Source organism: Centropristis striata, chromosome 9 (genome assembly GCF_030273125.1).
Source record: "Centropristis striata isolate RG_2023a ecotype Rhode Island chromosome 9, C.striata_1.0, whole genome shotgun sequence".
In the NCBI taxonomy this organism is placed as follows: domain Eukaryota; kingdom Metazoa; phylum Chordata; class Actinopteri; order Perciformes; family Serranidae; genus Centropristis; species Centropristis striata.
This window is the reverse complement of record NC_081525.1, coordinates 15538066-15603171: the sequence shown is the minus strand read 5'-3', so window position 1 is coordinate 15603171 and position 65106 is coordinate 15538066. Positions and strand designations below refer to the sequence as shown.

General features: G+C 38.9%; 1 protein-coding gene across 1 annotated transcript; it reads left to right on the top strand.

Moving 5' to 3' along the window:
* Positions 1–4370: 4370 nt before the first annotated feature.
* lmo4b (LIM domain only 4b) lies at positions 4371–17785 on the top strand. Its single transcript, XM_059341976.1, has 5 exons — positions 4371–4841; positions 6436–6676; positions 11276–11372; positions 12912–13067; positions 16842–17785. Exons 2-5 carry the CDS (start codon positions 6441–6443, stop codon positions 16848–16850), a joined length of 498 nt encoding a protein of 165 aa, XP_059197959.1. The 5' UTR covers positions 4371–4841; positions 6436–6440; the 3' UTR covers positions 16851–17785.
* The last annotated feature ends 47321 nt before the right edge of the window (positions 17786–65106 follow it).

Here is a 65106-nt window from a genome sequence, read left to right as displayed (position 1 = left end):
ATGCTGTACAATTGAAGGCCAAGAACTATTACCAACAGCTTTCTGTTGACTAATTTGTATTACATGCATGTGACTTGTGTCTCAAATCAAATTAATCATAACATGTTCTAGATTCAAAGACCACTTTATCACTTGATCTTCAGACCACTCTATTGGTCCTGACACATTTTTTTCAGAGTTGTCGCACTGCCCGGAGCTTGTGAACTCATTAGAACAGGCTTTAGGAAACCACTGCCATACGGGGGGTATATATTGAGTTGTTGATTTCTATATACTTAAGCTTACTTGTTCTCTCTTTAATTACAAACAATAAATGAACAAGATCAATACCACCAAATAGGTGAAGTGAGTGATATTTTGAGAGGGGAATATTGAGTAAAACACTTGTGGCGACTCCATTATTTTGTGACCCAAGTTGAGCTGGAACCACATGGGAGAGTGGAAGGAGTACAGAGAACATACCACAAGAGAAAGCAACACAGCTCAGATTGAAGGGTTTGATTACACTAGTTTAGTCATCCTCAATGTGCTCACAGTATTGTCATGCCATTTCAACTGCACATCACATCACACTGGAATGTATTGATTACCATGTATTCAACTGAATGTGGTCTAATAGCATCCGACCAATGCTACAAATCATTTTGTTGTTTTTAAACCACCAGACTTTTTAAAAAAAAAACTGTCTTAAACAGTTTTAAGGAGTTGCATGATGCCTTCATCCAAATGTTACAGAATTTAAAGAGATAGTACGCCCCCCCCCCCCAAGGCAGATTGTTATCCCCTAACCTTTTTTTTTTTTTTTTGATGATTTTTTTGGTATTTTTCATGCTTTATTGAAAGTGACAGATAGAAAGGGGGTGACAGAGGGGAGGACATGCGGCAAAGGGAGCACAGGCCGGATTCGCCGCAGCAAGGACTCAGCCCTAATGGTAATCGCTCTACCAGTGTGAGCCACCGGGACACCATCCCCTAACCTTAACCATGTAGTTTTGTTGTTAAGTTTTTGTTCGAGTTAAAACGTCCAACCACTTATTTAAAAATGCAACCCAGTGTGTCAGTATCATTTTTCCTGAAAGAAGTGAAAATGGGTTGTAGTGGTTCAGAAACCTTCATATTCAACATTTCTATGGTTTTCAGAAATGTAAATGGTAAATGGACTGTACTTGTACATCACTTTTCTAGTACAGACTGCGCTCATTCACCCGTTCACACACACACACACACACATTCATACAGGTGGCAGAGGCTACCATAAACGGTGCCACCTGCCACCATTGGGAATTAATTCAAACACCGATGAACGCAGCATCTTGAGCAATTTGGGGTTCAGTACCTTGCCCAAAGATATTTCAACATGTAGGCTGCCATGGTCAGGGATTGAACCACCGACCCTCCGATCAGTGTATTGTAAATGTTCAATGGCAACTTTTATTCAGGCCACTGGGTTTGATATTGAACAGGCTGTTCCCCCCTGTTCTCCAGTCTGTTTCCACATTTCCACTCTTTATGCTAACCTAAGCTAACTGGCATCAAGGTTTAGCTTCATATCCAGCCAAGCCTTTCTCCCTGCAAAATTGTCAGATACCAGTGCTTTGTCATGATCCTCTGCGTCTGACCGATGCACAAGGCATCCTGCGAGACACATTGGACTTTATCTCTAATGAACACCCATCTGCGGCAATATTAGACACTGTGAGTAACCGATTTAACAAGCATAAAGGTCTGATTCAGGGGCCCTGGACAAGAGGTGGATGGGTCAGACAAACCCCACCTTGACTCAGGAGACCACTGTTCGTGTCCCATGTGAAGCCAGTTGGAATCAACCTGTGTAACTGCGTCTGGTAGTAATGTGCAAATGGTTTATGTTCTAATCTTATGCTTAACCGTTTCTTGTGATCAAAGTTTATTTTTGGGGAGCTACAATCCATGTAGTGTGCGTTGGTATCACACTCTGACGTCCAGGGCAGAGCGTCTGACGAGTTGGGATGGGAATGCGTTAATCTAGCATACGGCCATGCGAGTGATACAGATCTTCTCATCTAACTCCAGGCAAGAAAGCAAAGAAAGTGTATTTTCCAAAAAATGTCAAACTATTCCTAATGTGTTTTCAGGTAAGTAGCCAGTTGCTCATTTAGAAGATTTCATTTGGAGATCTTTCTGCCAAGTCCGCCATCCTCCGTTCAGTCATGGAGTGGGCCCTCTCTATCTGCAGATAATCTGAACCCTAATCTTCCCTCATCAGTTGGCTCAGCTGAATATCATTCTCTCTAAAAGACAGCACACACACACACACACACACACACACACACACACACACACAATGCGATAAAGTTAGGGTGATGCTATTTCACAAACAGGAACCGAGGCCACACTTTACTGTGGTACAATGCAATGTGATGTTATGGAATGTGTGTGAGAGAAACTTATGGTGACCTGCATGTTGTTTGGTTAGAAGATTGCTTCGCGCTGTGTACACTTGCAGATTGAAACTGGCCTCTTTGTGGCTCAGTGTCATGTTAATAGAATATAACGCAGAGTGAATCCCGATCTGAAGTTAACCACCATGTTGAATGTGGCTCTCTTGCTTTTTCCCACAGGGCAAGCCGCTTCATTATGAAGCACCGTGGTCTCCTTTTCATCTCGGTGAGATCACCCCTGTGGGGAGTATCAACACAGCGAGCCACGTCTGACGCTCTCTTGTCCCTGTTTAAACATTGAAATAGTGTTGCACCACATTGTTGTGTGCCACTTTTTTTTTTAATCTGGTGTGCCTCATAATGCAGCTGCTTGGAAACTGCCACAGGACTGAAAGATCTCAGCGGAGAAAGGAGATGATCAATTTTCTGAGGGAACACCCCCCTCTCCCTCACACAGCTCCCTGACCCCTCCACCTCCTCCTCCTCACTTCAACTAGCCATAATTATTTTGCAAAAGAGCTCCAGAAAAAGAACACACAGAGTAATTTCTCTTGCCCAGTTATGAAAAGCTCATTAAAATAGGCCTGGAACAAACAAAGCTTTTCCTGTGAGGCCCCTTTTCAAATTCATTTCATAATTTCCCTCTGTTTTAATCATTTATATCAATTAATCAATCCTTGGTGGAAAAGATATTCTTTGCCATCTTCTGTGGGTTTTTGTTCTAGCGAGTGAGAGGCTTGATGAGGATGTCAAGAGAATGTGTCTCAAACCAAGGTGGAGTAGCATTGGCTTTGCCAAAGGGAAATCAGCTTGATGCCTGCACAATCTCTTTGGAGCTGCAGGAATAATTAAACAATTAAAGTCAAGAAAAAGATAATCTTTATACATCTGATGTCTTTCTAATGAAGCCAGGGGCATCTTATAATGAAGCTGTTTTGTCATGTAAAACCGGTCAACCCAGTGAATCTCAAAACAACTTCTCTCCGAGGCAACTTTTCTCCAATAGCAACACTTTTTTTTAGTTCAACTGAAGACGTCATTTTGGGTTTTTCTTTTTCTTTCACAGAGCAATTTCAAACGGCTACACTGCAGCACTTCTTTTGGTCAAAGCTGTGTATAAACGAGGAGGAGTTCCCTTTTCTTTCAACAACATGTCAGCACCACATTACTTTTATTAAAAGGTGTTGCAATTGCTTCCAGTTTATCTTGTCTTTGAAGTCTCACATGATGCCCGAGAACTGTAAGACTGAATGAATAAAAGGATCTCAGCCAAATCGAGGTCTTGCAGATTAGCCTTAATAGGTGTTGAAACCAATGACCTGAGGCTTAATGAGGTTGTAAACGACAGCAGGCCTTGCGATTATTTTCAGTGACAGACGATGGCGCCACTACGCAGCTATTAGGCCTTGATATTTCCCAGAGGTTGGAGTCACCCTCGGTAAACTAAGTAGTTATTGAATGTCAACTAATTAAACTCAGACGTGAGATGAATACAGCTTATTGGGTGGAGGATTTAGGAAAATATCAGTCTGCTTTATGTAAAATCAGTCAAAAAGGAGATTTATCAGGTTTATGATTGCAATATTGAGGCAATCATTCATTTTCATTTATTTTAGACGATTAAAGAAGTGAATATATTACACATTGAGTTTTTAAACTAATAAAACAGGACACGCGCTAATAATGGCAACATTACAAGGGTTTTTCCTTGCAGCCTCTCCTCTCTTTGTCAACGTTTTCAACATTTGACACTCGTCTTTTCGTCGTTTTCTTTCGCACCTCTCCGGTCCATCTCTGCCATTCACCTCCGTTTCCATCCCTCTCTGCGTGTCCAAGTCAATCTCCCCTCGCTGTGATTGGCTGGATTTGTTATTCCTGCTAAATGGACTGCGCGCCCATTGGCCGCCTTGGCACCTTCGTCACGCGGCTAAAAGGGGTTTTTACTGGAGGTTTCTTCCTGTCAGCGACACATGTAGAACAAGCAGCTAACGGGACCCAGAGAGAGAAGCAGACCGGAGGACAGTCAATTATAGCCTCTATGCCAGCCTCGTTATTTCTTTCCCCTTTCTTTTGCCAAAACACGCACTTCTCGGTCTGAGGACATTACGGCATGCGTAGACCTGTAATTACGTCTTGCAATGGACTCCCTTTGTTCCAGCGAAAAAAGCAGCAACAGTAAAACGGGAATCATCCAGTGGAAATACTATCTGATAACTCCATTTGCTCGGCGCTCCGCTTGTTGCCAGTGAATATCTCGAGCGAGAGGTCCGCTGTCTCGCGGAGCTGGAGGCCGACCGCGCGCGTTAGTGCACCCGCTTTTTACCTGTACTTTTTTGGGGACTGTTGTAGTCTACCTGTTTACCGTATCGACCCTGCAAGTCATTAACTTTACAGCCATTACTCTTAAAAGAGACCAACGAGGTGGGTGTTTCGTTGATTCTACAGCTATGTTTTATGTTTAAAAAAATGCCTGTTTTATTCTTTCTACTTTAAGCTACTCGGAAAAAAATAGCCTCGTGTCTCTTCTGGTGTGTTTTTCTTTTAGCAGTGATATTTGATAGCGTGTGTTATTCTTGCGACATTGCCCCCCTCCTCCTCCTCCTCCTTCTTATCCCCTATTTAAACCGCAGTAACACTAAATGTAATGCTGCGTTTCTTTTTATTTTTCATTAAAAAGCTGCAGCCAGCGGACAGGACCTTTTAGCACATGGCTGCCTGATATGTTTTTTTTCTTTCTCTCTCTCTCTCTCTCTCTCCCTCTCTTTCTATTTCCATGACTTGGTCTCTGCGCCCAAATTGCCTGCCCGTGTAATTACTTGAGTTAGCCCATTTAAGTTAAAAGCCACCCCCCTCCTCCTCTCTTCCCCTTCCCCTCCTGTCCCCTCAATCTCTCAGCGGAAAAAAAAGAAACTCCTCTCTGAATGAAACTTGACGATGGTCCGTCTTGTTTATTCAGGGAGTCACTTTCAGGTCGGCTTTTTGATTCATCTCCTTTTAGATTTAATCAGCACTAAGGTACGCTGTGGTTTGTCCCTAAGAGCCATCGCTAATGGGCTTACTGAATGCTTTTCTGTGTGCACCCCCCTCCTCCTTTCCCCCCTCCCCAACTCTAATTAGCCTACCTGCCTTTCAACAAAGATTTGGCTTTATCCAGGCATGTAGTCTGCCTGACCAAATTGGAGAGGATTACATTTGAAAGAACCCACATTAATTTTGTGGGTGAAACAAATGCCTGCATTGCATTAGATTAGAACACTTAGCATCATTACAGGCCTGTGGTTTATCAGGGCTCCTATTAAGGCGCTGTTAAATATTGGTTTTTAGTTGCAAGACAGATCATCTTCATCACTCTGGGTCAAAGGCCTGCAAGCATCAAGTGTTGGTAAACACAGAGCCACCAAACTGCTTCACATGTCAGTTTGAAAGCCAATGCTGTTTCAGCCTATTCATAGAGTATTCCTTTGTGTTTTGCCATAACCACCACCTCCCAGCTATTCAAACTGCAATAGAGTGAGGAATTGTGTGGCGAAGTATTGTGCTGTTTCGAATTTCTTAGGACAGCTCAACAAAAGCCCACGCTGCATAATTGTTCCTTTGGCTCACGGGGTTAACAGTTAACAGACATTCATCATGAGAGGTCCAATGAAGCAACAGCATGGGGATGAGACAGAGATCAAGGGCAGATTAGTTCACTAAATGACTCGTAGCTCTCTTGTAGCAGAGCAGGACTCTGTTCTCTTTATGAGATCAGTTGTGGCATTTTGGTACGATTTGTAGTCTGCACGCAGACTAATGGAGCAAGATGTTCAAGATGCTGGAAGTTCTAATTTGATAATTAACAAATTCACTTGCAGCATGTGGTATACATGATCTAACATAGTCCTGTGACCCATCCCAGATCCTGACCCAGTTGCATACAAACAATACTTGCCTGGTAAAAGTATGAACAGCAACTTTTTGGTTGATGTGTACGACTTCGGACTGTTAAAATCATCTCTTAAATGTGTGTTTTTAGGGACAATGGTGAATCCCGGAGGCAGCAGCCAGCCACCACCAGTGGGCACAGGCTCCCTGTCCTGGAAGCGGTGTGCAGGGTGCGGGGGCAAAATTGCAGACCGTTTCCTCCTTTACACCATGGACAGCTACTGGCACAGCCGATGCCTCAAGTGCTCCTGCTGCCAGGCCCAGCTGGGCGAAATCGGCACGTCGTGCTACACAAAAAGCGGCATGATCCTCTGTAGAAACGACTATATCAGGTGAGGAAAATACTTTGTGCATGCATTATTTATATTAGCATTGATCATTATTACCAAGGGTTATCTGGAGCAATTGCTGTTCTAATAATTCATAGTTCTAATAATAAAGTTACGTATTTAATTTCACATCATACATACATTTTTAAGACAATTGTGTTTCTTGGAAACCAGATGAATGCACTTTTCAAGGCTCCTGGAGTATATTAAGATATTAAATCGAGTTATAAACAGACAAAAACGGGGCTGGTCATGCAATCGTCAGCAAGGTTGGGTTTACTTCTGCAGAACATGTGTCTCAAATTGTACTAACATCATCAGTGTTCATTAAAGTATCCTGCTTGAAGTCTCCCTGGTCTACCCTGAATAAGGTCAAACACGCTGGCATGTTGACAGAGCACAAAGCAAAAGAGTTGTTCTGCAGGCCATCTGCGTGTCTGTCCTGTTTGCTGTTCATGGTCAACTGAAGGACAGAAAATTGGTCTTGTAGGATTTATGTTTGCTCTGCGAAACATATGTACAGTGTTTGTGTTGGGCACAGATTATTGTTTAATTTTTTGGGTATTTTTTTTTTATATAACAGAAAAGCTCTATTTAATTAGCAAAGAGAGCCTTTTTAAATATTCTAGTAGGTGTGCCAGACACCCAACCAGAGCTTATTGATGACACTCTCATTCTGGTAATGTGGAGCAGTCTGATGTGACGGCACAGGCACAGTTTACTGCAAGTTCAAACACTTTCTTGAATCACCCCGGGGTGCAAGAATTGATTTTAACCCTATTAATTAATTAATTAATTAATTAATTAATTGTTTTGACTATTCTTCTGTAATACTTTTACATCATTGCAAGACATGGTTAATAGTAGAATATTTAAGTTTTAACAAGTTAAAATACATGTAAATGCATGAATGTTTGGGTGCAGCTAATTACTTTTGCATTAATAAACTAAAATATGAGATTTCACGACTGTCAACATGAACATCCAACACTGCTATTAAATCTGCACGGATAATTCAAAATCTAAAGTGTGCCTCTGCGCTCTCACACCCACCTCATAAAAAGGATGAGGAAGTCAATGGGGTACTTCATTCATAATGGGACTATAACGTAATTAAAATTGGAAGGGGGGAAAATGTGGATACACCTTTCCACTTGTAATGAGAGCATGCTTGGTGGAAGAGCTAAAACGCATATTATGGAACCATGAGATCTCTGTAGAGATAAAGATAGGAGCGGGGGGAAAAAAAACATCTGACAGTGAGTCTACACAATTAAATGCTTTAATTATAGTCCCCCTCCATTTCCTTTAGTCCTGATGGGTTTTATCTAATGAGATCTGGTCCCTGGCTTGTATCCGCTCCCAATGACGTGTCCGAAATGAATGAGAGCCACACTGCAAACAAAACATTTAATTAACCAAATTGGCTTTTGAGAGAGAGCAAGAGAGAAAGGCAGATAGAGAAGAGGGATTATTGCGAAGGCCATTTGCCGTTGTTTTTTTCCCCTTCATCTTAAAGGGGCAGACTCATTTTTGTGATGGACTGCAATGCTCCCCTTACATTTAAACCTCCCAAACTTTTATAAATACAGCTGATAAGAAAATGCTCTGATTGATCAGAAGTGGAAACGCATCACATCACAGTTATAATGGGGTGCATGCCTGGCCTGGGGTGATACCCATCTCCCATCAGTCTAGTAGGAATATTCACACACACCACATGACATGAAGCACCGTCTCTGTTTTTCATGCAGTGCTGCCACCAAACGCTTTAATGTCAAACTTTAAGCCAAAGTTGCTGTGGGGATCATGTTGTTTTAAGCTGGAGGTGATATTATTTCTGTGGGCTGCTAGTAGAGGGAGAATTAATTTACTTGTGGCTGCTGGATTCAGGGAGAATGCTGTCCCCTTAATTGAATAAGCCTAGGTAATTAAATGGCACTTTTCCAATAGAACGTGTGAGGTAAATCTAATAGTTGGTTATTTAATATCACTTTGAAGTCTGCCCACTCAAGCACTATGACAGCACAAGAGAATGTGAACTATTAGGCCAGGAAAAAACCGGGATCTCAGAAATTAATTAAATCGCATGCAATTTAGGGGAAACGTTTATCTTGATTTGTCATAACAGAATTAATTCAAGGCCTTCAATTCACTTGGGGCCAGATCTGTTACTCTGAATTAACCAAGTGTAATTTGGCTGATCCCCCACCGCCACCACCATCACCACCCACCCACCCTCCACCCCTATACACACACACACTATACACACTCACACCTCCCCATCCCCCTGTTCCCAAAACACATGCACATACACAACACAGATCCACGCGCGCCCTCCCTCATCCTAGCAATCTCCCCACCCCACCCCGTCCCCAGCCCCTCCACCCTTTTCTCTAATGCAGCTCTTGCCATTATGCAAAGCCCCGCTTCAGTATCAATATGGCCTAGTGCTTTTAAGGTGCTTTGGCTGCTGATGTAGAGAGGCATTTTTAATGGACTGTGTTGCAGAAATCATTGTTGTGGGGTAATTTTACCCTACTCAAAGGCCTTGGTGAATGAGGTCTGCATTTACCAGACAGCCTAGCAGCAAGCCATGCTATATTTCACCTGGCAGTCAGTGCTGAAATGAAATCCAATAGTTGTTGCCTATATAGACAACAGACAGCTCCAAATGTGTTTTTTTTGTTTGTTATTTAATTTAATGAAACACGTTGATCGTAGCAACGTCACATCCACGGGGGAAGAAAACAGATAAATCAAGATGAAGCCATCCTCTAGAGACGACGTAAGAGCCACTGATTTTTTTTTAGGAGGAAAAAAGCTGAAACCAGATGTGTCACTGCAATTAAAGAGTCCCTTGGCCTTAATTATACTGACCTGGGGTGTCTACTTCACCTCAACGCTGTAGGTCACTGGCAGGGAGGCCATTAGAGCCCAAGTTCAAACCGATATAGCAACTTAATTTAGCACCTAAAGGCTTTGGCTCTTTAAATCAAATACTATCAAGAGCTATCCCCTGATAAAATAATTAACCTGGTATGAGTGGTGAAATATAAAAGGCTGCGGTGAAAACGTCCTGTAGTCTTTGTTTCGACACCTCTCAGAAGCATTCCCACAGAGGAAACTCCTTAAGGAATAAAATTCAACATGAACACGACGGACATATTTTCAATTTGAGCAAAGTTTGAATTTTCAAATTAGTCGGCTTTGATATGCAGAAATGTCTTCGGGGGGAGAAGTGTAGTTTTGTTTTCCCACAGATTGCACGAGCACATGAGTCTTAAAGCAAGGCCTATATGTTCATTTCCACTATCATGTTTGTCCCAGTGAAAGCAGAGAATTGGCAGTGTTGTGACGACAGTCTCCAGTTAATTAGTTTCTGAAATTGAGTTTTGATGGAGCCATTCCAAATGATGCTAAGACAAAATTTGCTTCTGCCTAGGCTGTCCTATTGAAAGCCATTTCCGTGTCCCTTTGCAAAGAGCTCTGGCTTGTTTGTTCGTCAATATATCTAACAACTGCTTGGGTTATGGTTGAGATGGTAGAAGCGTTTATTCCCTCGCTCCGTCTCAGCATGAATTTGTTAAATACTTTTCATAAAATTGTCCTCAAGAATGTCTAAACAGAAGAAAATGCAATTGCGACAACACTTTCCCCTTGTTGTTTCTTATTCTTGTTAATTTTTTTTAAGCCAAACAACTTTATCTGATACGCACACACCAATGTTAGCCACTCCCCCCATCCCTTTCTTTTTCCATCCCTCTCTCCCCTTCTCTCCGGAGCATGTCAGATGCCGTGGTCTTATTTGATTGCTTAGGAAAAGTGCAGTGATAGAGCAAACACCCGGTGAGATATGATGACAAATGGGTCCAGATCCCAGTAAATTACTTTCTGCTCAAATCGAAATTTCATTCAGTTTGCTGCTCACCGAGATGAAGTAATCTAAATTGTGGACTCAGAAGGAAGATAGAAGGGAAGCTGGAGCAAGCATTTCATTATCAAGAGGCAGCGGGAAAGAGAGGGAGAGAGAGAGGGAGAGAGAAGGTTAGGGACGAAAGAGATGAGCAGAAGCAAATCTAAAGTGTTGACACCATGATTGAAAAGGTTAACCCATGCACATTATATATCAACCCGAGTAGCTACTGGTTTCTAATGGAAACACGGCACTGACAGAGCATTCACAGGAGTCCTAATGGCAAAAGCACTATGTCTCCGCCTGGATGTACAATCAAATCCTCTTAGGTCCTGATTGCTTATGTTCCAGGTTATTATTAGGTTGCAAAAAATGTGCGCCAAAAGTAATATGCAGTTTCAGTACTAGATGCTTGTGGAGAGCAGAGTGCTCGAGGATTCATTTCTCCGTCAATATTGTGATGATTTTTCTATTTCTTCATTCTGTTACTCTGCTGTATGTTTTCCCTTTAAGGTAGAAATGGAGCTGGGGGAATAGTGAAGTTAGCACTGAACATAGTTTTCATTCGGTCACACGCTCAGCAGACACAAGTGTGAATGCCACAGTCCATTAAAGGCTAAATCTATGGAGGTGCCTACAGCGGTTCTATACTAACACTCTTCTCCTTCTTCTTTCTAATTTTTCAGATTATTTGGAAACAGTGGAGCTTGCAGTGCTTGTGGTCAGTCCATTCCAGCCAGTGAACTGGTGATGAGGGCACAGGGCAATGTGTACCACCTCAAGGTAAACTCAACTTCCCTCTATGAAGCTTTGGACTGGATGATGTTGCAATGCTACGCACGCCTTTGAAGACTATAGCCTTGTGATTACTAGTGTTTTTCTTTACAATGGCCCTTATAGAGATGAATAAAGTGGACGGAATTACATTAATCACAAAATAATATTGTTTGAATGAATATGTATTATGTGGTCTGTAAATGTGGAAAAGCTTGTTGTTTCTAAATATGAAGATAATAGCACTATAAAGCAACTTTCTATGAAGATAGATCAATGCAATTATTCATTTGAAAACAGTGTTTTAAAAAAAGTTTTAAAGCAGTAATCGTTGGACTTTCAACAGCTAAAACAGATAGGAAGATAATTTAATCGCTGAATAGCTAAAACAATTAGTTGATTAACCAGTCAACAAAACATTAACAGACAATGAATCGCCATCTGTTTTGATATCTAATTAATCCCTGTGCCTCACTTTTAAAGAGTTACTCTGATGTCCTTGGAGGAAAACTAAGTCCACTTCATAAAACTACTAAATATAATTATTATTTGTCCTTACTTTCACTGAGTTAAAATTGGTAAACAACATCAGTTGTGATCATAACAACCAAATATTCTTTTATTTTCAGATTTTTTTCAGTCTGGGATATGTCAATGATCAGCACAATATTGAATTTGATTCCTTGCATCAACAATAAACCAGGAAAATGTCATCAATTTGCCCTATAGAGCAAGCATGTGAAATAGCTCAATCTGTTGGGAAATAGTACAAACTAGACTTTAGAATCCAGGGCTCTAGATTGAGAGCCCGATCAAAAACTGCAGTTCTAATGGGTTTTGTTGGGGACATTTTTGAATGTCTATATTTTAGCTACACATTTTTTATTGACTTTTTTAAGAAGTTGAGGTTAAACTTCCAAAATTTAAGGAATAAAAAACACCACATCTGTGCCAAAATGTATGACAAATACATTAACAGTGCCAAAATGATTGAAAAATTGAACATTTAAAAGCTAAAACGCCACAATTGATGCACAAGGGTTAGTCAGTCAACATAACATCAATAGAAATTAAATTGCCGTAATTTTTTAAATATTTAATTTATCATTAAAATCATTCAAACTTTATCTTGCTCGAGCTTCCTGATAGGGTGAAATGCGGCTCTTCTTTGTCTTTTGTGATATCAAATTAAATACCTTGAATTTTGGACTGTTGGTTGGACAAAACGAGACATCTGATAACATCATCTTGGGCTTAAAAAATGTGATTGTCATTTTTCATTATTTTCAGACACTTCATAGACCAAACCATTTATCAATTAGTTAAAAAAAAAGCCCCAAATTGCTGTTCATTAGTTGTTCCTGTATTTTCCACCATTTCCCACCAGTGACACCTGCACACACCACTGTGCAGAAGTGTATATATATCTGCATTCATAAGCATGTGTGTCTGCTCCAAGGTGCTATTACATAATAGGAATGAGCTCTGCCTTGTGGTCCTGGGGCCTGGCTGTGAACGTTCGTCTCTCTGTCCCCCTCCTCCCTGCAGTGTTTCACTTGTTCCACCTGCCGGAACCGGCTCGTCCCCGGGGATCGGTTCCACTACATCAACGGCAGCCTGTTCTGCGAACACGACAGACCCACAGCACTCATCAACGGCCATTTGAGTTCACTGCAGACAAACCCACTACTGCCCGACCAGAAGGTAAGACCCTTCCCACGCCTACACTTCTCTCTGCACCAGTGACACATGACAGAGGGGTGGGGTGTCTGATGACGGAGCGTTCTTTGTGGTCTCATTGCAAAGTATTAAAACGGGGCAGAAGGCTGATAACTTCAAAGTAAAGGACAAGTCAGTAAAAGCTTGTCATCAGTCAGCTGGAGTCATTAGCGGGAAAAGAAAAACATCTGTAATTTTCACAGCAACATTTTTCACTGTGTTTACATTGATGTCGTCGATTCAACTTGACTGCGAGGCATGCAGCAGATACTAAATCTTACAGAGCAGAGATGAATTTTATTTTTAGACAGCCAATGGATTTTTCCATCATTCTTGTTGGAGGACACGCACTCAGAAAATCTGTATTAACCGTCAGCACAAAACATGTGAAAATGATTTTTTTTGTGCCGCTGTCCTCACACTCAGTTTGTTATGAGCAGATACATATTTGACTCATCTTGAATTTATTTGCTGTCCCGAGCCACATTTCCAACTGTGCTGAAAAATGACACATGCTGCCATTAATACCGAGTGTTTAAAACAGCATTTGACTAGTGTATCAACAAGACCGCGATCACCTGGGCTAAGTTATTACTCCAAGGCCAAAAATATGTATCCAGGGCCCCGAGGTTGAACACAGACAGCAAGCTGCAGCAGCCAGTATATCATGAAAGCTGTCATCATGGCTTTCCCTGATTTGATCTTGATGCCTCTAGTGAAAGCAAAACAGAAGGCCTAATCATATACGAAGGATAACTTCATTCTTCAGGATAGCTTCATTCTGCCCGCAGGAGATATAATCATTTTTGCCTCACAACAAGGAGCTTTATTGATACCTTGTCTGCACACACAGCACACACAGAGATATGGGGGGTGTTTGGAGTGTGTCAGAGTCTGACTGAAAGAGGAATTATATTGTTGGGAGCATGCATTTCACCTTGAGTGGTTTTGTGAGTAGAGGAGAGGTAGAACTCCATTAAGCCCCCCCACTTCCCTCCCTCCCTCCACGTCACAGGCCTTTTAAGGGCTTGTCACTTCTACAAATCAGCTCTTAGAGCTCTTAGAGCTCCTCACATTTAAATTGAAAGCCGTTGCATTATCTAGCTTAATTTTAAATGTCTGTTTAAGTCCTTACTCCCACCCCCAATGTCTCTTGTAGCATGGCTGGTGTAGTAAATATGAGGCCTCATTGTTTATTTATGCGCTAACATCAATTGTAGTGAAAACTGCTGAATTATTGATGCTAAAATGCAATCTGAATATTGGCCCTGGTGCTTTAATTATAGCAGAGAGAGAATTATTAAATAAACAGAGACACATCGCTCAGTGGGAACAGTCTCGGGATGCTTTTGTTATCTCCGTGAGTGAAATAAGGAGCCTGCTGCTGGAGCACTTTATCACACAAACATTCTCATTTCTTTTTCGCTAAAACAGAATTTGGATGGCCTCGAATAACACAGACTTACAGTAGGATAACAGCTCTCAGAATCAATATACAGCATGTATCCTCAGCAGCACAACATGGATTGAATGTAGAAACACAGGCTGGTTTAGCAGAGAGAAAATGAAGCAGTCACTGCTCATACGGAAACACAGGGGTTATCTACTGACCATTGTTTGTGATTATGTGTGATTTTGCCGTGACATAATTGGTGTTGTCCGCATTCATGGCGTAGGACATTTGATGCTCATTTATTAAGCTTTCTTCCTAGCTTCTTCCTAATCTCTTTGTTCAGCACAGACAAATTACCTCTCTCATACAGAGCTGCTTTGACCCAGGGGAGCGAGACCCTCCCAGCGTCAGTCACTTTAATTAGCCCCCAAGTAGGAGTTTGCAATTACTAATAGACTGAAGCCCTCCTAGTGATTTGAGGGATGAAGGGAAAAGTAAATCGCCCCTAAGAATCATAAAGAAGAAGAAAAAGAGAGAGAAAAAAAAACATTTTTCTGTTTCACAGGACTGAACACCTCCTGCAGTTATGTTAGAGCGTGGTTATAATTATACCAAAGAGAATCGCTTCATGGATGCACTTTTAACTTAATGCAAAGTAAATGGGACACCAGATGGTTTTCAAAGCCTGGCTGATCAATAAATTAAACACTGGAGCTGGTGGAAAGTTGATTTATCAGGGTGAAACATTCATGGCATTTTGTTAACCGATACTTTTAACAGGGTTCGTACAAAGTCTGGAAAATTTGGAAAATGCTTAAATGTAATCATTATGTTGTCAAGGATAGGAATATGCTTGAATTTGAGTATATTACCTCAAAAATGGTTGATTTTCAGAAGGGATTTTTTTCTATATGGAGATCTAATATTCCATAGCTCTGACCTGACTGACATTACTATTGTCATCACAAACAACAGTTCGGACTCTTCAAATTGTCATTTAGTATTTCGACTAAAATACACAAAGAGGCTTCACAAACAAACTTCGGCTTTCCTAGAGCATTTTTTGCCAAATAGTTCAAAATGAAATGCTTTGACATATTCTGTCAAATCAGCATGTCAGTATAAGGACTATAAGGATTTAAAGACTTTTGTAGAACCCAAAGCCTATGGGTGCCTAGTTGGCAAATAAATAAAAAACGCACACAATGTCAAATCAGAAATGTCAACATATGGAACACAAGCAAGTGAAATAAAAACTAAAGTGCATCCATCCATACAAAGGAACCGAATGCAAGCCGATGAAATCTTCCACCACAGAAAAAAGGCTGGTCATAAAGTGCTTTAAATTCCATGATTTAAACATAATTGCTTTTGCTATTAGGATGTTTTAGTTAACTTCTTGCAGTATTCAAAAGCCTGTTAAATGGACACTACCACACTCGCTTTTTTGTGCCAACATTAGCTGTTGCTGCGTATTATTTCAATACATCTCTGTCTCAATGAAGATTTTTTTAGGTGACTTAAAGATTTGTAATTTTTCCATTATTGGCCAATAATTTATCGGCTCGATATACAGCTCTGGAAAAAAATAAGAGACCACTGCAAAATGATCAGTTTTGCTGGTTTTACTATTTATAGGTATGCGTTTGAGTAAAATGAACATTTTTGTTTCATTCTATACAGTGCTGACAACATTTCTCTCAAATTTGAAATTAAAATATTGCCATTTAGAGCATTTATTGGCAGAAAATGACAACTGGTCAAAATAACAAAAAAAAGATGCAGTGTTTCAGACCTCGAATAATGCAAAGAAAACATGTTCATATTCATTTTTAAACAACACAACACTAATATTTTAACTTAGGAAGAGTTTAGAAATCATTATTGGTGGGAGTATCTCATTTTTTTAATCACAGAATTAGAATCTTCCTCATAAAATAAGATTTGGTCATTAAGTAGAATGTGTTGGAATCGAACAAACACTGGAATGGACTGGCTGCCATAGAGATGCTGATTCAAGAAACATTTGTGAGAGTGGTCTCTTAATTTTTTCCAGAGCTGTATATTGTGCATTTCTAAATTTCAACGTAATCTAGTGTCATCATATTTGTTTGTTGTCTCCTCCGGGCGTCTCGCACCAGACCTTTTTAGCTAGCTTAACAGGTTCTCTGTTGAAATTAAAAATCAATAAATCATGATCAAAACATACAATCAAAGTTAATATAACCAGCTGGTAAAATAAAAAGTGTCAATATTCATTAATTGTTGTGGGTATAAATGAAATTTGTAAACAGTTCAGGTGTGGCGATGAAGCCTTTTTTACCCACATTTTAAAATGTTTTATTTTGTATCTTCTCACTATTCAGGTGTGTTAGGCGGGAGCCGTGCAGGAAGCAGGATGTGTGCCTTCATTTTAGCCCTTACTCATTGTCACCCGAGACAGCGTGGATCAGCAGCACCCCAGCCTTTTAGCTGTGCTCCCAGGCCCTTTGCCCCAAAGGAATCCTCTACCCATCTTACCAGTTACCTGACTTTTATTTCTGCAAACCCATACCCAGCGCTCAGCCTTCAACCTTGGCTTTTTCCCCAAACATGGGTGGATACTTGCACTTAATGCACCTGAATCGGGACGTTGAGGACTCCATGACCTTGGAAATTTTTTAAAAAAGGAGACCGATCAGACTCCAAGGGGGACTCTTCAGGAAGAGAAAATGAAATAACACACAAGAGGATGTTGTGACTGAAGTGAAGAGAAGAGAAAAAGACTAATGATGTTAAAGCGATGCAGGCTTTTCAACTCTGCATATTTGTTTAAAAGACATTTTGGGGGAAAACCTGGGACCTTTTTCATTTTTCCTCTCTTCCTTTTCTATCCTCATTTCCCAACAACATGGTGTTTCCACTTTATATATTTTAAGTGTTGTCAAAGGGGAATGTGTTTTGTTTTTTTCTTTGGTGGTATATATAGAAAAAGAGGGGTTTTAAAAAAAAATCTGTGGCTTTTTGTGGAAAACAAATCATGAACACTCTCTTGGTGTATTTGTAAAACTACCATGTATGTACAGTATGCATGTAAATGTCGTTGTCCAGGCGTGGCTACAGTACATCTGTCCCTCCGCACTCCACTCCTCCTTCCTTCCTCCCCTCCAAACCTAAACCCATGGCAAAGTAAAGAAATTTGCTCATAGTAATGTAGAGATCATCACCAACATATAAATGCTGAATGAAAGAGAAATTTATTTGTGATATTTTCCGAGACATTTGCTCCAGTATGGTGTATTTAATTAATAAAAATATTGAAGATTTAAAAGCCTCCATAAATTCATTGAAAAGACACAATTAGCTCAACTTTGGTTTTTAGATTTTTTTAATTATCGCTGACGCTTTGTGATAAAATTTTGTTTTTGAGTCCCTTGTTTTTACCAATGAAGCATTTCAATCTTTATATCTAAATTACATAATTACTACAAGTTCAGTTCATCAAGTGCCCAAGAATTTATCTTTCATGCACAAACCTGATATCAATACATGACTCGTGAAAGAAATCCTTTTATTGAACATCCTGCACTACTGCTATTTAATTTCCAGCTTAGCAATCATCAAGGTGCATGATGAGCGTCTAACTGAAAATGGATAAACATGTATCCTCTTTTTCTGTTCAAATGACCGTTTGCTATTCATCACTCTAATACCTGACAGAAATAGAGGAAAATGTCCCTTTGAAGATTCAATTACTGCAGAGAGGGAGAGAGGTGTCTCTCTTTGGCAGGCACAAATTGAATGGGCTATTTGCAGAACAAATTGGTGTTTGAAGTCCTTGCAAGACCTAATAGGTCTGAAGGAGGAACCCGGTAATGGCTGATGCGCTTATCTGTGGAGTCTGGGCCCCTCATGAGCCCCGCCGCTGTGGCTGAAACAATGCTGCTGTACCGGATAAGACTTTCATGCAAAAATCAGCTCCAATAGAAAATGAAATGGGCCTAAAGAGTAAACAGACTTTTGTGTTCTCAAATGGGATTAAAATACTAAGGAACATATTTCAAAGGTAGAAGAAACTGATCTGCTTTGAATGCCAGTGCTTCAAAAACTTCTCCTGGAATATACAGGTGCATCTCAATAAATTAGAATGTCATACAAAAGTTAATTTATGTCAGTAATTTTATTCAAAAAGTGGAAATAACACATAGATGTCTTAATTTATTTAATTTTTCTTCTAATTTAATGATTATGGCTTACATTTAATGAAGACCTAAAATCCACACTCAATGCACTCTACTTGGTTGGGGCTTTTTGACTACTGGAACTACTGGAAATGGATTTTTCCATATTATTCCATATTCTAATTTATTGAGATGTACCTGTAGGTTTTTGCTACAGGCCTGCCATTGGTTACGTCTACCACACACTATTGTTTCCTCCCTTCCTTATAGCAGCGATCAATTTAGCAGAGCTACCACTGCTACATCTGGGGCTTAGCACCAGCCATGACAATCATTGGTATAAAGAAATACAACCAAAGCCTATTGCCAAATGAGAATGGGTGCAGCCAGAACATTCTCCAGCGATGACACGGCGTTGTGGAGCCAGTTCTGTGCTGGTCTGGCATGAGTCACCAGACAGTAGGTAATTTATATCTTGACTCGTGTAAACCAGACAGACCTTCCTATTGACAGTGGTGGAATGTAACTAAGTACATCTACTCAAGTACTGTACTTAAGTACAATTTTGAGGCAAATATTTAACTTTTTACTCCACTACATTTAGCTGCCAGCTCTAGTTACTTTTCAGGTCGAGATTTAAGATGAAAAATATGATGAATTTGAAATGATTGCACATGTTTATAAATCAAGCCACACAACAGTATATTAGGTAGTTCAAAGGAGCCCTGTCTTTACAAACTTAAAACGCTGATTACATAAATGCATCAATAATAATAATCCAATAATATATTTAGAATATATAAAACAATCTGAGTGAGTCCATTCTACACAACGAGTACTTTTACTTTTGATACTTTAAGAACATTTTGATGCTGCTACTTTTGTACTTTTACTTCAGTAAGTTTTGATTGCAGGACTTTTACTTGCAGAGAAGTAATTTCACAGTGTGGTATTAGTACTTTTACTTAAGTAAGGGATCTGAATACTTCTTTCACCACTGCCCATGGAAGCTGATTTTTGCCAGAAAAAGAAGATCCTGTATGTCATCAAAATGATAAACTTTCTCTGAATAATTACTTAGTATCTCAAAATATCGAGACGCTTTTTTAATGACTAAATATAAATCACTTAAGGTAGTGACTTAGTTTTCCAAAACAATGAGAAACTTCGCTACATGAGAAACTTTCTCAAAATATAATAGCTAGTTATTTTAATAAACTATAACTATAAGTCATTATTGTTATTGTTTCGTGATAAGTCATTATTTTGAGAAAGTTTATCATTATTTTGCCCTATATTTAAATAATGACTATCACAAAATAATGACTGTGTATTAAAATGAAAAACTTTCTCAAAATAAATCAAATCAAATCAATTTTATTTATATAGCCCAAAATCACAAATCACAGATTTGCCTCAAAGGGCTTCACAGACTGTACATGGTACGACACCCTCTGTCCTTAGTGACTTAATATTTCGAATTAATGCTAAACTTTCGTTTTGCATCTCAAAATATAATAGCTAATTATTTTTGAGTTATTGTTTTAAGATAAGTAGGTCATAATTTTGAGAAAGTTTGTCATGATGATCATTTTTATTACATTGGCAGAAATAGGCTTCCATATTTTCACAGAAGATATTTTAACAGAGTAGGAAAAAAGCACAGGGTGTAAATAGGAAAATTAACGATGGTTAGGTTCCATTTAGCTGCTTCAGTTCCAGGGTTGCCGTATTATTCATGCTGTCTCACTGTCACAATGTCACGGCTTCCTGGAAACACTTAAATAGAATTAATGTTATTAGTAAAACCTGAGCTCTTTCTGCTATGACAAGCTGGAATGTTTGCTGTATGTATTTATACATTTAAACCTTAATATTAGATGATCAATAAATAGTAAAACAGGAACCAGAGGAACAAGCAGCAGAGTGTTTTTAAAAGGTTCAAAAGCTTTTTGGACATGTTGAATGTGCCTAAGAGCATTCTGGATTAAGTTTTAAGGATCATGTTTGGACAAGAGTCTCCTTACTTTAGCAATATTTGTTTGATGATTAAAGGCTGATGCTGGAACTGATTAAACATGATAACTTATTTTTAGATCTGAGTCCAAGACGACACCTGGCCTGACTACAGATGAAGAGTTCAGGTGTGCAAAAAGGCCAAGCTCAGCAGAAAAAAAGACAACAGTTTTAATTTAGCACATTTAGAATGAATATTTACAGTAATAATAAATAAACCATCCTACATGCTGTAGTGAAACATTAGTGAACTTGTAAACCTCTCTTGGAGCTAAATCACATTGCAAATGCATCAAAGCAATATTGTCAGATTTACAAAATATAAAACAATCTCAAGGGATAATTCTGCTTTTTCACATGACATTTAAATGGAGTTTTGGCTGGAGGTTCTATGAACCACTTTAAACAGGAATTTCGGGGGTAATAGCTATGTAAACATGAAAATGTAGTCGGCATTAATACTTAGATGACTGCGAAATGCTTCAAAAACATCATCCTCATTTAGCTTAGATTTGATTTAAGGTCTTTTAGGATGATTTATTTTAGTTATGAATTATGAAACAGTTGTGGTGATGCTTGGGGAGGTGGCGACCAGAGAAGCAGACCATGCATTCCACTTTCACCTGCTTATTAAACGACTCTCAGGCCAAAGAAGCCCTTTGAGTATCAGATTTTATAAAATAAAAAAAGAATTATCCTTTAAGTTGATTTTGGGTTTGATTTTGCTTTTAAGTGTAATCCACATCATAACAACACTATTTCGTGCTACACCAATGCTGGCCTTTTCCATTATGAAATCCGCTTGCTTCCATTAAGCTGTTTACTCACACACACACACACACACACACACACACACACACACACACACACACACACATAAACACACACTGATAAACATACGTAAGCTGTACACATGTGACGTGCACACACATGTCATACGTCTCCTTTTTCAACTTATTGAAGAAGTCAAATAGGTCAGCGCACTGAAATATATATAAAAAAACACTATTTACACATAATCCATATGTGAGAATTTGCTTTGATGTGGCAAACCAGAGTGAGGGCTAATGGATCTCACCCACAACAATGGAGCACACTTAAATGGCACGTCTGCCTGAGGGAAATCACTTTGCCTCAACTCCAGCTCCTTCCAGCTCTCACTGGGGAGTCTGCTGATGCACCACAACTGGATTACTTATGATTAGTCACCTTGTATTTATTTCTAATTAGTTTACGTCTTCATTCTGCGGCATGTTTTTCATTTATCTTAGTGTGATTGGGGGATTTTTTTTTTATGGAAGATTGCGCAAACACAAGAATTTTATTAAATGTTTTATCTCTTTTTCTTTACTGTATCAGTAACAATAAACATAACACCTTACAGATGTTTTGTGATAATCATTTCAACACATTTTATAGATTTATTTATTGGACGAACGTAAAGGGTTTATAACCTGGGAACAGGCTGGGTCTAAAAACATGTTTCTTGTTGTTTAACACAGTGCTTCAAACATCATGAACTGAACTAAAAGCAATTTTATTCTATATTTCATGCATTCAAAATGCTATTTACATACAGAAACATATCTAGATTTGACACAAATGCAATGGAAAAGAAATATAAAAACAGACAATATTATTCCACATTTTATTTCTTAAAGACTATATATCTACTCAATAATTTAAGATTATTTGTGATACACAGCCGCTATGAATAATAACAAGAGTCCTAACAAGTCCTAACTCCAAAATAACCCAAATAAAGCGCAATAGGGACAAAGCGCACTTAAGCCCTGCCCCTCTAGAGGGGAAAATAATCCATCGCTCTCCATTGACTTTGTATTGAATGAAGGAGCTTATTGTCAATTCTGTCTGTTAGTGAACAATAGAAAAATCTCTAAAAGCTGCTGTGTGGTGAAATGCATTAAGCAACAGAGTAAATAACCCATGACTAACTTTTTAGCTTACAACAGAAAAAAATAGTTTTTAAGAGGACAAAAGTGGATTCGTATATACAGACATGAGACATCAGCTGTGACAATAGGGGAAACTGGGCTATTTGTCACAAAGTCATACATCCAATCCATATATCCATGCTAACTACATTTACATTTTGTTTTAGTAGAATAAGTAGAAGTAGTGGATAAATCAGAAACCTATGCAGTATTATTTGGAAATGCCCTAGCTTGCTAATATATAGCCTCATTAACATTAGCTTGCTAACAGCTACCTTGTCCTATCTGGTAGACATAGAGTGCTAAAATAATCATATGATATGCTTTAATCTAATGTTTTTAACTAGATACAGACATTTTGAACAGTTATAACGGTAGACAGTCGTCTTCTGGAGCTGGACTCAAGGCTTGAGCATTCGCGGTGCGCAATGTAGCAATGGTGGAAAGTATGTACATTTACTCAAGTACTGGACAATTTTGAGGTACTTTTATGTACATTTTATGTAACTTTATACTTCTACACTACATTTTGAGGCATATGTTGTACTTTTTACTCCTCAACATTTAGCTGACAGCTTTAATTACTTTTCAGGTCAAGATTGAAAATGAGAAACATGATACATTTAAAATGATTACCCATTTTTATAAATTAAACCACTTAAAAGTTTATTAGGTAGTTAAAATGAGTACTTTTACTGAAGTAAAGGATCTGAATACCTCTTCCACCACTGTCCTTTTTACTGCTTTACTTTTTTTTTTAACTTTTAAAAAAAAATGTTTTTTTACTTTTTTTTAAACTTTTTTTATTTATTTTTTTTTTTTAACTTTTTTTTCTAACTTTTATTTTATTTCATTTTATTTTATTTTATCTTTTGCGCTGCGCTTCTGCTTATTTTCATTTTTATTTTTATTATTAAATTTTTTTTATTATACTTTTTTTTGCGCTTCTGCGCATGCGCGGCTTTTCTGTGCATGCGCAGAAGCGCAGAAAATTTATAATAAAAAAAAAATAAAATAAAAAATATATGCCTCAAAATGTAGTGGAGTAGAAGTATAAAGTTACATAAAATGTACATGAAAGTACCTCAAAATTGTCCCGTACTTGAGTAAATGTACATAGTTACTTTCCACCATTGCTACCTGCCTCTTCTAACTTATACATATCAGTTAAGAGTCCTCCTTCAGACACTGTATGAGGATTAAAGGGATAGTTTGTGCATTATTATATAAAACTTGGTAAAATCAATCTATGACATAACCTTATTCCAAATGCCCCGTCCGCTTTAAACCAGTGAGAAATGTTCAGACAAAACAGAAAATACAAAAAATCTATCGTAAAATAACCAAAATTGTTGGAACTTTGACAAAAACTTTTTGTTTTTGGGGCCTTTTAATCTATTTGTTATGCTAACAGCTATAGAATGACTACAGCAGAAGGCTAGCTCAGCTGTGGACTAACATAAACTATTATGACTGACAGGGTTAACTATTCACTACATCTCATGTTTCCTCGGATGTATCGAAAATAAATACATGCTGTATTAGCCATTTCCTGTATTTCTTAAATAGAACTTCCTCCATACCATCAGTCAACTTTCATTTCTTTATTTGTTCCATCATTCGCTCATCCATCCATCTGTTTTCTTGGCCAGTCTTGATCAGATTTTGCCAAAACCTGTGAAAATTATGCATCTCACCATTGCGTTCCAGCATTTCTGTAATTACACTGATTAGGTCCAAGGGGTTTTGTCTGTTCCTTTGTTCATTTGTATCTCATAAACCAGTTATCCGATTTTGACAAAACTTGGGCAAGTGATGCATCTCATTACCACACTCCTATTCTCTTATGATATCTCAGGACATGATAATGATTACAGGTCAAAATATTATAACAAAAGATGTATTTTGTACTGATTGGTCAGAGTCAGAGTCATTGCTTCCTGTTTCAAAGTACATATTTTGATGTTATTTTCCAGAAAAGTCAGGTCTAGACCATCTGTAGATGTTGGTACATGAGCCTGGTATTCAGCAGGCTGCTATTCAAGCTTTTAATGAAACCTGAAGCCCCTTAAAACACCATAATGGTGTGAAATGTGGTTCATAATTGTCTTGTTTCAGCCCACCGTGGAATCAGCAAACAACTTAAAATAGTGCCTGGGCCGGGGTGCTCAGTTACTTAGCAGGGTGTTCAATAACACAGAGAGGGACATGCAAATATTGGTAAGGCAATTATTGGCAGTCATGTTTAGCCCAAAGTAGCAGGTAACTCTATCCTCTCCATTATGTATGCTGTGAACTGTGGTGCAAGGCGCGCTGTTAAAGCTTTGCTTTTTACTGTTAAAAGGCTTACCTTCTGACGAAAAGAGGCTCACTTTACGCTCAGATGTCCTTCGCAGTGGAAATGCACTCATAATGCAACGAGAGAAACAAAGCACCTCGTGCCCTCAGGACTCTTATCTTCTTAAAGACACATTCACTCAAAGTGGGATTTGTTAACATGCAGTGCTGTTTTTTGGAATAAAAGAAACAACAAACAAGCCTTTTTCACATTTGCTAAACAGGAAATGTTGTCTCTGTTTCCTTAAAAAAATATATTTTTTTAATGAACAGAGCTTTTATATCATAAAGACATCAGGAGCAACTAGATAAAGAAATGTAATCGTTTTTTAATAAAGTAACTGCATCATAATTTTCACTGAATAAATAAATAAATACACAAAAGCAATGGGAGCCACTCTTTCTCCATTGACATTAATGTTTATTTCACTAGAGAATATTACAAACATGCCATTTTGTCTCAGATGGCTTTTATGGGACTTTTTTTTTTTAAGTATAAATACAAAAGGAATGAGATACTCAACACTCACACACACACACACACATGCTCCCCTTTAACTGGTTTGACTCTTGAAAAGCATTCCTTCTTCCATTTTCCCCCATTCTCCTCAAGAATGTAGTAACAATAATAATGCATTAAGTGGGCTGAGTACTCTAAACACTCAGAGCTTCCTCTCACAGTAAGTGCAGAACCAGTTTGTCTGCTGTTGAAAGCATCTTACACAGAGTCCTACAGAGAGTGGAGAGTTCGCCCCCCACCCCTCTCTTTCTGTGTGTCTCTCTCTCTCTCTCTCTCTCTCTCTCTCTCTCACACACACACACACACACACAATGGACTCCTACACACTGTCTGTGACTCTAGATGACTAGCCAAAAACACCATCAGATTCCGGGTCTCGCACTGTCCGGTGAATCAGAAGACCTCGACGTGTGATATTATTGTTTTATTGCGCAGGCGTCCTATGATGCCTGTAGAAAAAGACCCATCTGAGTTGCAGTGCACATCATGCTCCATGTCTGCTGGAGCCACCAGCATGGTGCAGCTCTGAGCAGGGGGTTAAATCCCCCATAAGAACACCAAAAGGTCACCAAATGCTGTTGTTTATCAGCCATCCTAAAATGAAGCGCTGAGCGGGTACCCTGCGGATTGATTTTAGTCCCTCTGTGCTTGCAGCATCGCTAACACGCCATAATGATCTCAGTACTCCTTTTACTGAACTAATGTGTACAAATAATAAAGAAGTAGGGATGTAAATATCAATGAATTTCATGAAATGAAGTGATCAGTTAATGTTTTTATAGTCATTATTTAGGTCATTGTTAATATACAGCGTATTTCTCCAGTATAACAGTGTTTTAAAATGACTGGTGTGACCAATAATTGCTTCAAAGTCCAGTTGATAGTATTTGAGCAAAAAAATCAAATGATATCATATAATAACATAACGTCTTAAAGTTACAGTGTTCCGACTCTGTTTTCTTGCTATTTCGGCAACCAGCCAAGATCCAGAAATTAATTGTAATTGCAAAGATAATGCCAAAGCACATACACAGTCCTTTGCTGAGACAACTGGCAACTTGATTTCGTGCTCTTAAATGACTCAAACTTTAAAGACTCCTCTTGAAGAAATTCCTCATTTACTTGTGTCTACCACTATAGACTCTATACAACATAAATGTTGTCTCTGTGACGACGGCCAAAGGTTTCTAAAGAGCCGTTGTGAAGTTCTGTGTGGTGGCTCTAGCTGTCGCTATATTGGCAGTGCCCGATTGCTAACACCCGGTAGAAAAATTGTGTAAAGAGGTGGAGCATGGGTGAGGGTGAGGCGTTGCTGAAACATAACACTTGTGACAGAACCTGTCACTTAAAGTGACCACGCTCTAATTATGCTTATTATGTCATATAAAAATTCACCCATACAGTTGACATGAAGGGGCAAATTAGCTACAGCGACCAAAATCGTTTTGTTTTTTTTGTACCAGACTGTAAACATGTTTATTTGTGCTGTAAAGTTGGGTATTGGGTAAGCATGGGAGTCTATGGAGCTTGGTCTTCAGAGCCAGTCTCCAGTGGCCATTTGAGGAACTGCAGTTTTTGGCACTTCCACGTTGGCTTTGTTTTCCCAACCCTGGAAGTTGCTGCTCGACTCCTGCACCTTTTTGTTGACAATGAATAAGAAGTAATGATAAAAATCTGCTTGCACCCATGTCTTTTCTAAAAGAAAGCTTTAAACATTTTTCTTTTTTCAGCTGTATCCAGTCCAGATGAGCAGCTCAGCAGCACAAGCAAATGAGGAATTTCTCAGAGTCTTTAAAGTTTGAGCCATTAAAGAGCACTAAATCAAGTTGCCAGTTGTCTCAGCAAAGGACTGTGTGATTTGGCATTATCTTTGCAATTACAAGGAAGGGAGTAGGATCTGCGTAAGATCTCTCTGTCTATGCCCTTTACACACATGCACACACACACAAACACACACACACATACACACACGCAATGAGAGAGACAAGCCCTTCAGGGACAGAAAATATACCTGAGGGATATCCTGTCTTTGATTTCATAGCTCTGCACTGCCTTAGTCCTAAATTAACTTAAATACCAAAGTATTATATAAAAAAGAGGCTGGTGGTGGTGGTTGTGTTTAAGGGTGGGGGCATTTGTGTTATGTCCAATAATAATTGCTATTTTTGCCCAAAGTGTCATTTGTTTTGCAGCAGTTGTCATATTAAATCAAAGAAAATACATCATGGATGTGAAGAACAACAGATTTCACAAATACCCGAAGACAAAAATGCAAAGTACAAGACCTGAAAGTGAATTTCTATTCATCCCCCGGTCAATGACCTATACATGTAATTATGGGACCAGTTCAAGCAGCTTCAAATATACCCTGAAGAATGTCCTGAACCATCATTCCGTCGCCTCAGAACTGAAGTTTTTTTTTTTAAGGCATTACAGCTCCCTGTTTCTTCATATGTCACAAAGATTCAGAATCTGTGACCTGAAACAGCCTGAGGAGAGCGACTTCACAGGCAGTTTCCTCGGGGACTAATGTGTTTTCAGAGCGGCGACCATCTTTTTCGCTGTTTAATGAGCTCAGTCATAAATAAATGCATGGCCTTAATTAGCCTGCGTGTGGCGGGGGCACTGGAATTAGTGTGGAGCTGTGGAGATGGAGGCTCCATGCCCGAGTTCTTCTGGAGATGGTGATCCGGGCGTGGGGAGGTGGCCTTTGAGCAGATGCTCTCGCTCTCTGCTGGTTGAGGCCTCCATGACTCCTTCCTTTCATCTAAATCTATTAAGCTGCTTCTCACCGAGAAGCTCTCCTTGGCCGGTGGAGGGGCTTATTTAGGACAGTGGGCCAAACCTGGGCCAAACTAATCTGTTTTTTTAAGATGATTAGATCAGAATGATGAAATGATGCTACAGTTCAAAGGAACCTTGCAAAACTGTGTTGAATTACAGTCGTCTGTGATGGCGCAAAATGGTGATGACGCATGAGTTCTATATTACATTCTGACTTACAAGCTGTCAATTATGGCAGCTTGGTCAGTGGCCCAGCACTTGAAAATATGATGCTCTACCATATATTTATAGCCGGAGTAAAGGAGGAAATAAGGTGACATGGTATAAAGAGTGACAAAGTCCACAACAGGAGAAGGTCAGGGTGGACTGACAGGGCAACACAGGACTTTCACCCAGGAAACTGCTTTTACTTACTTTAACTTATGTATATGTCCTGTATTTGGGATATTTAAGCTTTATTTTTGTATGAGGATTACAATTCAATTTCATAGCCTGCTGTGGTCAAAACAAACAAGTCAGACATGATTTTATTTCACATTTTCCAGCCTGTCTATCAGAGGAGATGTTTGCACAACCAACTATGACTTTATCTGCAGATTATTTTATCTGTTTTTGTTTCTCTCCTGGTAGTGCACAGAGCATCTGTTCTACCATAGTTATGGTGGGATTAAAGGAGGAAATCAGGTGACATGGTATAAAGAGTGACAAAGTCCACAACAGGAGGAAGTCAGGGTGAACTGGCAATAAACACAGGACTTTAACCCAGGAAACTGCTGTTCATGTTCCATTGGAAACCAAACGTCATGATTGATTAACTTAATTTAGGAAGTGGAGATGAGTTTACTCTTTATATACAGTCTATGGATTAAATATGGGCACTCTTAGCATCTACAATAGCCACGAGCTAACATATCAGGCTTCAGGCTGGAAGTGGCCAGAAATGCCAACAACTGTGTGACTGCTTTTTTAGCCTAAATGAAGGATGATGGGGCAATATTTTCTTCTCAAACTGACAGGTATCACAAACATTAGGACTCTCAACATCACATAGCCTACTCAGCTCATACACACACACACACACACACACACACACACACACACACACACACAATAATTAGAAACATACATGTTTTTTCTTTATATTTATACATCTATTATCAACATATATTGATGAGCTTTGGGATAGATATAGACGTATGTGTACATAAGATATATGTCTACAATATAAGCATATATATATATTATATGGAAATGAACCAAAATATCTATTTGATTAACCTTTATATCGTGTATATATATATATATAATTTGTATATGTGAATTGTGAATTTATAAAACCAACATATATACAAAAATTCTAGATGCTTATGTATGTTTTTCTTTTTTAAGCATACTGTCTATATTTTGTACTTACAAATATAATATGAGACCATGACTTAAACCCTGGTTGGGACAGTAAGAGATCTCATGCTTCAGAAACAATCAGCCTTGGTAGCTGCTGTGGATTAAAGTGTCAGCCAAAAGAAAATAGAAGAAATATATGTCCGTATATTGAATTTCCCTATATGAAATACACATATGAAGTAAGACATATATGTAGATATACATAAAATATATATACATGAAACATTTTCAAAATTGCAAAAGTTTCACATTATTTATACATTTAATTCATATGTATAAATATGTTATGTATCATTCATATGTTTACATATATGTGGTCTTAGCATTGATTGTATACACATATATGTAAACGTATGAAACATATGTTATATGTATAAATAATATGAAATTTTTGCAATTTCGAAAAGGTTTCATGTATATATATTTTATGTATATCTACATATATGTCTTATTTCATATGTATATTTCATATAAGGAAATTCAATATATGGACATATATTTCTGTATGGGTGACAACTTACTTAGTGCATCAGTTTCGATTTAAAACTCCTGATTCAAACCGGTCCCACTGCTATACAAGGAGTCTATAACGTAAGGGAGATTCTTAAATATAAATAATCGACTAAAGTATTCACTGATTGTCTTCAACCAAAGGTCTAGAAGTGAGATGAGCATCTTACAACCAGCAGATCAGGTGGGCAGCTGCAGTGAGAGACGGGACCATTCACAATACGCAGGTGGTGACAGAAACATTACTAAAGTGGGTGAATGCCTGTTGGGGACGTGGTGACTAATTCCCCTCTCATATTGCATTCTAAGTTACAGTGCAACTATGAGAAGGCTGGGGGCTCCTCCGCTCCAGCACTGGCCAAAACCACACACACACACACACACACACACACACACACCCTGATGACTAACCATCCTTGCTCCGATGAAAGCAGAGAGGGGCCTATCATCTCTCTTGACCAGTCCACGACACCACTGTCTCTGCTCCAACATCTCGCCACACATCAACATTTGTCCAAAACAATTTGTGGAGAGTGGTCCTGGATCAGGATTGTAAAAATACATTGGGAACAGACATTAGTAATATTGCAGGGGGCCATATGTGTGGCAGACTACTGAGGTCACCTGACACTGAAGGTCACCTTTTTCAGTTCAAATTATTAAGTGCTTCCCCTCTAATCAGATGAGACGTCCCACATACTGCCCATGCTCATAGCAACCAGTTTATTTATAGGCTCCAAACTGAAATGACCAGTTGGTTTAATTTAATAGTGAGCAATAGGATTATACATGGAAACAAATTACCTAAGTGGGGGTACACGCTACCAAAATCTTTTAACAATGATGGAAACCACGGACATGATGTCTCCCAGTATTATTTCATTATTGGGTTTAGCCTCTGCATCTGTCAGCTAGGCCTGGCTTCTGGATGGGCCCAGCTTGTGTCCAGACTGATGCACAGCTGCTAGCAGCTCACATAGACCCACGCCCCGGCCGTCCCACACTCTGGGGTCATGAAGGGGAAGGGCAGCATCCTACACCAACCAGCGACCACAGACGCAGGTCTATTACCCAATTACAATTCAATTTCAGAGCCTGCTGTGGTCAAAAGAAACAAGTCAGACATGATTTTATTTCACATGTTTTCCAGCCTGTGTATCAGGGGAGATGTTCGCCCAACCAACTATGACTTTATCTGCAGATCATTGTATCTGTTATTGTTTCTCTCCTGGTAGTGAACAGAGCATCTCTTCTGACGTGGAACCTCTTTAAACGTCAGTAAGTGCAGACATTACTTAATCTGATGGAGTACAAGAGGCCAACATCAGCATACAAGCAGAAAGCTTAAAGACGTAGTAAACCATTTCTCCTCTAAAAGCTGGTGACAAGATTATTATGATTTTTTTTTTTTATCAAGGAATGCAATTAGACTTCAGCCTTAATATCTCAGAGGCTGTCTCATTCGCAGACTACTCTGCTATGCTTGCCAACTGCAATCAGAAATAACTCTGTCCCTTCAACTTAATGAAAAACAAGTACTTGGCTATAAACTTGTAGTCATCCTCTATCCAATCACATTGTCTTGAGTAATTAAAATGATTAGCTTAATTAGCTTAATTAACTAAATTTGACTACAGGACATGGCCATATGGTGAAGAAAAACAAAGATGGGAGCTAATTAAAGTTAAAATAATGCAGGTTTTAATTAACTCAACCCTTAGGCATCAACATTTTCAAATTTATCCAAGCTGATAATTAAAAAGTCCTCTTGCCCAAGCAACATTTCTTCTCTGAGCTAATTAAATCTGGAAATAAATTAGCAACATGACGCTCCAAATATTAATTCCTGCTAGAAGATGACTTCACTTTCTAATGAAATTAATTAGCTGCACTGGACCCTCAATCAGATGCCAGGCGCTGTCCATGAGCATAGACCTCATGTAATCTAGCGCCGGGCTAAGGGCCCAAGGGCAGAAATTTACAATTGTAATGAACACTCTTTAACTGTGTGTCTCTCTTAATATACCAAATGAACATGTAGATCTATTTATGCCAGCGGCTTCCTCATTTATAAAGGAGCGGTAAGACCAGCTAGTTAAAACTTTCTTTTTTCAGAAAGAATGTGTAGTGCGAGAGAGCACATAACCACATAGCTGCCAAAAGCAATGCCAAGACCAGCTTCAGCAGCCTGTAAGGTTCCACAGGCTGTGCCTGTGTGTGTGCCAGCCTATTACAGAAGACCCTCATGAATTCACCCCCCTACACTCTCTTGGCAGCTTAAGGGGATGACACTGTGGACGGGGAAGATGCAGTAAAATGTATCCGTCTGCATTTTCAAGTCCTTACTGTCTCCATTGCCTATGCATATAATTTACTGTATATGCTGGGGCAGTGTTGTAAAACAAACTTCATTATGGACCATTATGGCTGTGTTTAAACAGATGTCTGCTGTATGAGACATGTTAAAAAGAAAGGAGTGGCCTCATTTTATCTTATATTCTTCTGTATTTTAAGAGAGCACAACATAGACACAGTTTACTGCATCACTGGAAAAGCAGGTTACAACATATTCAAACAGATTTTAGGATTATGATTAAGATAAGATCAAGATGAAATTTTAATGATCCCCAAAGGGAAAGTGCATAAAAATTAAATAATTACAGCTAAAGCCAAAAAGTTCTACTATGCAGTGCCACAACAACGAGTAAGGTATGATACTTTATCACAAGTTCATAATGTGTCACAGCTACTGCAGGAAAATAACTATTTAGGCCAGTTTAGTAATAAAGTATGGCTGGGCAATATGGCCAGAATCTTCCATCCAGATATATTGTAGGTCATGTCATATTTCAATAACGATATAGATAACGAAATATTATGTGTCTGGTCATTTTTATGAATAATAGTCTATATGACCTATTATAGAAAGATATCGATAAATATTTCCAGCTATGCCTGCACACCACTACAGAGTAATTATATTAAGATTATAGTTTGATGTAACCACATGGGTTATTCCCATAAGCTGATTTTTTGGGTGTTGGAAAATCCTGCACATTGCTGTTGGAAAACACTACTTAAAATTTTCTTTTATCGAACATTTTGTTTCGAACATGTGGACCTTTGTACATTATTCTCCACCATTGTTAAGCAGAGTCCTGAGCTGTGTGCACTGTTGTATTCTGGGTAATGGCGCTTAAAGGTTGGAGAAGCTGGAGATGGATGTGATGTAAAAACAAACAACCACAGTCTTCAAATTATATTCCATCAAAAATACTTGTCAGATATTATGAGAAATCTGAGTTTGCATGTTCTAGTTATTATCAAGTTAAATTACTTAATTATATATCATGGATTTTTGATACATAATTCAATTACAATATTATTAAATCAAAAAACGAATTATTTTATTGAATCATCGCCCAGAAATTCAGTAAATATTTCATAAATATCTCTGTCATTGTAAACTCAAGAAGATGTCTTATGTTAACTCAACACTGTTTTTTCCCAAAATACAACTCCATATGTCGTTTGCACAGCAGCTTATTACAACCTACGACCTATATTTCCGCTTCTAGTTAGTGGCGCCATCTAGTGGCCATGCAAATTATGACTGACAACAAGACGGAGGTGCTGCTACGGAGGGTGCAAGCAAATGAGGAAACGAGAATAAAAAATAAAGGGCAAAAAGGTCCACTTGTATGAAATACTTGCTAGTAGTGTTGTGGATCCAAAGCTATTAGCCTTCTTTCCCAGCTATGATGTTGGACTTCTGTCCGGTTCTGATCGTAGAATAGATAGTTCCAGCAAGCTGGCAGGGTCTTGAAAATGCAAGGTTTTACTCCCCAAAATTACATGTACACTAAAAGGTCACCCATTCCACCAGAAAACAATGGTCAACGTCACAAAACCTTGTAGTTTCGTGACACTGGCAGCTTGCCAGAATGATCTACCTTATGATCAGAAACTGGCCAGAACTCTGACACCGGAGCTCAGGGATTGCATCCACTACATTACAGGTAAGTATTTCATACAACTTGATGTCCTAAATCCCAAACTATCCCTTTAGGTAGTTTGGTGCATTTATTTTACTTTTTAAGTATCTTTTATGATGCCTAATCATGTACCTTTTTGCCCTAACCTTAGGAAGTAGTTTTGTTACCTAAACCTAAAAAAACTGCAGCTGTTTTATAATGTTAACATGTTTAAATGACCATTACATTTACATATGAAGACGTCATACGAGAACAACAGACTCATTGGTGAACACATACGACAAATAATGTCATTCAGTGTCATGAATGTATTTGTTTAAGCAGGATAATATGCAGCATGTACTACCTGGAATGAATGCAGTGGCGTGCCCACTTCCTTGTTTGCACACTGCTTTACTTTTATTAATGAAGTCAGTACAAGTCTCACGCTCAATGTCATTGATCAATATGATGCACTTTCTATTATTCAGAGCCTGTTAACCACATCGGCAGCACAAACAAAGAAGCAGCCTCTACAGTAGGTGGCTCTCCAGAGGCTGCACCACGTCCTCTCAGTCTCAGACGCTTGTTACAGCCTGTTGGGGAAGTGCGGCATGAAGGGCAAATCTTCATTTTACTATGGTGACAGAAGATGCTGCGGCCTTTGTGTCGAGCATGTGTTCTCGAAAAAGCCTGCAATGTCTTTAAAATTGAGATAATTGTGTTTACTGGGCATGGAGTGGCTTTCAGTCTGTGCAGACAACAAACTATGAAGAGAGGAAAAAGCTGCTCTTTTGATACTGTCAGTTTTTCAATAATTAATGCTCTCCTCTGGCAATTTTGATCCGATATGTAAATAGTATCTCATCCCATTATGCAGAGCATTGATGAATATGACAAATTTCCCAGAGATGACAGTCCGGCTTCACACAGTTGCGGGCAAACATTACAATACACTAATGACCCGGGCCTTTAATGTCATCCCATCTGAGACATTAGAGAATTTGAAATTAAAGGTACAGTTGGCTCACACGACAAAGTGGTCCTCATCTAAGAGGAATACCCACATCAGTCAGGATGCAGCTATGATGCGCCCGAGCTGAGCTTAAAGCTAGTTATAGCTCACATCAAAGGAACGTCATCATGCCCAACAGCTACCCTTGCCATTTGGATCCCACTGAATCCGATCCTTTAGTTACATTTTTCAAGCTATCTCTCCTCCAGCTTCCACGCTTAAACACCATTAAAATGGAAAATATAGTGTTTTCTGCATCAGGCCCGGCCTTCGTTATTTCACAGACTTGTCCTTGTTATCTTGATCGCAGTAAACAAGCAGCATATACTCCTCTGAATTCTCAGCTCTAGTGTGGAGTTGTCTGACAAAGTGGTCAAGAATGTAGACACAATTAGTGCTTCAAAGAAACGTCTAGATATCAACGAGGTGGTGCAATGACCTTTAAAACAAAGGATTATAAACAGTGGGATCATAGATGTGCACTAGCTGCTGCCATACGGGTCTAACTCATTTATTTCAGGTGTTTTTCATATGTTCTGCTTTGAAGAATAATAAAGCTCAATGCTTTAATCATGCTGCTCGGGGCTGTGATATTTCTCTTAGATATTAATAGCACACAAAGTATACAGAAGCATCAGAGATTGGGTCAAATGGAGGCAGAGCTTTAAGACAAAGACGAAGCTACTCGTGGTGATTGTTGATCTGATATTCACTTTCCTAATTATCCTGCTGTGGATTATATTAGGGAAATGATTCTCTTTCAACCGAACACTGTGATTAAAAGGTTGTTTAACATAGATTTCACAGATCATGTGATGAAACTTGGTTTCAAAACAATATAAGGGAGAGTCGCCTAAACAGTAACATGTTGCAGTTGTAAAACACAAATAAATGCCATCATGACTCCATCACTTTGGCATATGGCCAGTGCAGTACTAACATCCCTCAGAATAATCAACAGGATTTATTCACTTTGCTGGGAACTGTGGCTGGAGAAGTGGCTTAGCACAAAGTCAGTAAAAATTCTGATCCCGACCTTACTTCAAGTTGAAAGTGGAAGTGCCAGTCTTATCCTTATTCAAATGTTGGTGGTGGGTGGTAACTAAGTTCTGCCTTTTCTGCATCAATTTATGGCGGGAATGTCTCTATTTAGCCTATGCCATGGAAACTCCAAATTCATGAAGATATAAAAAATTGTTTTAAAAATACAGAATATAATGCAGCAAGGCTCTCGGTCATCCTGTATTGCTTTTAATTATGAATTTCCCTGTTTTTACAAGGTGCAACTGAATGCACCATGAAGTCCCATACACCCGCTCACCATACACTTTGATCACGGTTCAAGCTTCTCAACCTCAAAGTGGACGGAGAGCGGACGACTGCTTGTTTGAGCTCAATGGAGCAGACAAAGGACTGTAACTGAAATGTATAATAATTTATACAAAATGTATAAAGATTAAACAATACAGTTTAATTAGGGCCATTATACTTTGCCGTGAAGGCCTGATGTAAAGAGGATGGAAAAGAGTACCAGCAATTTGTAAGAAGTGCTGGTGCTCAAGAAAAAGGCACTACGGCAATGAGTAAAATGTAAAGGTGCTGGTACTGTGTGCTAGTGTCCTGGTGTGAACTCTAAATCCAGGGTTTTTAAAAAATATATAATATAAAGTTGTGTTTATATATTGTGGAGCTAAAATCCATACAACTGTCTGCATGTTTTTTTCGTAAGTTAGCATAGTTTTTAATTGTCATGCATGCTAGTTCTGGTCTGTTTGCAACTAATGTTTTGGTAAATGATCTGTGTTTAGCGAGGATATCATTAAATTATATTCTGCAACCCCTACTCCATAAAGTTGGGACACTGTGAAAAATGTAAATAAGACCAGAATGCATGAAATTCAGAAAGAAACAAAAAATGATTTTCTGTGTTCTGTTTTTATAATGTTTTTCACAGCATCCCAACAGTTTTGAAATTGTTAATCAGACTACGGTTATATAGTATTTTTACAACTTCCATCAGTTAAATTTGCTAACTATGCAGGTGTAATTAGTGTATTTGGCAACATGGTAGAACGGGAATGCTGCAACCAGTACATTCAGAGAGTTTTAATAATATGATTTATACATTAAATGATGACATTCTTGGTATGAAAAGAAAAACAGTTGCTTGACTGAAATGTTCATTTTTCATGTAAATTATTTGTTTATTGATGTTTTGTAGCTGTTTTACAACTGTAGCACACAGTGTTACAATTGAAACTCACATGCACTTCAGTTGTAACGTTGGGCAGTGTCCACTTTTTGTTTAGCAGACACGTGTAGGTTGTTTGCCTGAAAATATAACACATGTAGGTGAAAAAATCTCTGAGTAAAAGAGTGAATAGTGCAAAAATGTTCCAATTGCGCCGACTCTACCCTATTCAGAAGATGAAGACACCCCAGCAGTCCTGCTCATCGACCCCAAAAATACACTTTATGCTTTAATAACCCCTGACAGCATACAGAAGTCATTTCCACATGTACCTGCAGTTAAACATGCCTTCTTCGAACAATAATACATCAAGATTCCCTTAAATGAGTCTTAACATGTCTCCAACTGCACCTTCTGTGACCTACCTCAGACATGAAAGGTTAATCCATGACAGGGTTAAAAACTTATCTGGCCTCTCTGGTCACATAACATCCCAATTACTTTAACAATCTCACAGTGAATGGAGGGGGGGAACGAAAGAGATGGGAGAGAAGAAAAATACAATAGATAAAAGTCTGTCTCAGAGTAAAAGATAAGTTCTTATCTTAATCTAATGACTCCACAGCCTTAATTTGTCAGACCTGGCTTGCCTGGAAGGGAGGGAAAAAGAGAGAGTTTCTCGTACACAGTGTTAATAAGGGACATCTCTCAAGTCTCGGTGTGTGTGAGCACGAGAGAAAGGATCATCAGCGGAACATTCAGTGGCAAAAGCGTGATGTGCTTCATTCTGTGCATGTAGTTTTTTACTTCTGCTAACAGTTGCTAATTAGCACCTTATCACCCTCCAAGTAGCTCCATACTGTGGAGACGCCAAGCACATCCTATTTATAACCCAACTCCAGTGACTGAGGAGATAAACAGCTCAGTGAGGCCAATGGCCACATCAAACATTTTGGTGGTGTTGTGAAAGTATTTCGCTGCATTATTCTCTGCAAGATGTGGTATTCATGAAGAAAACATTGTCTTTTAGGTCAATTTCACGTGAACTCAAAGCTCAAAAGGCCTCTCCACATAATGTAAGCTACAACAGCAGCAATTAAATATAATTAATTACACTTTAAATGAGTTAATGAGTATTCACACCTTCATAATATGTCTCTATGATGGTGTTTTTTTTAGTCAAACTACTCCCATGTTAGTGCCCTGCTAATGCTACGAGGGTATTCATGTATTGCTTGGATGCATCCCTTTGGAATCAACCCGTTAAACCTGGCAGCGTTGGTGACATGCTTTGCTAACGGAGCTACACAAGAACAGACTGACGTAAATGACACACACACACACACACACACACACACACACACACACACACACACACAAAAACATGCCTCTCGAGCTGCAATTTCTTTGATGAGACAAAGGAAATAGAATGTGAGCATTGTGTGAGAGCAAATCTCAAAAGATTAATTTGAAGTGTTCACTGAATTGTGATTCCTTTTAATTAATGATAGAATTAACTGCTTTGTTAATGCGTTCCTGGAGGAAATGAGCTGCTGGCAAATTCGGCAGCGAACAAAAGGAGGACACATCTCTCTTGACATTTATACAAGTCTAAGTTTGCCAGTGTCAGGGTGCAACAGCTCATGTTGGGTGAAATTTATCTTGAAGGAATGTTTTCCAGCACAAGAGACAGTGATTTGAAACCACGGCTTTGTTTAAAAATCAACAATGGTAGTGCTGCAAAAAACAAACTGAAAAGTAGGGTTTTCATGACGTTTTGAGTGTTGATATCATTTTAAAAATTTATGTCATTTATGACCTGCCAACTGCTGTGAAAAAGCCCATGTCAGCAGTTAAAGTCGAATGAATAACCAATTAAGGCAACTTAACAAAACAACTGTTTCAAGGTTCTACATGAAGCAAATTATAGGTATTAATTGCTTTGTGTTGCCAATGTGGAGGGATAACAACACAACTTAACAGCTGAGACCCTTGCATTGGTTATCCTGCCTTACAACAGTGTGCATCACTTACGTTAGCTTAAAAAAAGAGTCTACGAACACCAGCACCGACCACAAAACAGCCAGTCTGTCCAAACGGGAATGAAACCAACGTCTGGGGAAAAACTTTAACAACAATATCAAGTTGCCATTTGTTTTTAATGGAGGGACTTTTGTTTGGTTTTGGGGATGAAAGCCGGTCCCCGAGCCTCCTGGTGAAAGATAGCAAACTCCATCCATTCCGCTGAGTCCTTCTCAATCTTTAAGAAGAGACTGAAGACCAACTCTTTACTGAACACCTTCACTCTTGATCTACACTGACGATTACGACAAGTATCGCACTGACCGCTCTTGCGACCTATAAAGCACTTGTGTCCTAATGGACTCGAACTTAACCTACGGCACTTACTCTTGCTATATTTCTTGACTTCATCCTTGCTTGTGTTGTATTACTCTCATTTGTACGTCACTTTGGATAAAAGCGTCTGCTAAATGACATGTAGAATTGTAGAATTGTAAAGAAGCAACCTATATTATTTATACAAAACTCACCCTCCATCAATTTTATCAGATCCATTAGGAATAAATGTTCAAATTAAGACTCAAGTTATAATCAACCAGAGTTATTATTTTCTTTTCCCTATTCACTTCAAATGTAAAACAACATAGGCCATTTCAAAACCACTCTTACAGGAGAAAAAGTTATTTTCCTTCACATAAACACATGTAGAGTTCTATATATGTGTTAAGAGGGATTGATCTCACACTAACAGGCTGTTAAGCTCCCTCCAACAAATCTCACTGTTCACTTAACTAAACACTGCCTTTGTGGGAAATGGCTTCAGCCACTTTCCTGTGTGGCGATGCACTTCTGACATCTGACAGTCTTGGCTCACAGAAAAAAAGATAATTACAAGGTAACATTTGACACTGTAAGGACCTTTAAAAAAGTGTCTCCACTTATTGGGAAAATAAAGGACATATAGATACAGTACAGAAATATAGGTGAAGGTGGAGTGAACAATCTGCTGTGTTTTTGCTCAATTTAGTTTGATTCACTTATGGGAAACATCAGAAAAGCTTCCAAAACGTAAAGGAGTTTCAACTTAACAGTGTGTCAGTGTAACCCTTTGACAACATCAGTACACTGTGTGCTCCCAGACAACAGTAACGTGGAGCGGATTCCATGTTTCAGAACATTTTCTTTTTGACTGAATACTTTATGATGATTTTGTGTTCGGCAAGACATGGAGACAGAAAATCACTTAGATTTCAGGGATAGAGATATTGGAAGTGGAATTGAGTGAGTATTACAGGCTACATCCCTGCAGTGGCTTTTAACACATACTAAATTACTCTGCGTCCACGCCCATACTCGATATAAATCCATCAAAGGCGAGAGGGAGGAAAACAAAATCTGTGTGAGAAGGGGAACACAGCGCTATATCTTTTCATCCAGTCATTCAAGGCATTTAATGAACTATTTGGAGTGTGTCTGTCCGGTGACTTGGGATATGCATCCTTTGGTACAAGCAGATTTCCAAGCAGCATGTTCCTCAATCCTGCACCACTGGGTATAATATGATGTGTTCTTTTTAAAGGACAGGTAGCTCCAAATTAAAAAGTCTTAAGCTTTACTGTAGGCTTGCAGGAAGGAAGGAAAGCTATTCTTGCCTCCTTATGGACCATGATGCCTCACCTATCAGGGTAGCACATGTTCACGCAAATGTCACCTTGCGTGAGTAGTGCTACCCCCACCGACCCTCCCAAAAACAAAACAGCTGCATATTCTATTCAAGAGCAGGGCAACGGGGCATCCACACGAGCATAATATCACCGAGTAGGCGATTCCCTGCACAGGCCTGTCGAGCATGATGTACGTAGCGGACTGGTATCTTCCCCACCAGAGCTCAGATTGTTTTGATATTTTTATTAACATGTCCTCAATCATAAATCACCCTGGGGAAGTGAGGCCGATCCCTCCTCTCCGCGCTGCATCAGATTACAGGTAGAAGACAAAGTTATCGGACACCTTGCCACGTGTCTTGCGTTTAAGCTACAACACTTCTTCCTTAAAGACTTACATCCAAACATTAGAATGGAGCGGAATACAATATACATAATATTATGTAAATGGACTTTCCCATATAGTGGCCAGGACTCAAAAGCAGCTTTCTATCCGTCATCTGTTTTTATCAAAGCTGGAGACAAAACCAGTTGGACAGGCAGTAAGCACTTCTTGCAATGTCAGGATTTGATGTCATATCGCTTTAAATAACCTCAGAGGACATCATTTTGTGTTATTGTGCATCTTGTGATGTTATCTGCAAGAAAGGGATGTATTAATGCATTATTTAAGCACAATACTGAGTCTATTTGCATCACAATAAGAATCCACGCTCTTCCTTTTTTTTTTTTTTGACTTCTCAGCGAGCCAACCGCTCAGTGCCTCCGACTCGGGCCAAGCAGCAGCCGAGCCGTTCTGCAGCCACACACATTTTCATGTCATACTAAGTTGCCAGTGTGCGCAAAACTGTCAGACTCCCTTAAAGGCTCGGGATGCTATGTGTAATTCCTTTAACACAAGGCCATGCAGATATCCTTATCATTGTTGTAATGGCGTGCTCATGCCACCCTGCATCCTGCGAGCTCGCACGAGGCAGCTGGTAATTCATTTAATTTATTCAACCCGACCTGCGGTGGATCAGACTGCGCTCGTGTTGCGTTGACGGCCAGAATACATGGCCGGACACTCAGCAGCCTTCGTCCTTCAGAGGTGATCTCAGGGTCATATGTGATTCTATCACAGGGCAGAAAAACATCACTCATGACTTCCTATCTGCAGCCAGGGACTCACGAAGAACACTTGGAGGAGAGAAGAGTCTTGGTTAACACTCTCACTTCTATACCTTTTTAAAAATCATCACTGTTACTTTCCACTTTTAACTACAACCTCTCTTGATAATAAAAGCATTTTTGCCATCATCAGAACAGAGATTGTCTTTGTTTGTTTAATATGTAAACACCATCTGTATTTTGTTTAATCCTCCTCAACAGGTAGCCAACTCCAAAGCGGATCCCCTGTCACTCACAACCTAGGACATTTGGCACTCTAACACGCTGATTCAAATCTGCGTGTTGGTGCTTCAAAGCAAATATCTTGTTCACATGTGGTCTGAAGCGCTGCGGGCGTGTTCAACTGGATCTCAGTCAGCGCAGAGTGGGAGATTTATCTCTCCTGATGGATCTGGCCACTCATTATGAGGTGGACTCGTCTAATGAGCGTGGATTTCACAAAAGCCTTGGCTTGAGTTCAATCTAATATGAGTGTGGGGAATTCATAAATTGAGTTTTGGGAGTGAGCTCAATGCAAAATTTAATGTGATAATGGAATGATGAATTTTTCAATTTGACAATATATACATTGAACTAGATACAGCTTTCAGACTGACACATCTAGTGTACTAGTGTCACAATTGGCTCATTGCTTGATTGAATGAAATTGATATGCAAATGTAAAAGATTGGAGTGTATATTGGGCTTTTGTAGCAAATATTCAAATGAGAACTTTGAAGGCCGAAGTGGAGAAGGGTTCCATGTGAACAGCAGTTGAAGAGGCAATGTTGGTCAGTTTAACGGAGTTGGTAATTAATAATTATTTAAAGCTGTAATCCTTTTTGTAAGATTTTCATTAAATTAAACCCTGATTTTTATTTTAATATCTGACATTTTACAGCAATTCAGTCTATTTACGTTTAGCAATTACCTCTGTAGGATAGTTTTTCATTGTCAGTGGCAGAGTCTGCCATTCCCAGACCGTTTTCAGATTACCTACTTATCCAAAAGGAATTCATAGGGAATTATCCAGCCTGTAATCCAGTGTCACCAACCGCCCCCAACTGGCTATAAACATGTTTATTTCTGCAGTAAAGTTGGGCATTTTAACATGAGGGTCTATGGGGATTGATGGAAAATAGGAAAAATTCGTCACAATTCCCCACAGTGGAGGATCACCTCTTCATATTGGTTGTTTTATCTGATCTATAGTTCTAACCAAAGATAATCAATTTATAACGATACAAAGCAGAGATAAGCAAAATATACTCACAATTACGAGCAGCTAACATTTGGTATTCATGCTTGATAAATACCTTAAAGCAGCAACTATCAATATTTTTTTGTAAGAAATGGTCAAATCACTATGTCTAAAGCAATAGATGTCACTTGTGTCAATGAACCCACTGATGATTATCACTCCTCTCAGCTCTGTTTCATAGTGCACTGTGGTAGCAACCTGTCAATCATAACATAGTCTAGCCCTTTAAATGGGACCATAATTACAAAATGAACATCATGCTGTATTAAAGCAGACTTGAAACTAGTGACTGAGACCACAAGCTCAATAAGAAAATGTTTACTGAGTGGATAAAAAAGGGAAGTAGGGACAAGGAGGCTCGTTTTCTCATGGACTTACATACAAACTTACTTCTTTTTGCAACCAGTGTAGTCGCCCCCTGCTGGCCATGGTAAAGCTTAAGGCACCTCCTCATTTGCTTCAGTTTTTAAGCGTGGAGATTGCCACTTGCCACTGACCAATATCCTGACCTTAACTACTCCTCTCTTCAGACCATCTATTTCAGCATTCACCATTGATGTTTGACTGAACACTGACAACAATGAATTAGAACATCATGTGCTAATGTGTTGATGGTGGTGGCATGTTCATATTATCGGCAGCTGTAGCTCAGGTGGTAGAGTAGGTTGGCCATTAATCATAGGAGTGGCGGGCCAATCCCTGGCTCCTCTTGTACACATTACAAAGTGTCCTTGAGAACGAGACTGCACCCCAAATTGTTCCCAAAATGTGTATAATATGGGAAAACTGCCAAATGAAGGGTATGTAAAGAACACTATAGCTACATCTGACACCTGAACACAGTGAGCTGCTAGCAGGAAGTTAGGGACACAAGCACACTTGATGTTTGCCAGGATTCAGAGAAGCATTTGTTTTGCAGCATCGTCTCGTAACCTTTCAGTGTGCCATTTGCGGCGATGCCCTGTCGGTGGGTATAGATGTAAGAGAGCCCAGTGGAGGGGTGCCCTCCCCACGTGCCCACCTGCCTCGCTTACTGCAGTCTGCTGTACCATGTGGAGCCCCAGATGTAGTCGGCAGAATAATCCACACTCATACACTCATGAAAGTGTCCATCTGGCCCCACATGCACACATTAAGCCTCGGAACCATACAGGCATGGGGACACTGGGAAGCCTCTGCAGTCCTGTTGTTGTGGCATTTACCAGATACAGCAGTGTGAGATACTGCTGTACTTCTTCTGTTGTGTCTACAGAAAGGCCCGAGCTGAGGTGGTGCACAGCTGAGAGTCACTTGGCTGTGACCGAGAGGTGAAACGGAGAGGGACTGAGCAGGATAAGCCCGCAGAGCTCACTGCTAGCAGAGCAGAGCAGAGTGAGGAGGATCTTTTTACATTAGCTGTGCCTCAGGCACATGCAGATAACAGCAAAGCTCCTGCCTGGCAGGAGAGGCACCAACATTACAGCCCTGCATCACAGCTGGCAATGTTTATCCAATCAAAATAAAATACTTTTTTCATTTCAAGGTTTTCTTTGCAGATCTGGAAAATATCTTATGTATTTTCTTTTGACTAAATGCAAGTAGACCTGAAAATAGGTTAGTGTAAACATCAGATAGAGGCCTGCCTCCGTTTTTATTTGTTTCATATAGAAAAGTTTTTTGTCAACAATACAGTAGTGCAATAATGTTAACAATAGCACAACATTCAGCTATTAATATAACAATTTCCTATAAAATACATTTATAGTGGAGCATTTATTTACAGTATATTTACAGCAAATATTTAGCATTAAAGTGGAAGTCCTGTGAAATGAGTTGCATAATGTCTTCTGTGGCTCTGGGGGAGCAAATAACCCTGATGATGTCATCAGCGTTATCTCGTCTTGGGCTTGTCCACTACAAATTAAAAACAAAAAGCCTGCAGTACAAATTCAATACATGAACATTCATTGAATGGTACAGATGATATAGTGTCTCAAGGAGAGCTCTCAGCAAATAATCTCACAATAAAAAAGTCAGAATTTACAAGAGTAATTACCAAAAGTTTTTTTCTTATTGTCAACACATCCCATGAAAAGGCCAAAAAAACGTTAAGTTATGCCTAAAAGTGCTGTGTGTATCCAAAGTCTGAAATATCTTATTTATGTTATTCTAATAGAGCTTAATTGTTGTTCAAAACTATTAAAAAACAAAATTTATTCTGACTCAAACTCCCTAACACCATTCTGCTGCCCAAATTACTCACTAGAACTTTTCAAAAAGTACGGTTTGGTAAGTTTTAAGGCCAAGAGCCACAAACAGTGTAGTTGTAGGCAGTTTTTGTTTTGTTTTGGTCAGACGGAATAGATTAGATTGACTGGATTACAAGTTTATTGTCTGCCAGGGTGCAAAAATTGTGTGTTGCTCACCAAAATATTAAAGCAGCATGAGAAGACAAAACATAAAACACTCACCAATGCCTTATCAAGCAATGTTAACGAAAGTGTAAAATAATGCAAGTATCTGCTCCGTGATACTGTGATTGATTGCAATACATAGATCAAAAGGATGCTGAAATAACTACATCATGATGTTAATGCAACAAGTTCTCCAACAAACGGTGCGGTTGTAAAAAAGACTGCAGTTTCAGTGGATTTATGTTATAAAACCACTAGGTTTAGGGGGAAAAAAATCCTGGTTAGGCGTTAAAAAAGACAGTTTAAACAGTAAATAAATTTACGTAAATGCTGGATGTAAAGTACACTTTTTTGGCCCTGTAATTATTATTTCAATCATCTATATAAATTCTACAAAGAAATACGAATTCAGTGCTTTTACTTTAAAATAGCAGTTTTTCATGTAGTGCATTACTTAGTGATTGTTTGTGTCCTCAGTTTTGTATGGAAATTGAATCATTCGTTCCAAGTAATATTCATTAAACCAGTTCATTGGCTTAATTAGTTGATATTTCCAAGTAAAATGTAATTGAGGGACGTCAGTGAATCTGCAATTTACTTGTGTATTTTCATAAAAAAAATAAGTGGTTCTATTAAAAAAATATTACTTACTTACGTGGAATCGCTGCCCTAAATTTCTGTAACCACCGGACTGTCTCCTTTCTTTGACATTGTGCCCGGACTATGCCTTATGAAGCAATGTGAGTATCTACCAACCCCAGGCGGATGCGTCTACGCCTCTTTCTTTCTACTACTTCAACCAGGTGAAATGTTCTACTTCGCCGTGTGCTCGTCAGACTGTGTTTTTGTCTATGAGTAGGCGCGAGCTGAGCGCATGTTGCACCTGTCGGCTTTCTGCCGCAGGTAGAAGAAGGACTGTTTTTCCCTACATGTTCAGTAGGGTTGTTGCCAACTTACTATTTTTGAATGTTTTGTTACACAGCTCTTTCTGCTTGTTTTACTTTTACCTAGAGTGTGGTGGATCTCTTGTTTCAATATGTCTTGTATGATACATGATTAATATTAATGAATAAGCTGCGAGTATGCACCTGGAATGTACGGGGTGTCCATAACCCTATTAAGCGGAGAAAAATACTTACATGTCTAAAGAAGGATAATATAGATGTTGCTATGTTACAAGAGACACATCTTGATGAAACTGAGCATTTAAAGTTACAACAAGGTCCATTCGGACAAGTGTTTTTTTCATCCTTCACGACAAGAAGTAGGGGAGTAGCAGTGTTGATTAGGAAAAACCTACCTTTTATAGTATCTGACTGTATTAAGGATCTGAAGGGTCGCTATGTGATAATCAAAGGAATTTTGCAAGGTCAAAATATTGTAATGATGAACGTGTATTTTCCACCTGCCCACCCAATCACTTTCCTTTCCAAAATGTTTCTGGACTTAGCTTCACTCCTTTCTAACTCCACTGTTATTATTGGTGGTGACTTTAACTTAATATTAAATCCACTTCTTGACAAATTTCCACACAGTACCACGCCCCCCTCTCCTCAGGCCAATACGCTCCATGCTCTATGTGAGGAGTTTGGGCTTATTGATGCTTGGAGGTGCATCCATCCCTCTGATAAACAGTATACATTTTTCTCGGCTCCGCACAAGTGTCAATCCAGAATTGATTATTTTTTTCTACCAAGAACTGACTTATATTCAATTTTATCATGTGACATAACCAGTATAATTATCTCTGATCATGCTAGAGTAATTATGGACTTAAATCTCAAAACAGCGCTACATCAGTCTCGTCACTGGAGACTTAATACCATTATTCTCAAAGATGAGAAATTTACTTCCAACTTTTCTACTGAACTTAAAGCATTTCTGGAAATCAATACTTCATCGGCCAGTAATGCCTCCATCTTATGGGAAACATGCAAAGCTTATGCCAGAGGATTGATTATTTCGTACTCTGCAACGAAGAAGCGACAAAGACAGGAGAAACAAAAATCTTTAGAGAGTGAATTGGCAGATAAAGAAAAAGCATATATTGCCTCCCTGTCACCACCATTGTGGCAAGAAATTACGACACTCAGATCAGCTCTAAACTGCCTTCTTACTAGGGATGCAGAGAAGAAATTGAAGTATACTAGACAGAGGTTTTACGAGTATGGAGATAAAGCGGGTAAATGTCTGGCCTATCATGTTAAGATGCGTGCAGAATCGCAAATTATTGCAGCTGTATCTGATAAAGAAGGCCACAAGGTACACGAAACTAAACTGATAAATAACTGTTTTAAGAATTTCTACGAAAATCTGTACTCTTCCGAACAAGCTCCTAGGGGGGAGCAGCTAATGGATCAATTCTTTTCTCAATTTGATTTACCAAATTTGTCAGAAGAGCAGAAGACTGCCCTTAATAGTCCCATAACTAAAACTGAAGTGATCAAAGCTATTAAAACATTACAAAATGGAGAGTCACCAGGACCTGACGGCTTCTGTTGCGAATTTTATAAACAGTTCCAAAGTATTCTTGTAGAACCTCTTCTTGATATGTTCAATCACTCCTTCATTACAGGAGAATTCCCACGGACGCTGAAGGAGGCCAATATATCCTTAATTTTAAAGAAGGGGAAGTGTCCTGACTCTTGTGGATCCTACAGACCCATAGCACTCTTAAATGTGGATAGGAAGCTGCTTTCTAAGATATTGGCATCTCGTTTAGAAAATCTCTTACCAATACTGGTAAAGGAAGACCAGACAGGTTTTATAAGGGGTCGGAATTCAGCCACCAATGTTAGACGTTTGTTCAACGCTATCCAAGCTTTTAAACAAAAATCTATTAATGGCCTGGTGCTTTCTCTCGACGCAGAGAAAGCATTTGACCGAATTGCATGGTCTTTCTTACTGTATACACTGAGTAAATTTGGTTTGGGGAAGAACTTTATAAAATGGGTCAAAATTATCTATACTAGACCACAGGCAGCGGTCTTGACCAACGGATTCAGGTCGGAATACTTCAATACTCACAGAGGGGTGATGCAGGGATGCCCTTTATCGCCCCTCCTATTCGCTTTGGCCATAGAGCCACTTGCTGAGGCCATAAGGGTGACACCATCAATACGTAGTCTAGAGATCGGACAGCTGTGTCATAAAATAACTTTATACGCGGATGATGTCCTAATCCTTTTGACCGACCCTGAAACATCTGTGCCAGGTCTTATTGATGTGATTGACAGATTTAGTTGTTTCTCTGGTTACAAGATCAATTTGGCTAAATCGGAGGCTATGCCCCTTGGTACTCTTTCAACAATACCAACTACTGTACCTCCCTTTCCTTTCAAATGGTCTCCCAATGGGTTTGTGTACTTGGGAATTTCTATCACCCCATCCTTTGATCAACTATATAAAGCCAATTTCACACCCTTATTTTGTAAGATTAAGCAGGACCTAGAGCGATGGATGTCACTTCCTGTTTCCTGGTTAGGACGCATTGCTCTGGTAAAAATGAATGTGTTGCCTCGGCTATTGTATCCTATCCAAATGATTCCTGTTTTATTTTCTAAAAGGGTGCTGAAGGACATAAATGGATGGCTCAGCTCTTTTATTTGGAACAAACGTAGACCTAGGCTTAAGATGGCAGTATTACATTTACCAAGTTCAACCAGTGGCTTGGATTTACCTAATATTAAAATGTATCAACTTTGTGCCCATTTAAGATTTGTAAAAGACTGGGTCAAGGGTAAAACTTCAATCTGGATGGATATTGAGACAGCCTTATCACAGTGCAGACTAAGTGACCTACTATTTTTTAATAATTTTAAAGAAATTAAAGCTTTGTGTAAAAACCCTGTAACAATTAACACTCTAAAAGCATGGCGGCTTGTCCGCCATCTTGAGGGAAGATCAAACATAACATCCATCTTCACCCCAATAATAAATAATCCGGCTTTTCCCCGAGGCTCTTCGGACCCTGGTTTTCGACAATGGTCCAATAGGAATATTAAATCACTCGGTGACCTTTTTTCAGATGATACACTTATGTCATTTGAACAGCTTACTAACAGTTACAAATTGGTCAAACAAGATTTCTTTCGTTTTTTGCAAATAAGGCATTATATTATGCATAGCACAACCCTTATTGATCACCCTGAAATATCTGCTGTTGAGAAAATTCTGTTTCAACAACAATTGAAAGTGTCTTTGAGGTCATTCTACCATGTACTTATTGGCTTTTCTGCTACTGATGCACAGGGGGTCAGAGGTGTGTGGGAAAAGGAGCTGTCTGTGACCATAGATGAAGAAAAGTGGGATACCATTTGGTCTCTTACTAAAAAGATTTCAATTTGCACTCGGACAAGAGCAACACAATTTATGATTTTACATAGATTACATATATCCCCTCACCGTAGGCATTTGTTCAACCGCGCTCTCTCCCCTCTGTGTCTCAAATGTAAAACTGAAGTGGGAACCTTAACTCACTGTTTCTGGTCTTGTCATAAACTTCAAATATATTGGGCTGAAATCATAAGTGAATTGGAGAGAATTTTTCATATTAACATAGAAATGGACCCCATTTCCCTGATTCTAGGTCTTCCAAGTGACTATTTGAAACCAGCAGTCAACAAAAGATTGTACAATATTCTAACGTTTGCAGCTAGGAAAAATATCCTTTTGCAATGGGTCAGTGACAAGGTTCCTTCCTTCCTTCCTTTTGCTTGGCGCAAAATAATTTTTGATCTGATCCCTTTAGAATATCTTACCAACGTCATACATCACAGTGTAGATCAGTTCTACAGAGTGTGGCGCCCATTTTTGGACTATATCGGACCTGGCCTTTCCTCCACTCTATTAAAAGGTCTGATGTGCACCTGAATGTCATTTGTGTTATGTAAAACTGATCCACCACCTTGTGTATAATGCCATATGTTCATCTTTTATGTAAGAGCTGTCATGTTTTGTGTTTGTTTTGTTGTTTGTCTAGTTTTGTAGACAATTTTGATTTGTTGAATGGAAACAAAAACTGCAATAAAAACAATAAAAAAAAAATAAAAAATATTACTTAGAAACATCCCGAGTAAAGATTACAAACACTTTCTGTTTGGAAAAACTTGCCTAGCTTTTTTTTAAGCAAATGTCACTCAAATTTTTTTCAGTGTAGTTACAAGGGTCACGTGACTACTGCAAGTTACATAAAAAAATCCTCAGATAGACGTCTGCCTCCGTTTTTATTTTATCATATAGAAAAGTTTTTATCAACAATAAAGTTGTGCAATAATGTTTATAGTAGCACAACATTCAGCTATTAATGTAACAATTTCCTATAAAAAGTTTCCTATATTTAGAGTGGAGCATTTATTACATCAAAAAACTTCTGGTGAGGCGTTATAAAAGACAGTTTAAACAGTAAATAAATGTATGTAAATGCTAGAAGTAGTTACAAGGGTCAACGTGACTACTGGAAGTTACGCTCAAAAACATAATTACATAAATTACGTAACTTAAGTTAAAATGGTTTTCACACGGGACGCGAACCCTGCTCTCCTAGGTGAAAATTTGCCATTTTAAATTCGCTTTGCCGTCAATCGATATTACGTCGGTGAAATTTTCACTGCCTGTACACACGGCCTATAATGACGTTTTTGACGGGTAAACATGCTGGTTGATGTGTAGAAAGTTTGAATTCATGCTTTAGGTCTGTTGACAACACAGCAAGCTAACGGAGTTCAGAGTGATCAGAGCTAAGCTATGCAGAAGCTTCCCGACGCTGATAGGCTATTGCAACAAAGCCACATGCTCCAGTTAGAAAATCTTGCATCTATTTGTGTTTTTTCATTCACACTTTGTATGTGATTGTGCACCCTAACTTTAACTCTAACTGTGGTTAGAAGAAGAAAAGAAAGTCACCATTGGCCGGTAGTTTCTGTAAAAGGAGATGTGTTTTCATAGCTGGACAAGCTGAACAAAATCCACAAATAAAAGATATTTAGTAATGACATTAGGCACAGCAGTGCTTCATCCTTACCACAAAGGAAGTTAGATGAATAGCTAGAACTCTTTCATGGTTTTACAAAGGACAGAGCTGATGGCGATTGGTCAAAAGTCATTCAGCATTTTGGCTTTTGGCTTTTTGGGCAGACTTTCCCTAATTTAGGCACTGTGTGTGTGTTTAACAAGCACTGGAATAACCTTGTAAAGACTCCTTTTAATTGGGTCTTAAAGGACATGTGCCTGTAGTCCGTCTGGGCCAGTAGCCTTTTTTGGCTTCACACAGTCACACAGGGGCACCACACAGTCAAATCTACTGTAATAAACATTTAGCTCATTAGCAAAGGACTGCCTGAGCCTTCCCATGCTTTGTCACGTCAGCCCTTGTCATTTCAATCTTGTTTTTATCTTAGTTGTCTGCTTTTCTCAGAGTTTGTCTTTCAGTCTCTGTCTTACAAACCTTATCTTCACCTAACTACTTCACATAAGAGGAAACAGTGTCAATGATGTCACTTCGAGAAGAAAATGGACTGCAGACAGTCTCCCCAAGTTCCTCTTCACATTCCTCTGACCACACTTACTGCGGGCTACTCTGGTGACGGCAGGGCTGTGCTCTTTGTTTAATTACCGGAGCACACCTATGACGCACATGCATGGTTAAGTTGTGGCTTGTTTTGAAGTTTATGTAACCACTGTTCTTCTGGTGGCAAATGTACAAACATGAGTCCAGCATAACCTGTCCTGTTCTCCTGCTTTACATCAGATTTTGACTGTGGGGAGCCATTCTGATTCTGTGTAAAGAAAAATCTTTCTGAAAAGCAACAACAATGTGTTTACATTTCACAGCTGTGTTTCAACATAATCTGCTCATCAGGGACCATAACCACAACTGCACTATTTTGCATTGCTGTTACTGCTCACACTGTAGCTACGACTGCACTCCTACCAATTTCAGATGCATTTCGTTTTTGAACTGGGACTGCTTTGTCATAAATATTAGTTAGCTAGCTAAGGTAAGATGTCGGCCTGGTTTTATTGTCTTTTTAACCTGTGCAAGTTCTCTTGTCTCCCCTAGCACTGGTAGTAAGAGTAGGGGCTAATCCTTCAGTAAACAGTAGTAGAAGAGATAAAATATAAAAAAGAGGTTGCTTATTGGATAATTTAGGTCATCCACGAGAGACAATGAAGAGAAGTCTTCAGGAATTAGATTTAATTGGGAAATTTATAATTGTTCTTTCATGTCAGCTCGTCCTTACTGCAACAGCTGATCAGTCATGTGAGTAAAATGTTCAGTATGTCAGAATTTATTCAGAAAAAAATGTTTCCATCTCCCGTTTAGAGCATTTTTAAAAGTTTTATCAAACTTTTTTCTTTCCATCCAGCTTTTCTCATGTGAATCTTCAAAATGCGCATAGAAATTCGTTGATGAAAAAGCTACTGTCGATGTTTGTCTATGCCGAATGCGGGAATGTCTTCCCATTCAAATATAAGTCCAAGTAGGCACGTTTTGAACTAGTATTGTCCTGGTGCACCAAAGACACCAAAGAGCTTTCCCTGAGAGCAATAAGCTTAATCAGATTGTGCGAACCTGTTGGCCATGGGTTTGAATGTACTAGACATTCATTTATATATATTAGTCTTACACTCCAGCTTCATCATAAACATTGTCCTTTTTTAGCTGTTCAAAAATTAAAGTACGTTTTTCTGCCTTTTCTCCACTAGTTAACATTGGTGTTGTTTCCATGACAGTGACTGGTTTCACTGGTACCTTAGGCGTGAAGAAAAGGTGAATAACACTATGGTCCAAATCCCAAGAGGCGGACGACAAACAGGCATCTACTTATGTTCCTAGAGCACAAGTATAATGGTTGTTTTTCAGATAAACTATATGGACTGAAATACAACAGGCTGATCTGCAAATTGAGAGAAATATCCACTAACCTGTCTGCTGTAGCATCTTCATTTGGACGAGGCATATAAGTGAGAGAAAGTGATTTAACGGCTTAATCTGCACTTATAATTATGCAGAACTGTTTCTCACAGTTATTGTCCACAAAGAAACACAGCCTGCCGCCTATTGATTTTGACGATCTACAATAATCTCTGTCTGCTCTAACTGTTGTATAGCCTGTTATATTTGGAGGTGCCATTTTCTCAAAACTTCTCCGCAGGCCTGTTTCTTTCTTTTCTTTGGCCATCTAAGGGGTCTTAACTTAGGCCTAGTGCACATGTCCAACAAGAGTTTCCAGGCAGCTGGAACGTTGTAAGGCAAAGAATAGTCTACTGTCATGCTTAACTCACTGTGATTCTGTGGTAGAAGGTGGCTGCCAGTGAATATACATTAGTTCACATAAAACAAGAACCACAAAAGATACAACCAACAAAAAGCAGGTGAGCAATGGGCCAGCAGCAGAGTTAAGTCAGCAGAATTGATCCAGTATCATCATCCTTTTATGGGATTTGTTGACAATATTAAAAATATAGAATAATGCAAGCTTTATCCATACACTTAGTTTTCTGGTTTTCTACAAGATTTCCCTAAAAAGTTAGGATTCTTCATTAAATGTAAATAAAAACAAAAACAAGAATCCATCAATTTCAGAATGAGTCTATATATTTACAAAAGTTTCCCAGTTTGAGCACAATATATCTTGTATTTGAGCTGTATTCAATTGAATGTCATTAGTTATTCACAGCATCCCAACCTTTTTGGATCAGGGTTGTAATTTTAAAGGAAGGTGGATTTTGTTACCATTTGTCTGAGCCAGGACGGTTTTTCCTTTGCTAAACTAAGCTAAGCTAAGACTGCTGTAGCCTCACAGTTTATTCAGCCAATTCGATTGTGTTCACACTACTGTATGGTTGTTTATCATCCCACCCAGTCCGGGTGAATAGGGGGCTTACTCTGCTTTCTAGTAGGAAAAGCAAATTATAATAGCAATATCATCTTTAGGCTGCTATATTAACGTATATAGTTGGCGGCGCCCTCTAGAGACTGTAGTAATTGAAAGTCACGAAGGCTGAAGTGATGTTACGAAGTGTGAAAACAAAGGGGGAAGCAAGGGAACGTAGTATAAAGCATGAAAATGAGCTGTTAGGGTGGAGAGGAGGGGTTAATGGGACTTTGACCCAGGAGACCAGCGTTAATTTCCCGCGTGAAACCAAAAATAAACAATGTTATTTGAAGTAACGTCACTTAACAGTGCATCACATTTTTACATAACCAATGTAACTATAGCTGCGTTTCCATTAGGTACTTTCCCCTCTAGTGCGCTGTATGGGTGTGGCTTGGGAGAGAGGATCCGCCCAAGAACGCCCAACTTCACTGGTTAGTGGCTCAGGCAGGTACTTTCCGAGCCACTGTTGGCAGCATTGCGTCACTGAAGTCACAGTCAAAATTGTTGCTGAATAATCATGTAAGTGTTGCAGAACTATTTACGTCACATTTGAACTCCGTTGGTTAGCCGCTACAAAAGTACCTGTACAAGAACAGAGGCAGAGGAGAACTAACTGGTGGGCGTAGACAAAACACTCAGCCGATTTCCAAACAGTCCTCAGTGGAAACACGCCTTATGTCCCCTCTGGTATTAGCATTGTCCTTGTAACTACTTCACTTTTGGCATTTGCGTGCATTTATTTGACTAATTCTTATAACGCCATACCATTTTTTCCCTAACCTTAGAGGAGTTGTTTTGTAGACAACCAAACGAAATTGCGTCCTTTATTGGTTCCTAAACAAAACAAAACTGAATTAATAACCTATTGTACCGACTAGAAGGTGGAACAAACAGTTGAATTGGCTGATAACAACCAAAAAGCCTACTAGCAGGCAGAGTAGGCCCCTACTTGCCCATACTTATGCGATGCTAAATGCTGATAAACGGCCATTAGGTAGTGCGAGAGCGTCCAGGTCTGGTGGTTTATTTAACAGACGGATCAAATTCTTGGTAAGAAAGCTAATAAGTGTATTTCCCAAAATATTGATGCTATAATTGCTTTAGGCATTTACTGAAAGACATTAATGGATGTCCTATGGCTATGTAGTGCAGCATTGCGTCACATGCAAATTGAAAAGCTGTTATAAATAACAATCTATAAAAACCATACAGTACATGCCAATTTAAAGCTGTTATAGTATAACAATCTGCAGGTGATATGAGGATAATATTACATGAGGGCTACTTGTTAGCACTTTTCTATCTGTATGATAATGGTTTATGTTTTAAGAACTACAGTAGTGTCTCACTGGGAAGCTTCACTCTCATTTCTGAAGCAGCAGTGGGACAGACGTTGCTCTCGCCCCCGTCCTCGTCACCACTTCACAGGCTATTCAATTAGCAGAAGAAGCATGGGAGATGGAGCCATAATGGAGCTGATGAGATGCACAAGGACAGGTGACACTAATCAGAGCGGCGCCCCATTGTCTCTGTGTGGACATCATTAAGGAAAGAGAGTGATTCCAGGCGTTTTTTCTCTCCCTGAGTCTGAACACACTCATGCAAGCTGCGTGCATTAACTTCCTTATGATCAATTTGCAATATGTGAATATATAAAGAGTGTACAGGTTTGACGCAGAAGAAAACAAGAACATTTGACGGCTCGAAAACAGGTTTTAAAGTGTAAGATCTCATAAATGCCACGTGATATCTTGAATGGCTCATACCCATAGGATTTACTCTCACACTGTATTCTGTAAAGTCCTTCTGTTAGTGGCTCAGAAACAGCTGAGACATCCACTCTTCAACATATCCACTTTTCTGTCGTCCACTGGACTGGGTGAGGCCGCTGATGAAGCGTGACCTTCCGCTGCCGAGGCCTCCGGCGGATCCCAGCGGTCCGGACTCGTTCTGTCCTCATCAAAGCCTCGGGCCCGGATTGTGAAGGAGCTCTGCTCAGCTTGCCGGTAACGACTGCTGCAGTAGCTGGACAGACACCTGAGAAAACACAAGTACCAACATTAGCACTTTATTGCATGTTGCCATATGGCAACAATTACCCTATCTCAATTTTTCTAACAGGCGGTGTAAACCTGATTGCAAAAAAGTTGGGACGCTGTGTAAAATGTAAATGAAAACAGAATGCATCGAATTCAGAATTCCTCCTGTTATGTTTGCTTTTTTAGGATCCAAAAGTGTCAGAAACTAAAAAAATCCCAATAAACACTGTTTATATTTAATTAATAACTCCATTACTAACCATCTCAATCAATATTTAGTGCAATGGTGTTCTTTCCCTCTCACAGATCATGGTTCAGTGAGGATAATTCACTCGTTTTCATAAAAAATGCTTGTTAATATTTTTTTTCATGTACATCGGAAAGACCTATATATAAACTACAATGGTTTTACTATACTATTTTTTTTTTAGATTTCAGGTTGTGATATATATAATCCATGTTTTACTGTTGAGTTGTGAAAAGGGGTTTTCAGTTTGCACTTCCTTTTTCCATGCACATGTGACACAGACAAGGTTGTAATAAGAAGGCTCTCAAAGTCGACTTTTTGTTCAATATATAGGAAAAATCCCTTAAAATAAATAAATACATTCAAAAAAATAAAATAACATACTCTCCTGGGGAAGAAAACTTTTAATATTAATTGGTAAGAATAGTTAAATTGAATATTTTGTTAAATGCTAAAAATAATTTGTTGCCTTATGCAAATTATATGTAAATGGTACTGCTGAGATTATTTTATAATGTAAAGTGCATTAGAAATAAAATGTATTATTATGATAGTTATTATTATTATTATTATTATTATCATTATTATTATTATTAACTGGCTAGTTGGGGATCAGGTCAGAAGGGAGAATGTAATATAAATAAAAGGAAAGATAGTGACTATAATATAATTAAATCATATTTCCATTATTTAAGCAACTTTAGCATTAATCAAAGTAATAAACCAAGTAATAAAACAAAATTTCATGCTTAAGAATTAATCCAGGCAATAAAGGAGAAGGATAGAACCGACTCAGGGACTCAAGGTTTGATTTCTTCATTCACATATTTCTGTCACGTAAGTCCAATTAGCTACATTCACACTTTTACTCAAGCCAAATAACTTTGTTAGTATAATAACATAATCCTAATCTCATTTTTAAATCCCTTCTCGTTCTATTAAAGGAGTCTTAGAGTGTGTGGGAAAGTACTTCTGAATCAGGGTGCTGCTTGGCTCCCTGGTGTAATGTTACCATACAAGACCCTCTCTCCAAATATTAAACTTTAGTGTCCAAACCATGGACTGTAATATCCCGGGCTGTCATCTTGCGCTGGTGACGTCATTCGGAGCGAGAGTCTGCGAAATAATGGTCGGGTAGTGTAAGTAACTAGTTGGAACTAAACTAAACAGAAATATGAACACTTGAACTTTCATCACTGTGATAAGAACTAGGGATCGTAAAACTAACTCACGGCATGAGGTTAGTTGTGTTTAAATAAGTTTTGGATCAAATTTAACTTAGTAATTCATTCTAGCAAGGTTTGATACAGTAAGATAGTTTTGCTCCAATTAATACTCTTGTATTTCTGCGTGTTTTATAATTGTTATTTCCACTTTCAGTTTGCAAACTGTAGCTTTATCCAACTTAATTCTCAGCTCATTGGCTTATTGATGTACGGTTGCAGAACTGAACGCTCGACCGTGTTTCAGTTCAGTGATACTGATACGCAGTCAGAGATAAAATTAAAATTAAAAAATACACGGATTGATTAACAATTCCAAATTCTTAACAACCATTTATCGATCATCGATTTGTTATTCCCATCCCTATTGAACATATATCACTGTGATAAGAACCAACAAAAAAGACAAAAACAGCCTTTGGGAAAAATGTCATTTGATGGGTGCTTTGACTTTTTAGTTTGGTTCATTCAACAAAACATATTTGCTAATGTAAATACACTGTATATTAATGTATTATCAGGAGTTTTTACAGTATATCACACTATCTCGTGTTTTGCCAAGAGGTCACAAGGACCTGCATCCAGTCATTCTGTGGGTAGTGTAAAAACTGTTAAAAACATTAAGACCTTAGAACAAATGTAGTCCTTTATTCCCTACTCAGCAGCTATCAGATGAAAAAAAAAATGCATGTTTTAATCTTGTGGGGGGGGGCTAAGTGCTTTTATGTGATTGTTCATGTAGGTGCATACTAACTATCACAGCAATGAATTAGTTATCATGAGGTTCATGTGACTGATATAGGAGCTAATCATGATAGCTTGACTCCGAGGTCATTGGAAAGCCTCATACTGTATCATTTCCCACAATCAGTAGCCACTTACTATCAAGTCATTCACCTTCTAGTACTGCCTGGCAACCTGATGGAGGACCTGAGGAATCAAGACTGATGCTGATTATTTAACTCTAATAGTTAAAGGTACTACGTGGGATTTCAGAAAATCCTTGTTATTAATGACACCACTGATAAGTGAACTAAAGGGAGCAGCCTGCTGCCTGCGCGTGTGCTGGCACTCCATAGGCATCAGCCATAACACTGTTGTGACATACAAGACTGAATGTGATTGACCAGAATCCCTTTGACTCCATGTCATCAAATGTATCCTCATGTTGACCCATAACACTGATTAGCTTGCCGTTTGCAAATTACTTTGTCAGTAAGGTGACTACATTTTCAAGCCACCAACGAACCATAGGAGTTTGATCAGGACGTGATAAATGTCTAGTGCTGAAAACCAGTACGGTATAATGTATACAGTACCAGTCAAAAGTTTGGTTTTGAACACGTCTCATTCAATGGTATTTTATTTTCTACATTGTAGATTCATATTAAAGACATAAAAACTATGATGGAAGACATGAGGAATTATGTAGAAAACAAAACAAACAGGAATTATTTTATATTCTAGATTTTTCAAAATAGCCACCCTTTGCTTTGATGGTCTCGAACACATTAGGAAGTCAAGAAATTCCACAAATTAACTTTTGACAAGGCTTATCTGTTGACTGAAAACCATCCAGGTGAGCAGCTCATGAATCTGACTGAGAGAATTACAGAAGTGCGCAAAGCTGTCATTTAAGCAAAAGGTGGCTACTTCTAAGAATCTTAAATATAAAACATATTCTGGTTTGTTTAACACTTGTGTGTTTACTACGTAATTCCATATTTGTTCTTTCACAGTTTTGATGTCTTCAGTATTAATCTACAATGTTGAAAATATAATACAAAATAAGAAAAACCATTGAATGATAAGCTTGAGTTTCTCGGAGGTAACAGGGTGCACCTGAATGCACCATGAAGTCCTGTTGATGCCCACGCACCTTATTTGGTGTTTGTTTAAAGGGAAGGCAAAATATTCCACATCTGTACCTTTGAAGCATTGAAATTTTCCAGTTTTGTTGTTTCTCCGTCCTCTCTGAGTTTGGCAGTGGCCTTGGTGTCTGGAAAAGTGCAGCTGCAGGCTAACGGTAAACTGTCTAATCTTTGAAATGTTGTTTTTTTTTTTGTTTGGACAGGTGTCAGTTAGTCGCTATTTAGTGAACACCAGGATAAGTTGCTCGTGAAAACCATGACATGCTAGTGTTTCACAGATATGTATCAGGACTCTAGACACCTAGCTTCAATTCAATTGAAAGAAAGCTAGCTTAGGGGTCTGTTTTTCATCCCCAAAACCAAATGAAGGTCCCTCCATGAATCGAATGTGTTGACTAGTGTTGACTAGTTCTCCCTTCGACATTGGTTACATTCGGGCAGACGGACATTACATTTTTTTGTGCTTATGTGGACTTTGTGTTGTGGTGGGTGCCAGTCGTTTGCTGGCATTAGCAGACTGCAATTTTAAGCTGATATTAGCTAGTGTTGCATGCATTAATGTCACATCCGAGTCCTTTACATAGAACTCAGAACAAAAGCAGTTATGCAGCCAAAGAATTTAGGGAAGGCATCAGATTTTAATGTTAAAATCTGTCCACACATTGGCAAGATGAGGCAATTAACATGTATACATTTTACACATGATACATTTATTTTCTCGAGAAAACTGCCCTTAGTCCTTTTAAAACAATCAGTCCACAGGCTGTTATAAGCAACTATGAATGTGAAAGAAGGTCAAATAAAATCCTTACACATAGTACTGTAAATTTAAAAATATGAATTCAACAGTTTAACATTCTTAAGAACTGTCTGGTAAAAAGTGATAGACTGGACAGCAACAAAAAATCCCTCTCCCGGCAGACTGACTGGATGCATAACCTCAGTCCACACAGTAATTGGCTGCTGAGGCAAATCAATGCCTCAGATCAGAATTGAAGCATTCTGCTTGTTTACAACATCTATCATTTGTTCTTATCAAGTGTGATCAGAGCAATTTTCCCTCCCTTAATATAGGTTTGATGGGACAAAGAAAAGCTCAATTCTCAGAGAATTGGAAAACACATTTCTTGTGCTTCGTGGTAACTAAACTGTCAACAGATAAGAGAGTCCATAGTATCAACTCCTGGGTAATTCATCTTACAATTGTGCCGTTGTGTTTTCCTTTGGAGCAGCTTGGAAATATGGTTTGAGGCCTTTGCTCAAATGTCACAGCAAATGCTTCGTCCAAATGCTCACACAAAGGAAAATGTAAAGCAGAATGGAAAAATGTGCATACTTTAAGCACTGCACTTCGTCTGTCCCCAAATTCGCCTAACTTATGTGTAGTTTCTACATAAAAAAAGTACATTTGTACCCTTGTGTACACTTATATCTGCAAAAGGGCGATGAGCTACTCGTCCTCAGGCAGCTCTGCAAACTGCTGTAGACAGTAGCGTGAGGTGAGAGAGCAGTGTAGGCCACTTTGTATCATGTCAGCGCTAGCGGTTAGACGCCATCTCCACAGTGTCCCTTGTCACCAATCACATCCTTTTAAACCACCCAGGGAGCTCGACACCCCCCCTCACACACACACATACACACACACACTCCCTTATCTGTCAATGCTGCTTAAATAATGTAATTAATGACTTAATTAACATTTCCATAATCTATTTTAATAAATCTAACACGGCATAATGAGAGTTTCTAACCTCCAGGCAATGGCATATAAAAATTCACAGTGCAGAGCTGCATGGTCAGGGCACTGTCTCAGCGCCCCAAATCTCGCTGTGACAGTAAAGGAAGGAGAGGGCGCATATTGTCTGACAGCCTTCTGAAAGGCAGTTCAAGCCTGACAAATGTCATGTGACTTTGTGAATGTGTCCAATAACAGACCTGCAGCACGGGGAGGAGGGCAATAAAGATTATTTTTGAAGGTTCAAAATGTTGAAAGGAAGCCAAAGTGCAATTGATGGAAACGAGAAGGATTCACAACGAAGAAGTTGCTAAGTAGACTGTGGGGAGGGAAAAATAACACACAGTACAGTTGTTCACATTCATTTGTAGCTTTTAGCTGCAAAAGCTGCAGCTGCTGTGCTCTTTTCTTTTCCTGCTTCTTCTGCAGCAATGTAAAATGTCTTCATAATAGCATTAATAACTTATTTTCCTTTTGTAGCTGAAGAATGACACAAAACTGAACAGAATCATGCCAATTAGTCCGACATTATTCAATATTTTTCTTACTGTCAACTAATTGCACAAAGCCCATTGACTCCTAGAAATGGGCCTGAGTGCTTGAGTCATTTAAAGTACTTTCATTGGGGTTTTGGTTGCTTTGTTACGGTCCATATCTTACTCTGATGTGCTACTATGGCAAGTGGCTCATTCCAGCCACCAAGATAATGGTGATTATAACATTACAACACAGGTCAAAACGCTCATGAAGTTATTCTGAGTCAGATTGTTGTTGGATAACAGTGCTGAGCTACCCCATGATGAAAATCCCCACAAAGTTACCTGCACTAGCTGTATTGGTAGTCCACTCATCTAATGCTAAGCTAGCAAGTTAGCATGCCGACGTAAGCTAATGTTACTTGTAGAAATTTCATTAGGCTAGTGACATAACGTGAATAAATTGTAGTGTGAATACAATTTTTATTCTGTAAGCTATTTTGTTAAGTTGCCTCTTTGTGAGATACTTTAAGATAATTTAAATTCCCCCTGGTAAGCAGTGATGCAGCATGTCTAGGGCTTTTAGTGTAAAGCTAAGAACCAAAACTGTAATGTGATGCTGTTGACAATATATAAAAAAAAAAATAAAGAATACACATAACTCATCTTTGGCACTCTTACATTCCATTTATTTTGCAAGTTCTCAAATAGACCTATTCAATAATAATTTGATGTGAATACATAAATTCCTTAAAATGCCCCCTCCCTAGTCTTTACTCATAATGTCAACTGATAAAAACTGAGGAGTTAATAGTTTAATTCATTAAACAATTTTCTAAAGAGGCTGGGCACTGTACTTTTTTTTTTTTTGCAATACTTACTCATATATTAGGAAATAGTGCATGGGGACTATTTTCAGCTGATACAATTGGTCCTCTCGTGAGTATTTACAGCAGCAGAACGGTTTATACTAGAATATTTTAAAAATAAACTATCGTGCTGTGTTCATGGTAATACAAGAACATATCTCCGACTCCCACATAAACAAATAGTAGTAGGATGGATTCATATTTGTTTTTGTAATGGAATTTGTTGAAAATAATAAAAATAAAGCTGGCCTATCAAGACGACGTCTGACAATTGAACTGCTTTGTACAACAAAACTTGCATGTGAAGTGTTGTAGCCATGGCAACTGACAACAGGTAACGCAGAGGCTCATTCACTGGAAGGGTAGAAAAATGCTTTAACCCCCTTCTTAAAGACTGGCATGATTGCATGTTACCATTTCATCAAGTCACTATAAATGCACTCATGAGTACACAACATGGTTTCAACTCATAAAAGGTCATTCTGAAGTGTTTACTTGTTTATCTTTGTCTCATTTCTGTTTCAAAGACGACCAGGCCGTGTGGTGGGTGAGAAATGAGGGGGTTGCTCCTCACAAGGACTTCCACCCTCGGGGTGAAGAGTGACTGAGATGCACCCTGACAGGGGGCAGCAGGAGGCTGGCACATCCCAGGCAGCACAAGCACCACGGGGCACAGATCTGTGAGGCCCACCAATCCTAATAAGAGCACCCACCGACCTTCCAATTGTACCAGTAATAATGTAAGCATGAGTGAACAGAAAACCTGTTTAGTGCAGTGGGATACCTCCAGTGTTCAAAAGACACATACATGCACAGTATATAATAATATAACACACAGAACTTAAATCTGAGGTTTTATTCATTATAGATTTGAGCTTTGAAGCTTCAAAACAACATAAAAGTGTAATAATAAGTTATTTGGAATGATTCAAGTACATTAACAAAGTGTTAGTATTTTAACAGTGTAATTGTTAGCATGACAACATATCTAAACCTCTTTCAACTCAAACAATGAGCAAATACCTGCAGCTGAGATCTGCCAAGAATGTAGCTCGTCTGAAGCTGCTGAATGTGTTGTAAACAAACCAATTTCCTGTCATAAAATTACAGCTCATTACTAGCGTGGATAAGGGCTTCAACAACATAATGATGCAGAAGCACATTACCAGTGCAACCATATTTATTAATTACCAGTTCACTAGCCACATTCCTTGCAAAGGCACTTAATGGGGGAAAAAAAAGTTACGAGCCTTGTTGAGTTAATTACAAACAGCCTCTCTTATTTAAGTTAAGACAAATACTGGAGGAAGGGCAGATGTAGAACACAAAGTTTTAACTTTGCTACTGGCACGAAAAGCAGTTAATGGTGATTGGACGCAGGGCCGGCCCTAGACTTTTGGGGGCCCGAAGCGTTGGTTTGGGGAGCCCCCCTTCATTGTATTGTGTTGCTATATGATGCACAAGGTATCCAATATGGTTAAGAACATATATTTATATTATATATACATACAGTCTAGTATAGGGGTTAGCAACCTATATGATACTGGGTGCCATTTTTACATTTTCTTGTTAATTGTCATATCAACATTAAGGTTAACAAATTACGACACAACATCGAAAGTTAAATCTCCAACAGATCTCTTGTTTTATTTAGCCCCACCAAGCCCCGCACGGGGTCAACAAAGCATCACAGAGGGTCAAGAGGGGTTCTTGACTTTAAGGAGTGTAAAACTACGTTTCGACCAATGATATGATCTGATATGAAATCATCATATCAGAGTTGAATTCAATAGTTGTACTTTTTTCCACATTGTGGTTACAAATGATATGCACAGTTCCCATTTTAACTGCTTTAAATTACATTTCCTGATTGACAAAATTTTGGAATAGCAGCAAATGTCAAAAAGGGAGAATTAAGTGTAACAAACAGAAAT

Excerpts from the sequence above, each read along its gene's own strand:
- lmo4b (XM_059341976.1), top strand. The coding sequence starts at position 6,441 with ATGGTGAATCCCGGAGGCAGCAGCCAGCCACCACCAGTGGGCACAGGC. Across the intron at positions 6,677-11,275 it reads TGTAGAAACGACTATATCAG|ATTATTTGGAAACAGTGGAG; the intron begins GTGAGGAAAATA and ends CTAATTTTTCAG. Across the intron at positions 11,373-12,911 it reads GCAATGTGTACCACCTCAAG|TGTTTCACTTGTTCCACCTG; the intron begins GTAAACTCAACT and ends TCCTCCCTGCAG.